We start from the raw sequence: 57961 nt of genomic DNA on the forward strand, positions 1-57961 counted from the left end.
AACTTCTTTACATACATTACACAAATCTGTCCAGAAACCGATATGCATATTAGATGTTCTTAATACCTTGATGAACTTTGTCCGTGCCTGAACTTCTCGTGTTCGGTAATCGTCCAGAACATTCTGTTTAGGTTTCAGTGTTCTTACCTTTTCTATCTCTTGTTTATATGGTGATGCCAACTTTTATCCACTTTGCTGATCATTATAAACTGTTCTACTTCATCTTCAATATGTAACCTCATCTGCGCTGGTAAAAGCCAATCCTCCAGCCAAAATAATTTCTATATTCGGCAAGCCCAGAGATAACAAATGGCCATTACAAAGTACATGAGTCAGTCCAGGCTTACAATTCAAGTACTGCCAACGTCCCAACAAGGGTTGTCCAGTTCTATGCCAAAATAAACAATAGCATGGCAGCCCTAGGAAATGAAAACTAAAGCCAACATATATTGTGTAAAGATGTTTTAAGAAAACCAGAACACTTTGTTTTGGGGTGCAGCATTCTGTTCTAAACATTTTTTTTATCAGTGTATGTATTATATATATATATATATATATATAACACATGCATTCATTGGCCACTTTATTAGGTAAACCTGTTCACTTGCTTGTTAACACAAATAGCTAATCAAATCATCTCAAACTTGTTTCTTGAACATGACAATGAATTCATTGGACTCCCAACAGCTTCCACAGTCACTAGATGGTGGACAGGAGATTTGCATCATGGATGTGCAGCAACCATGTGATGCCATCATGTCCATACGGACCAAAATCAATGAGGAATGTTTCCAGCACCTTGTAGAAAGTATTTCATGAAGAATGAAGGCAAAAGAGGGTCCAACCCGGTACTAGCAAGGTGTACCTAATAAAGTGGCCAGTCAGTGTATATATTACATTATAGTAATATATTTTATGTCGGCTGATTAAGGCTTTCCCCCCGTAATGAAAACCAATTAACATCGTCTGATGTGATGACTGCATTATACCTGCAATCGTTTTTTATTTTGTAAGGCTTATACGCGATTGGCGTCGGCTTTGTCGATGGTTATGGGCTGAACACCAGACAACAGGGGGCAGAAGTCCAGTTTAACTGCAGACAATACTTGTCATCTAACAGTATTTAGATGCTCAGACCAGAAGAGCATCACAGAGAAACAAGGCATTGCTGGAGTGGGACGGTATTTCTTCCTCTGTCTCTCTATGGAGGAGGGAAATTAACGAACTTGGTGAAACATTGGTACGGACCATTGAGAAATGGATGTTTTAGAACAATAACCGCGGAAAGGATTACCAAGACGGAACTTTTTTTTATGAAGTCCAATTCACATAAGCAAATAAAACACCATCAGAAAAGAGATAAAAAATCTATGGAACACGTTGCAAACATAATCCTGTGGTCTTCACCCAAGACTTTGTCCAAAAAAATTCTCATCCATCAGTTTACATCTCACAGGTTGATTGATTCATAGTTTTCAGGCACTTTCCTAACACGCTAGGACTTGAACTCCATCTCAGGAGTATATGAGCCGAGTGTGCTTAAGGGTTCGTTAACAGTAACGTGTTCCTACAGGAAAACACTGACAATGTTTTTTTTATCGACCAAGACCACTATGGTGTTGTGAGGACACTTTGTGTTCATTTTGATATGATTGTGTGCCTAGGGGAGTACACAGTTGGAGAGCAATACCAATATTTAATTTGTCGACTTTCATATGAATGCTAGAAGAGGCCCTTTGAGTGCAATCCACCAGGAAAGCATAAAAACGACACAAAGAATGAAGAGTTGAACGTGATTTATTTTAGCTTCCACAGCATCAATTCCTTTATAATATATATATATATATATATATATATATATATATATATATATATATATATATATTATAGTCTTCCGTGGCCAAACATACAATACCCTCTCTTTTGCCTTTTGTCCAACCATTCCCGACACTGTCCACCTTGAACACACTCATTTAACAGACTTCGAAGCTGAATAAACCACAAACTAATCATATTGTAAACTATAAATAAAAAAATGAACAAGTAAAATAAAGCACATTATTTTGTGTTCATGTTTACATTAAATAGCACTGTATACCTGTAATCAATTTCTCATAAAAATGTAGAACCCGGTATACTTCTTCAATGGAAACCATGAGAACAGTGCGTCTGTTTCCCACCAGTAATTAAAATGTTTCACCTTTAGACATAATATCACTGTTATTTACAGAATATATAATCTTTACAATAGAAAAGAAATCTCTTGTTCCTTATTTCAGCGTATCTTTACAAATTCAAAATTTTGATCCAAATTATTACTCAGCTGGATGTCTCTCACATTTCTATGTACATTAAACTACCGATATAGCTAATGCTGTAACGAAGTGCTACTTCACCGGAACTTATGTATAGTGTATACAGTATAATCATTGAGGGCCGATATGCAGAGCGTTTCTGTGTATGGTGTCGATAACTAATAATGTTATTTTCAAAAATGGGAAAGGCTCTATATAAACAGTTTATTTTAGGTGAATTATTAATGTGGGGGCACAGATTTTACTTTACTGATAATGCTGATTATGCAGTTATTTAAACCCATAGGCCAAGCAGTGAAATAACCCTGCCTAATTATGTGCGATTATCACACCATATAATTTTTTTAAGGGACTAATAACATGTTAGGCGTCCTCATTTGGTTTTAGTCTCGGTTCTGCCCCAGTATCCGATCTAATTGCGTTATACCTGTGCTGTGCTAGACAAAGTGATTTATATAGCAGTACGGTGTCTTCCTTGTCACTGCAAAAGCTAGGGGGATTTTTACAATATACAGAGGCCATTTAGCATTCTGCCTTTTTTTGCAAGTTTGCAGAATTCTGTAAGCAGATATTCGACACGCCCGGCTGAGCCTCTCAGAACGAGGAGCTGTCACAGTCTGCTTTGGAGCACCATTCCAACAGTTCCACTATGCAGACTCTTAACTGACCTCGTACCTGAAATGACCCTCTATCTACATACATACAACATCAGGTGATTTGTTTTTTTGCAGCCAAACTCTTTTCACATTAGAATCCATTTGCCCAAAATAAAAAAGTATATATAGTTTCTCTGGTTCGGATAATAAGTGGGTTAATTAGGAAACCTTGGCATGTGCCAGCTTTGTCTAATGACCTACATGTGTTTTGCTAATACAGTTGGCTAATAACTCTTTGGATGCAAAGATTTTCTTCACAAAATAATAACTATCTGTATTGTACATACTGGGATTCTACTTCATTCAAATATATACGGACTAATGATACTTTTATGAGATACAGTGTTAAGCTGTAACAGTAAACATGTACCCTCCATGTAACTCACACAGACTGCAGGTGGTTTAATGTCATACATTAGCTTCACCAGCATGTCATCTAACCCGAGCCACGGTAAACGCTCACAGAGATGCTGCCGTTCTGATTGTAGAGGACAAGTGAGCCGATGTTGTGGTTACGGTACTAATGTCAATGGATAATACAAGCAAAGACGTTAGTTTTGAAAGTGCTTCTTTGGAATGCAAATACTGTACAGGTAACAAGTCGCCATTTCCAGAAGACACCAAGTGTCTTATCAAACATCGCTTTCCACATGCCGGCTGTCAGCATTTGAGTCTGTCTGTTCCATGTGCTCACAGTCCATGCCAACCTCTCCCGTGTCCATGCTGCAGTCTGAAATACTGTCCGATTGTTCCATTTGCTCAAACCTCGTTGGTGGCTGGGAGTTTCTATTTACACCGGGAGATATTAAATAGTGTCCCTCTGAGGTCAGCATTTCATCTCCCCCAGAACATAAAACAGACTCTTTGGCTTGTCGGATGCAGTTGAGCCACTGCTGCTTGTTGAAACTGTCATTCGCTTGCAGAGAATAAGACTGGCTGTGTACATTGTTTTTGAAGCCAACTCGGAAGAAATTCTTAACTGCAAATAAACAGTAGAAAAACAATAAATACAACATTTTTGATCACACACACGTGTGTGTGTGTGTGTATATATACATTAGTGCTTTATGCACAGTTTTGCTCTCGTGGTCTAACTAAAGACTAGGTTAATTGTAGAGGTAATTATAGATCAAACACGGTTCTTGTAGAACATGCAGTCCATGTTTGCTGGCAGTAATTTGATGTCAAAGTACAATATAGAAAAGTCAGATAACTCACTTCTCTCGTTGTTGCTAAAGGCTCCTCGTAACGACCCCGCTAGTCGCACCTCTCCATCCTGTAGGTCTTCTACAACAAGATCTCTCACTGGGATGGGTTGCCGGTACAGCTGGTAGTAAGGCTTCTCATTTTGAGTTATCGTTCTTGTGATGGCCAGAACGTCTTGAAACAGGAAGACGTGAAACTTCTGCGGAGGGACAGTAGATTTTTTTTATCAGCACCTGCAGCAATAACTATGTTTTGGACAATAAAAAAGCTTTGAGGCTGTTTGGAAACTAATCTGGCTGGGCCCACAGCTATTCCTATGTAGAAGTCAAATCTCTCGTGGATAAAGTCCATGCGCTTGAAGTACGTTCATTTGCTAATGATAATGTAATCAGCAAATTGAAGCAAATGAACATACAGCGAGGCCAACTGGCTACAAAGCAAATGATCAAAGAACATCACTTCTGGCTTCTGTCAAATTATTCTCTGTTGTTGAAAGGTCAAGGGGGATCACATGAGGGGGTGAGCATCGCCTGATGTGTGTTGTGTATGAAAAGGAAAGATTAAAAAAGAAAAACAATGACCTTAGCTAAGGTTGTCACATAAAAGGGCTAAGAGACACAACAAGGCTTCTGTGGCCTTTATCTCACACTCTTATCCCGAAATGTAGCAGTTTGTTAGTGAAACACAGTTCCACGCTTATACCAGCTGTCAGCACATCACTTTTATGTACCACAATGTTACCAGCAAGTAACGTTAAAACAAATACATAGCATTCCGTGGGTGACAGAACCGAAACGTAATGATGATGGAGGTTACATGAATAGATAGAGGCTAAAGACGGACACTCACCGCTCCCCTGTTGTTTTTCAGTTCCCCGTGACAGCACAGAGCTCTGGAATTATCTATCAGTGGGTCTCTTTGGCACTCGTCGGAATAAATCAATCTCTCCTTATAATAATGACATTCGGACTCCCCGGTTTTTACATTAATTTCTGTCACAATCCCTTGAATGATATTAATCTGTCAGGGAAAAAAAAAGATTCTGGTTAAAAACCTTCTACTAATCCATGTTCATCTGAGAGGACTTTGCTCATAAAGAATTCATAGAAAAAGAATAAAATATAGCAGTTTAATCACCATCTAAGATGTCGGTTTAAATACCTTCTAAAAATATCTACATCCTGAGAACATTATATTCGGCCATGAATTATTTCTCAGTGTAATGCAATCTCTGAATCTGCCTAGACTTTCTTTTTTTGGAGTTTTGCAAAAGGAATAATTGGAAACTAAAAAAGAAAATAATACTGTCCACGCAGCTAACACATTTACGGTTAAACGTATATCACAGAAGGGCATACTCACAGCTTCTTCGAGATGCTGTTGGTCCGGGTGATCGTTGGGGGTATGCCGCAGGATCTCTTTCAGTAGTAAATGATACTTTACAAGTCTACTTCTTGGGATGTCAAGGAAATTCCATAGGTCTAGTTTGCGGCTAAAAGGTGACTCGAGGCACCGCTGGAGGAAATCCTGCACCCGGTGGTCCTGCTTCTTGTGATCCAGAAGGGCTTTTGCTGCCACCTGATTACTGCAGTAACTGTCATATGAGTTTAAACAGGGCAGCTGCAGGCAGAGGCAATAGACGGGGTCAGTGATTGTAGGAGGACACATTAGGGCAAAACATTGCAAAATAGCATTTCAGAAACACCGCCATGAAGAAAAGTTTTCAAAACAATCCATTTTTGTTATTTCTAAATCTAAATGCTATTAAAAACCTAATCCTCAGTTTCTAAACAGTGTTGTAATGAACGCTAGAGAATAACTTGATAAGAGTTCATAAAAAAACATTAAATTAAATTTAGCCTCATTAAAGCGGCTTCATTTTAAATATAAAAAGAGCGCAGAAGTGTTTACTTAATATGGTGCGTAGCAATGCCTTAACTGTACTATACATAGCTTTATTTATACCCTTCCTTTAGAATGTATTTAATACATAAAGCAGTTATCACCATTAATTGGCGTCTAAATCTAATTAGTGTTCTCTCATTAACCACCTTCTAGTTAACACAAGTTAAATACTTCAGTTCTCATAACCGTGTCCCATAAAAGACTTAAGTTCAATTTATGAACTTCAAGAAACCCTTTTAAATTTGATGAGGGTCATGAAGATGAAAGAGAGGTTCTCTGCTGAAAGTACTCAAAGAATAAGGCTGCTGGTAATTTGAGGGTCCTTTGTCTTCCTTCAACCTAAATGATAATGTTCTCTGACATGTTTCGCCAGTGACAGACTGTAAACACCGTGTCACAAAGACGAATCAAAGAGAAGTTTTTACACCTCCCCTCTTTTCACAGATGGCATTAAAAAGAGTTTTCACAAAGCCAGATTGACAGCCTATTGAGTTCCAACAAATTAGTTAAAATAACTCTCAGTAAGTCAGACGCAGCATTCTGCTCTTATTCCTGCAAACACATTGCTTTGTGCGAAGCTCGTGCTTACAGTCCGGTGCTGGATTTCCTTAGTTGGTATCTCAAGCTTCTCAAGAATCATTTACGACACAAACCAAAATGGTGTCACAAAGTGGCTGATAATACTAGAACTGTTTTACACCAGATCAAAGATCATCAAAGAAAAAAATGATGTGACATTATCCCAAATTAAGTATATTGCATGTAATAATCTGCAATTACAGAATTACACAGCACTTCATCATTTGCTGCTTCATAGTGAAGCCAGTTTGTGAGGCTGTCTGTCCTACGTCAGCGATACTTTTAAACGGGACAATCTGGGAAAGTTGGATTCTTAACTTGCCAGCCTTCTTCAAAAATAAAATAACGAGTTCATTAGGACAGGCCATGAATTTCTCTGGCTCCATGTACAGACGCAACCCCACACGGTTTGTCTCCATGCATGCTGGCGTCCCAGGTCAATAAACCATTTTATAGTATGAGTGCACATTTTCAACTTTTATTTGTCTTTTTGAAAAACTACGTATTTAAAACTCAGAGCACTGCCTGCACCTGCAATAATTACGCTGATTTAACCTGCCCAATAGAAGAAACTACCAAAAACACGTACATTCATTGTTGTTGCTAAAGAGCACGTTAGACATGTTAAAGGTTCAGCACTCAACGCCCAAATTATTCCCAGGTTCACTGGGTTATCTTTAAAGGCATAAAAGATAAGGGGCCGGGTGGAGATATTCACCAATTTCCCACAATACTGTACAGGGTTGGGAACCCAGCCTTATTGGTAAATGTCCGCTGGCCTTGCATATGTATAGGAAACGTACTCCGCGTGCATTTACAATACTCTCCCAACACAATGAGATGCCCAAAGGCTACCGGCCAGCCTCTGAATCCCGCAAGCACTTGTATTTAATCACAAAGGCCTCTTTTATACAGGTAATAGAGGCTCAGAAAAGCATCCTTTTGTGTTGTAGAAGATTGTAATCAGGGTTGGCCCTGCCTCATATCCTGTGTGAACATTTATATCGACAGACCCCCTTCCTGAATAATAGTGCAGAGAAATGGCTGAAATCGGTGGTAATGTTGGTAAAAACATCATAAACATGTAAAATTCTGAAAATGATCTCTCAAAAGCCAGTCAGAAAACACTATATTAAACCAGTTTTATTTTAGATTAATCATTTTCTTACCCATTCCACTAAGACGTGGCCGACATGCTCTGTGGATCCGTCAGGTTTCCTGACTTCACGGAGCCTTCGAAGGAGATCTGCAAATAGATTTTTACAAAATGTTACTTTTTCTAAGAAAACTATTAAAGCAAATATGAAAAAGTCCGAATGTACCAAGTTTTTACCTTCATGCAGCGGGATAAGGGAGTCCAAGGTCCCGAATATTTGGGTTAATTCCTGCTCTGTCATTATTGAGAGTTTCAGCATGGGGTCATGGTATGCCTTAAAAACAAAGGAAAAAAACTCACATGTAACATGCTGACTGGTGGGGTCTGTTAGAAAGAAAGGAAAACTAGAAGGAGACCCCCTGATTTTTAGGCATTTCTGCTCCCCAATATTCACTGCAGAATTCAGGACAGCAAAGTATAGATACCTTTTTTGCCAACTTCAAATCTTCTATTAAATCTTCCTCTCCTTGTGATAGCTCGAAAATAGCCTGCAAAAAACACACAAATCTAAGTTAACAGGAAATTTAAAAAAAATAAAAACAAAAAGAGAAGAATTCAACGAGGCTTATATTTTTAATTAACTCGTGTTTTAGGACAAACTCCCTGAGCCATTAATTTGTTTTGTTCTTTAACGGATCACTGGCACAGGAAATCTCCAAAAACCAAAACACGGCTAATATAACCCAAGCGTCAGCGTGACGGAGAATGAGGCTGCACGGTGATAAAATAGGAAAACGCTCCACATATGTCTGCTGTGTTGGTTTGGACGCTCAGACATTTGTGTGAATTTTAGTAATATAAGGAAATCATTATAAATGTATCCACATAAATAAACAGGAATAGATCATTAATATTTTATACAGAAAATTCATATCTGTCGATAACTGGATGACTCTTAGACGCCAGGACATGACCATTATTTGTATTTTCTTTGAAGCCTAATAGTTCTTCATAAGATTCGCTGAATCTGGCTTTTATAAACTAGTGACGAGATAGGGTGCTGTATCTGTGTTTTCAGGCTGTAAATGTGGCAAAAGGTAACTGCCACACTCCCAAGACACAGCTAATGACCGGATGATGAGCTGCCTACCCGGTAATGCGGGCGCATGCACTGCGACCACTTCAACCAAGTCATCTGCCAACGGACAATTTAACTATAAATGCTTTTTAAGATTTCCAAATGAACTGTGGTTTCCTGCTTTGGAAAGGACGGCATTTAGCGGAGCGGCATAATCCTGGGCAAATCTGCACAATTTTTTCTGTCTTTAAAATCCCAACATGTTGAGATCAAAGACACAGAAAGTCTCAGGATGGGATATCACCTGCCAAACAGATTTACTTAAGGAAGATTTTAACCCATGCTGTGTTTTTTTGTACAAAGAAAAAGAGGGACAACTAACACCTTTTCTATACTCTTGTGAAAAACAAATTTATGGTAATAAATATTCTCTAATGAGCTAAATTGTTGGGGGGGGTGCACCCTATGTGATTTTTTTTTAAAGATTCCCTTTGATGTTGTCATGTACCTAATTTCCAAGAATTCATTAGTCAAAAGCACTGAACAAATTTTACATTTAAAAAAGCGGGATGTTTCTAAGTTAAGAGCTGCTATTTGTGGACTTGGTTTTATAGGCTCCTGCTGGGATTATTAAAAAGCCACAAAACTGAAAACATTTTAACAAAACACTGAAACCTGTAACCTGTTCATGTGTTGATCTCCCTATGAAATAAGTAGAGGGCCCTGTCCCAGTGTCTTGACTACTATAGTAGACATTGTAAATAATAAATAAAAAATATTAATAAATAATAAATAAATAGATTAGTGTCTTTAGAATAAAAAAACAGTAACGTGGTAATACTATATGTCTCCTCTACTTAGTAAGTCGATGCACAATAGTTCCATTGAAAACTGCAGATGAAATAGGTTAAAAGAGGGCATTTCCTTCACATCAAAGGAGTGATATCCCTTTTAAGTGCATTTAGAGCTTACATCATGAAACCATTGTGAAAGAATCGTCAGAAGATACAAAATAATCAGTTTTATTACATTCTAATTATTAGACTTCCAACATACTGACTGCCCGGTCGTTATGTTTGTGAGCAAACAGCCAGTCATGCATGGAAATACCAACCTCCTGGCGTTTGATTTCTTTAGACGTGAGGACCTGGTTGACACAAACATCGAAGGTCTCGCTCCATAACTTGCTGTCTCTTCGTTTTGTGATGGCAGGGGGGGCATTTCTTGCCCATGGTCGAGGGGTAAACAATTCAGGCCGGCTATCACTCCTGAAACTTATGGAGCGCTGAAAAACATCAAATAAAACAAGACATTTGTACAAGTTCTGCAGTTATTCATGGAGTCCGGCCTCATGGACTGAACGTTGTCCCTAACCTGGATCGCATAGTACTGCTATGTGACTAAAGTTTTTTAAGTGTCTGATTTATTCGATGAACTTCTCTTACGCCTCGATGCAGTATGTGCAGCGGTTTGGGATGTGTGTAGTCACTGGTCTGTCAAAGTCTCTCAAGAGAATTTCTAAGTGGAAACAGGCTTTAAATTTGCGAGAGGTAAGTAAGCCTAGATCAGAAGCTCACAGACGCACAGTGAGTGCTCACAGCTGCTTAAAGACGGGTGTTCAACCTCCGAAAAGAAGTCTCGCCAAAACATCATCTACTTTCCACGCTGGTGCGTACAACTGGAACTAATAATGTCTTCTTTTCAGCCAGGAACCAGAACCCCCACCACCCTGACCTCTCCCATAGCAAATGGCTTGTGAGAACGATTATATAGCTTCTCCCTAGTGGTACTCAGAGGTTTCTTTCCCAGCCGGTTAGTCGTTTCTGTTCTAGTCATTCAATCCACTATTTTCTAGATTACACACGAGGCGTGCGGCCCCAGATCCGTCTGCCTTACGTTTCTCTCTAATAAATGCAGCTTTTGTATGCAACTCAGATACAGAGAGCAAAAAAACAAGGAAAACAAGCCCTTTTCTGTTCTACACTAAGTCAGTCTCTCTCTCTCTCTCTCTCTCTCTCTATATATATATAAAAAATATATATACACACAATCATACATACACACAAATATTTTTGATTATATAATATATATATACTGTGTACATAAAGTGTACAGATGAGTTGAGAGGTCTCGAGTTTCCGCTCCTGACCCTGGCTAGACATTATTTCATTGTGTATAGCGCGGCTACGGTTTCATATAAAGTTATGCGTTATAATTTACAGCCGTGCATATCACATGTCAAAGGCTTCACATGCAGACCGGGAGCAGCAGTAATCAGACCTTTCATCACCAAGCTGCACTAAAAAAATCAACAAAATATAAAGAGATATTTTTCCAACTGACAATGTCATTTTCTTTTTACCTTCATGTATTCCTGTTTTAAGCCCTTCTGCAGACGTTAAATCAGCAGAGAAAGTCATATTAAGACGTGTTCCTTGCAGGGTGTTGGGGTTACCCCAGGAAAATCTATGATTTATTGAGGGTTGGCAGAGCTGATCACTAATCTCAGTTACTTGCTATGGCGTCAATAAATCCCTGGACTTCTGACTTCTCATTCTTTACAGAAGAACATTTTTTTAAGTTTTAAATTAAATATACGGCAAAGTCAGGTGTGCTCTTACCTGCAGTGATTGGCTGAAGCGTTTTAGGGGTGTTGCCCTCACCGGTGGTATAAGGTTGGCAAGTGATGTGACTCTGGACAGTGGTTTAACCCGCTTAGTACTAGGTTCCTATAATGCAAGCAGAAAAGAAAAACACATATATATGTGATAAGATAAACACCCCATGTAGAATAACCATCAATGGTAACGAAAAAACATTTGCAAAAACAGTAAGAATTGACGATCCTAATTGCACTTATATGGCATTATCCATCTGCAAGCAAATCCAATCCAATGTATTAAAGACCTTTTACAGGGTGGGAGTCAGAAAGGTAAAAGCAAAATGCGCTGAGCATGAGAGGCATTCTACAGGTTACGGGGAGAGAGAGAGAATCTGTTTATAAGGTATATCAGTTTTTATGTCATATGCCCCATCCCGGCACTTCCATTCCAATAAAAAAAAATGGTACTTTGTTTATTCAGATTAGAATATTACTTTTTATTCTGATTAGAAATAACCCCAGTCAGTCACAAACTGAAACAAAGAAAGTTGGCACTACAAAACCAACAACAGCGAATAACACAAACTGGCTATTTTCCAAACACAAGGAAAATATATTGCTTTTGTTTCCTCTCCGCTGGAGGCTTCTTGCGTATCGTCTCTGCCTACTGGCCTCCTTCTCCAGACCTGGCAGAAGACACGGCCCTCCGATGTCTCGCACCCCTATTGTTCTGCATTTTTATCTTCAAAGAAACATGATGTTTATTGGCCTATTTCCTTTACACCAGACTTCCCCAGAGCCATACCGGATAATATTTTTCACTGTTGACCCATAAATAAAACGGACTCCTTGGGATTTTGTGCCAGAAATTGTCTGTGTGTCTCCAAGCTTAGTGATGATGATCATGTGTCAAATCAATAAAGACTAATGATCCCCACTCTGTTGGCTTAGACATAGAAGTAAAGAACCAGAAAAGGCTTTATATGCCCCCAAAGTCATAGGCAAAAAGAGCCAATCGATTCTTTCCCCCAGTACAGGTGTAATTGCATAACGGAAACTGGTTTTAGCAGTAAGTAAATAGTAGTTACATCTGTTTCATTTGGTTTTTGAGGAGTGGGTCCTTGTTTGTGCCATTCCTGGAAGGGCACTTATAACTGGTTATCTTTTGTTTATGTTAACACAAGAATCCTTTTTTGTAGCAATTTCTAAAGGGAATTGGGATTGTCCTTCCTCTCTGCTGCATGTTTTTGAGATGAATATCACCGCATGTCTATCGGCTACTAGCAGCGTGTAGATATGGGAATAATAAAAAGGAATTATTCATATATATAGAGAGAGTGTGATTCTGGGCCCTAAATTATTCATGCACGGATTTAGTGTATGGCGCATATTACGGGCTGGGCTAATGCCACAACGTGTCACAAACCACAGTCCTGAACCCCCAGTTTATGCTAATGACATGCGTTATGTGCCAGACCCCCCTCACTCGTTCCTCTCTTCTCTCTAAATTCCATTGAAGTCTGATCTGCTTTCTTTGACATTCGCTTTGTTGGAGTCATTTAACATCCGCTGATTATTGTCTGCTGCATACAGGACAGGGCTGTATATTTCACAGATCAAAACATTACTACAAGTATGAAAAATGGTTTCCCCCAAAACAGACAACCTTTGACCATCCATGACGTGGTGATCATAGTGAAAGCTTCCCTGAAACACGGCTGCTGCCATCAGTTAATGCTTCCTTATATTCTCAAACCCAGAACTTCAAGGCGTTCAGGCTTTTCTGTTTTCTGCTATATGTTTCAGTTTGTGTCTTATAATGTTTCCTATTAAATAACAAAATGTACAGATGTCAAATGTAAGCGTCATCTCGCATCAAAAGACAGATGTCGATGTGATTATTAGAGCGGCCTTTTAATTCCACTCCAGCATGCGTGGCTTTCACACCACGCCGGTTTATTTGATTTACTGTTTGCAAAGAGTGCGTCGGATTCCTGAAAGTGTCAGATTTACAAGGGTGCAAATGCTCTGAGCAAATATAGGAGATTAGTTACAAAAGAGCTGCTAATGTATTGGTAACACCTAAAGGCGGATCACCGGGAACACCCTGCCATTTGCGCATAAACTTTAAAAACATTTAAACAGAGTTTAGCAACGTGACAAACTACCACAACAACTACAACAACCACAACAACAAACTGCATCTCTGCGCTAACAGCAAAACGGCATCAGAAACATCGAAAAGCTGCCTGTGTGGAGATAAAGCGCTTGACATCAATACTCCAGTTTAAAATAGGAAATTGGCAACTTAAAACCACCCAGTTACAAAGAGATGTGAATAAATGAACGTGTCCTTGGAATGACACACGGTTACGGCCAAATCGGTTTGTAAAGCTATTATAATACGCACTCCGTGAATAAGCAACTGTAAAGCCTTTCCGCAGGGTGATAGAGAGATAGATAGATGATTGATAGATGATCTACTGCATTGCTACTCCAGGTTCATTTAAAACCAACCCAAATCAGTAAAGGAATGATCTTTTAGACAAATGTCTGCCCTTGGAGTGTCTTACAGTTCACTGTTAATCAAATACTTGGCTTGGATGCCTCTCAATGGGACTTGATAAAGGGAATCGCCCCGCATTATTAGCTGGAATGGGGCTGTCAGATTGAGTTAAATTGTTTTGTCATGGTATTGATTAATTCTCTATTCAATTTCACTAAGCAAGCCCACCCACATCCCTCCAATTAACGCACTCAGCTGGAGAAGTTGCTTTATTCAGCTTCTGAAAGAATAAAAGAAGCAAAAGCTCAGATAGGAATTATCCAAAGAACGAAAGGCTCGGTGACCTGGATCATGCAGCCCGGTGGAGACGGAGGTCTTTCTGCTAAAGTTCTTATGAGGTGTCTTCAGCTCTTACATTTAACGTTTAATGTTTAAGGCGGAAATTGAAACATACGATCAGGGATTTTGTTTGTTTTGGGAATTAAAGAAAGGTGGCCTTGAGGCTGCGAGGCATTCAGTCCTGGCTGGAAAATAAGATCATGCTGCTTATACCTGGACAGTCATGGTGTAGATTCGCCATTAAGAGAGTATCTTTTTAATGTCCACGTATTTGCCAAAAAGAAAAAGGTCAAAGAAATAAAATGGTGACAGAGCACTTGGCCAGTGTAAGAGTTTTCATTTACAAGTTATCAAATGCAGACAGTATTACGGAGGTAGGACAACATTTGGAGTGGCTTTTTGCCAGAGCTTATTACTTTTTTATTAGTCTGCTACCGGCGAAATTGGCCCAGACATCGCAAAGCCGTAACGTACAAAATCAGGTCCAAAAACCACATTAAACGTCTCCCATACGGGGGACACAATCAATCCTGACTTTGGGAGTTATGAAAACATCTACGTTAGATGGAAAATACATTTGGAATTATTCAGCTAAAGAAGAAGAAAAGAAAAAAAGATTAAGAAAAAGAAATCATTCTCCTGAAGGCAGACTGCTGGCTGTGCAAGTTTTAAACCCAATTCATTTTAAATCAAGGGCTTTGCCGAGTGCATTTATCTCATAAGCCGAAATCACATAGATCCCCCTTCATTATATTCTGTAAATTCTAAGGGTTTACTTCGCTCGCCGCTGTAATGTACTATATGCTCAAAGGCAGAGAGAGACACAAAGTAAACACAGAGCTTTTTAAGAACAACAACTGAGTGACATTTCATAAAAGTTCTGCCTATAAAAACACCCAAGTTTAGCAATAAACGTCAAACTTTAGGTTGGCTTGAAATATGTTACCTTTAAGAATGAAGCTGCAGGCGATGTTTGAGGCCCACACAATAAAGAGCCACACCTGCCCAAAAATGTTAACGCTTTTAAATGGCATTCATTTTGTGAGCATTAAACTTTCCACAAAGGCCTAAATCCCTACCTGCCTGGGGAGCGATCACACAATGCTGAGCACACCGGAGATTGAGCGATTGTTTTTACTGGAGGAGGGGGTGAAACCCACTGGTCCTATTATCAGGTCGTCCATGGCCATTATATAAATAGCCAAAACTGGAAAAACCTGTTAGTTTGCGCAGCCACAACACCTTGTGGGACCAGAAGGCTCCAGATGCCTGTCCCAGGAAAGCGATCTGATCTTTGCCTCTTGAAATGTAACGCCATGCAGGGTTGTGAGTGACAGCTCTGCTCCAAATGACGTCCAACTTTATGAGGGACGCACTGTCAAAAAATCAAGAAATACACTACCCAGGACCAGGCACTTGACCCATACATAAGAATATCTCCAAGGTTTAGTTGCCATGTCCTATTAGACACGGGGCGTGCATAGCTGCATGGGAAGAGCTCCTGCAATAATGTTGAGAATCACATCATAGAATGTATAGCGTTTCCCTGCGACTGAATATTTCAATTTACATCCGCTGTATTTGTGAAGCAGGAACTAAATCTTCCTAGTTCTTTGCAGCAGACATAAAAGCAGGTCTGACGAAAAACCTATCCCAGACCAGATACTAAAGGAATATTTCAATTTTTAAAAGGTGGCCTTTATGACAGGGTCTGAGAAAACCACCTTCCTGGCCTGTGCAGCTGAACGTTCATAGCACATGATGGAGAGCGACAAATACTGCTAACAGTTCTGGACAAGTGTTTGGACCCCAAACAATCTTTGGACTAAAACCATCCCCAGCGTGTGTTCAAACCCTGCAAATCGTGGTCAGTCTGGAACACAAAAAAGATTTGTTGACAACCTGGACAAAGCCCACAACCCTACACCCCGGGATACAAATGCACTGCATATCTTACAGATCTATACAGCACACCCCAAAAAGCCAGTTACAGCCACTCCTCGGCTTGTCATTTTTACAATTGAACACTCGAGAGAACACTTGATATTACTGTATTACCCCTTTGGGCAGAATGCAATCCATCCGGTCAAATTGAATTAACAGCGCCGACCGAACAGCAGAAAAACAAGGTCAACTTTCAGCTGCACCCACCAGACGGGTTTATTATAATCTCGCATCGACGGCAAATGAGACTTTATATTGTAAAGGTGTTTGCATCAGAATTGTCTTACATTCACAACAATAAAAAGTATTTTGCAAACTTTCTTAAAGTTAATCTTCTCATTGGCTTCAAACTGTAACCATTAAATAATCAATACTTTTTTAGAACTATTCCCTACACCCTGCTACTAACTGTAAGTATCTCACCTCCTCCTGCTCAGATAAACAATAGAATGGTTTGTTTGGAAGCAATTAGCAAAACTCTGATTACTGTTTGTTCTTTATGGTGGCCATTGTCATTTAAAGAGGTTAGGTGGGTTCATTTGGAGGGCTGGAGGCTTCACAGATTATGAGGAAGAGTTTGTAGGCATGAAGGTTTTTGCTCATCAGCTGTGACCTGGAGATAAGGGAGGTTGTTTGAAGTCCCATATCAGATGATAAGTCCCTATCCTGTTCCAATTCCAACTGACATTATGTTTGGCCTAAGAACAGACCTGGCAACTGAACGTTTCTTGAAGTCCTGTCAACGGGCTTTATTATAATACACGTATAATAAACTTTATATACATGGCCACCAGAATGTGCTGTCTGCGCTTCTACTGTAGGAGACAGAAAGTAGATTAAGACATTCAACCTCCGCATAGAAGTAAACTTCAATAAAAAATATAAATAAAATATATCCTAAATCCATACTGTGTTCATAAAAATATTAAATATGAATACATTTATTTAAAAATGTATTTCCGAGGTAATTCCGTTCTGAAGACCTCCAGCATTGTGGGTGTTAAAGATCTCCTTTGGTGAACATGGAGGAATCACTCAGCTGCTCAGCCATATTGACAGATTTCTTGTTGCTAATTTGAGGGCCTCTTAAGAAAACGATGGCCCTCGGTAGGACCACACATTGTAACCTGTCCGGACAAATGGGAGTGGGAACTTGGGAGCGTCAAAAAGGCATTACTCTCATTAAACTTACAAAGGAATTTGGGATTCTAAAGACCGTGCTAAGTGAACTGAACCCTGTTATGACCCCATCATGCCACCTGTAGGGGTATAAACTATGTTTAGAAAAACACCAGACATGAAGGAAAAGTCAATATTAATATAATTGGGCAGATTTATGAGAAGCTGGAGGCCAATGCCATTAAATAGAATGGTTCTTGTCCTTAAATTAAGAGCTTTCTTTCTACATTTTCACCATGTCCTGAATGACAGCACAGTTGTCCGTGACCAAGGGCATCTATCTGTTATCTTCCAGTATTAGCCTATTAATAGTAAAATGATCGCATGGCTCAAAGAAGCCCGTCCTGACCTTGCTTTTTAAATCTTATGAGTCTTGATGAATGATATATCCTTCTCTGCTGCATACTTTGCTTGGAAATAAAAAAGGCTGAGGTCATCTTTTCTTTTTTTTGCATTCAGATGGACGCAGCTCGAAGTTGGAACACTGATCTTGGACAAAATATATATTTCTAGAGCATCCGTTTGTACTTCATTATGCGAGTGTCTCATCTCTGTCGTTTTGCTGGAAAGGAGGTTGATTCATGGATTAAAAAGAAATAGAATATTTCCTAGTTTGATGAATTCACTATAATCAGACTTTATTTTGCTGCAGAGATTTTAAAGTAAGGTGGTCTTATAAATAAGCAAGAATATGGCTCTAGGGGTTAGAAGACCTCTGGAGAGGCAGCTTTTGTGAATGGATTTCCTGTAAATATGTATCTATACCATGAGATCAGTGATCACGACGGGATATCTTTATTCCACAGAGCATATTTTCTTCATAGTTGAATGATTTGCTATAATGAGTAAGTGTTGGTTTCTAGTTGTGTCACAATCTGAGTTCTCTACACAATCTTTGCTAAACTGTGTTGTGTAGACCCTGGTGCGCTGCCTTCCTGGCTGTTAATACAGCTTCAAAGACTGGAAAAACTGTTGATCGCAGGGACATTTTGGCAGCTGCTGCAAGTCTAGAAGTGCCTGAGAAAACAAAGGTCATTCTCTTTCAGAAAAACGCTTATCTAAGAGAAACCTCCCTCCCCTCCAAGCTTAAGGCGAGTACACTGACAGAGAACACAGCACTCAGAGGGGGAGCGAGGGTCATAATCCAGTCACCCCTGGGGCCCGATAAATGACCGACCTACAGAACTCCTGCTATCTCTACAATACATATCAGCAGAGGAAGCCACAGGTTTAAATTAGACAGATAAGTGCCCCTGGAAGTGTTAAATGTTGTGATGTCATCACTGACGCTTCTCTGTATTTTGCATGACTTTCTGCATTTGGTGGACTCTTGGTTTTTGACAGCATGCACGGTTGGGCAGCCGTTGGTGTTCTGCCCTGCGTCTTGGATGTTAAGTCTGTTCAGTTGTTGAATAAACTCGGTGAAACTCCTCTCCGTGGGCAAAGCGTGCACTTTGCAGATGTTATACCGTGCGCTGCACCAAGCAGGACTAACGGCTAATTTACTATCAAGACACAGCAGCCAAACTGCTAGCAAAAAGAGAAGCATGCTCAACGGCAACATTGTGTGATCGACACTCACACTCACTTGACGGAATTGTTTTGGCAAGTAGAGCCGTGTCCAGACAGGTCCAGCTAAAGATCTGGAGACACGGACACCGTCCTGTCTAAATATTATCCAGCAACACATGATACCTGCTCAGTTTAACCCATTAATTACACGACAGAGGACTAAAACACATCCTTGTAACTCACATACAGAACACATCTTTACCCCTTTCAGAACACAAAAAGGAGGCATTGCTCCAAATCTAAAAACCAGCGCAAACCAGTAAGAAAGAACACCTGCAGTTAAACACAGTGGAAGTAGCTCCGCAGCACACACTGGAATGAAGACAACTGTGGCGATAAATCTATGGACTGCATGAGATAAAAACAGATATATCAGCCCAGATTAATTGAGATAAATCTATCACTGCATTTATCTCATGTTTCCCATTGCAATCTGTGGAAGGACAGCTATTCAGTTACTTGTGACAGATTTATCTCCAACACCGAATCTAGCAGAATATTTTAAAATAAGCCACAGCCGGTTTGGTCTTTCGAAACTCAAATTGAAGGTTTTAGGACCTGAAAGTTTATGTAAGTTTCTATCTTTTTCAATGTTGGCATCTACTGAAATTCTGCAGAGACGAGTAATTCTAATCTGCCCGGCAGACTTGTGTGGATTATCAAGGGTTATTCTTCAGTATGATATAAATATCGCCGTATGTATCAGCACCGTATATTCACAGCTTTCTAACGAGATTCAGTGCTGAATTGTATCAATCACTCAGAAATAAAAGCCCCCTCTAATCAGACAGACCTTGCAGGAGCACGAAATTAAACCTCAGACACCGTAAGCCTCTCCCCAGCACAGAACGCGTCAAACTCCTCTGCATTCTGTAAGCCAGATCCAAATGATCCAAAAACTTCACTCTTACCTCTGCTCCATTGATGGGAGTAGCTGCAGCCTTCACTTCCAGAGTCAAGTTTGCTCGTTTGACTGTTAGGTAGAACGGGTAATCCTTTGCCACCATCGTGGCGTCTGGGCTAGCTGGTATGGTGGTCACAGCTGATCCTGATTGCTAAACCCAGCAGACAGAGTCCCCCCTCACCTCCAGAGAGCTTTGCCTTGGGATCCAGGCAGCTTACAGAAATCCAGCCCTGTGTTGTGTGTTTGCATTACACTGCCTGACTGCTGAGCCTGAATGAGACGGAGTGAGACTGGCTTATGGTGTCAGCAACGAGAACACTAGCCCACAGTCATCAGAGACAGAGCCCGCCTACCGCAGGGGGAGGAAGCGGCTGCTATAGTGCTGAACATCAGCGGGACCGGCAGATGCCTAGAACCGGCACACACAGCTAATCGCCGGGGAAGGGAACCGGCTAATCGCCGGGGAACGGAACCGGTACACACAGCTATTCGCCGGGGAACCGGCACACACAGCTAATCGCCGGGGAACCGAACCGGCACACACAGCTAATCGCCGGGGAACCGAACCAGCACACACAGCTAATCGCTGAGAACAGAACCGGCACACGCAGCTAATCGTCGGGGAACAGAACCGGCACACGCAGCTAATCGCTGGTGAACAGAACCGGCACACACAGCTAATCGTCGGGGAAATCGCTGGTTAGCGGCAGGAAATGATTTCTGTGCAGCCGCTGTCGGATCGTGCTGAGAAAAGCTTTCTGTCTCTCTATATATAAAGGGAGATGTTATCGCTTTAACCACAGAACTAGCACCAACACAAAAAGTAAAAAACATATACGTATAATATATATATAAAAGATTTTCAATACTGAGTGATTTAACACGTCAGGCGGGCTAGATGGGCTGAATGGTCCTTTATCTACCAAATTCCATGTTTCTATTCGGTTATTGGCAGAGAACAAGCTTTAAGAAACAAGTTACCCTAAATACAGTTGAATTTTTTTTTTTTAAGTGGCAGTTACAAAACAGCCTCCTGTACCAAGTAAACTGGGAGGGGGTAATACGGAGGCTCGTTGTGAAGATCGTCCCCTCCGGGATGCTTTGTTTCCAAATCCAAACAGTTACGTTTAAACTTTATCTGTCTGCAAACTGCCTCGTACAAACGCTTTATCCTGCAATACAACGTTTCAGTCTGAAAAATGTGACATCAAATTAATAATAAAATTGTGACATAAAAGGTTTCTCCGGGCAAAATCAGCTCCCATACTCTAAAGGTTATTTTTGCAGTATTGGCGCCGTCACACAGATTTAGCGCACGATGTGATGTCCGTAGTGGGTATGTGTGATAGAGTTTAAATGATAGGGAATGCAGGGACTGGAGCTGCCATTCACAAGACAGTGAGCAGTGAAGGTGCACATTGGGAGACAGTAAGAGAGGGGTATATGTTAATGGGGAGGAAAGATTATGTATATAAATGTATACAATACAGCTTCATCCCATGCAAGCAGACACCTCTCCGATACAAAACAATCGTCCCCGTGAAAAGCATCCATTGAGTGCGGAACATTCATTAGCATAAAAGCATGACAATGGGGCACTTCCTCTCCTTTATAGTCCTAATATATTCACGTCTTTATTAATGGTTCATGTTTGCATTAAAAGAGCCTCTGATATCCAAACACAATAGCAATTAGTCTCAGCGGGTAAGCAAAACCCTCATCAGAGAAAGTCGCCCTCCATGGAGACCCGAGGAGACGGCAAAAGGAAAAGGGGTTTTGCTCCGGTAACATGCTGTGACTTGTCCCCTATTCTGGGCTACATGGCTGTTTAACCCGCGCCAGGCGCAATGGTGGCGCTGATGTTGTTCACGTGCTCATTGGGATGAACGTGCTTGTTGTGGTGCATCTGTTGGGCATTTGGTTGGGATCAGAGGCCGGATCGGTGTGGAAAGTGTAGCGTCAGGAATTATTAATCTCTCTGAACCTTACTCTGTTTGACAAATTCTTCATTACTTTTTCCAAGAAGGCCTGGCTTTAGACCGTATCTCCCGGGAGGGATTTGGGGCCAACAGAGCAGAGACTAAAAGGCAAATGGAGCACGACGACTCGCTGCGGATTATATATCATCATATTCCGCATCGCTGTACAGTGGATAAAGAGGACATGACAAGTACTATGTAACATATCAATTTGACTAGTGGGAAGGAGCTTACAATCTAGAGTGGCAGAAATATTCTATTAGTTACTATGGCGACGGTGCCATGTCTACCCATTGTGCATAACGTATGTTTGCCCCGGGTGAGAGCTTCTTCGTGGAGACTTTTATGTTTCCTTAAAGCTTAGTTTGAGAAGCTGTTTGACTCGTAAGTATTAAAGAACAGATAATAACATTTTGCAAACTTCTGATAATTAGGACTGTAAAAATAACTTCTTTATACACGTGAGAGACGGCCCTGTGATGTATGACCCCAAAATTCATCTATCCAAACTGACACCTAATGCAAAGAGCATAAACGGGAATTATTTCCTCAAATGAATGTCGGCACCCAGAATGCCACACTGTAGAAAAACCTTTCCAGAGTGAAACATGCTGATTTATAGCAAATTCTAATCAGGAAACCCGGTTACCAGCCACTCGCACGACTTGCCCATTCTGTAAAGAACTGCGTTTCAGAGTAAATGAAAACCACATCCCCAGGAAGAGGAAAAAGCGGCACCCCTCGCCTACCTGCTGCGCTCTCGCTGGCTATCACCCCTCTCCCCTCCGCTGTCTTAGTGGGGGTTTTATTTTGCACCCTTATGTACAACAATCATGCTTAGAATTCAGCAAACCTAGAACGTATTTTTACTGTTTTATATATAAATTCGCCCCATTATAACAGCAGAGCAGGACAGTTATTAACTATTCCATAAACTGTGATGAAAAGAGAAGCACCCGGCAGCCGAGTGACCCCAAAACACACAGGGGAAGAGTCTAAACATTTAGGGAGCCATAAATGATTCCACTAGAGTTCATCCATCCAATGACCCGTCCGGCTCCACTCATTCACCTCCTCTCCTGATCCACAGAGTAGCTCCCCTGTACGTCTCTTCCTCTAGATTGCAAGCTTATGAGCCAAGTCTTTGTATCGTTTTGTCAATCTAAGTCACACTCTCATAAATAACGCTGCGTAGGACGCACTCTTGCCACTGAAAAGGGTTAAAGAGCGTTAGAATACAGTTATACAGCTCAATCAGAGCACACAAAGGGAGGAAAATCCTTCCAGCCATGAAAACAATGAAAATTCCAGAGGAAAGTGAGGACATTAAAGAGAAATGAATTCAGCCTCCGGGCGAAGCTGCAGAAAGTACAGTTTTAATTCTAAAGCCTCGGTATCCCTCACAACCTGTCAGCCGAACCGCCGGCCGCTAAACCGGGCCTGAGACGTTTCAATTAAAGCGGCAGGTCGAGGAGAATGAATATCTTTCCAATATCTATATAATAATCTCACTTTCCTTAACTGCATGGGGTGACTTTCCCCCTCAGCACGAGATCTTCACCGAGTGGACACAGGAATCATTCAACGTGATGACTGGTTATAGGGGCAATCGTAGGCTCACTAAAACAAGGTCGCCCCGGGCAATGATTCCACGGCGTCACCGTTTTAAGCTTTTCAGGGCATAAAGGCTTTCAATATCTCTGCTCCCCAATTATGTGGCACTTAACCCTTACCCTCTCCACCAGGAGTAAAGACGATCTCGACTTCCAATCCCATCCATTCAATCAACTTAATCCATGAAACGCACCAACACCGGCTGTCAGAAACACGACCGTCTTTACTACCAGCAGCTCCCAGTTTTGGTGAAAAAAATCTAATCATGCAAACCTTTTAGGAATTTTAACATCTGTATTTCCCAAAAATGTAGTCAGTATTGTCTGTACTAAAATACTAAAAAGTATCTGAGGATAAAAAGTTACTTAGAAAGGTCAGAAAAAAATCTTTTAACAGCAGCCATTTCTTCTGCCAAAATCTTCTAATCACAAAATGCAAATCTCCCCAAATAGCCCCACTCCCCTTCAGATTGGGCCGACGTACTTATGCTGTTAACCTCCTGCCGTTCGGGGTAACGAGCCTCCTCTGCTCACACCCAGCACTGACTGTGGTGGGTCCTAACGGGGGGAATCACCTGGGTGCGGCGGGGGGCCGGCAGGGATACAATTCTAAAAATATTCCAAACAACATGACTAAAACAAAAAAATTGGTAAAAAAACCCCCAGAATATAATCCTCTTTATGTACTTTATATAAACCAGGAGAAAGGATCATTCAGTGGAAGATCAATCGGGGAGCAGACATTTAATGATATTTATATCGTTCCAGGCATTGTTTGTTTTATAAATGGAGAGGAGGATATATGTGACATCACATGTATTCTTTCTTTTTAACATATTCAATATTATTAACTATGGAAGAATTTGCAGATTGAATTAGTAACATTATGATTACTGGATACAATATTCCAGAGATAAGCATGAGAAGATTCACAATCTCTGTCTAATGATGCATACGAAAGGATAATAAAGTCGTAGAACGCAGTGCTTTGGTATTAAGTGTTAGCTTTAAATACAGGTCTCCAGATTCATCGGCGATTACCATTACTGGAGGAACCTGAAGCAAAACACCCTTCCGCAGGTTGTCAAGAAGCCTGTGAGGAGCAAACTCGCTCAGGTTTCTCTTCATGCTTGCTATGGCAGACTGGAAGCGCGCGGGAAAACGTCACAACACCGAGGATTTCCACTCCAAGACGTCGGCTTCTTTAAAGTCACTTGACTGTAAACAGATACAGAGTCGCTTGTAAAAGCATCGTGTGGGATCCTCACGCTGGGAAATATTTCTCTCTCGGCCACCTAATCCGACTCTGGGCTCTGTATGTCATAAAAATAATCGCATGATCTAAGCTGCCACTTACCGTCATGAACACTGTTCGTTCACTTTCAATTTCCAAATAGTAAATCAGCAACGTACACATTTTATCTGCAGCCACCTCCCAACTGTTTATCCTGACTTATTCTTCCCGCTATACGCCACGGATCCCGGCGCCAAGTGAATTATCCGAAATCCCCTTCTAACCCGGGATGTTCTGGAGACTGTTTGTGTAAAGGGTATGGGGAGCGGATACAGGACAGTAACTGGAAGCACAATAAAAGTGTATCTACATGAAAAAGACATGTTTTCGCAACATCGCGTACTCGTAAAAGGCCAAGTGTTCTGGATCCTCGCACGGAACAGGCTCAGCGCGATTTAACATTCTAATTGTGATTATCGCAGCAGGATTATGAGATCAAATCCCCATAAAAGTACAGTTCACGAAAATACAAACAGAGGCATGAGAGACTGGTACAGCCTAAAAAAGCTTTTGTAAATGATATATTATTTCACTCGCAGGAAGCTTTGAGAAACAACTTGTAACCAAAAAGTACCCCCGAAGACCTTTCCAGCCTGATGATTAGGAATACCGCTGTGATTTAACATGTGTATGTATATATATCGTATGAGCTTCCACTCTTTTACTTTCACCCAATCTATGAGACAAACACCCCGACTCCTTCTCATACTGCCTGTGAGAAACAGAACAATAGAAGTCCATGGAGGAACATAAAGCATCGGCTCAGTGTGGTGTTTGAGCCAGAAAGTGACCCAAAACATCACATGACTGACAGCAACGGCGGCTGCATGTTTATTGGGGGTTTATTAGGATAAAATGAAATAAAGCCAAGTTTTTGTCAGCGCTGGGTGGGGGTTATTACTGTTTTCAGCACTGGGGGGTATAATGCTGTATACAGAGCTATGGGGTTATTACTGTATACAGCGCGGGGGGTATAATGCTGTATACAGAGCTGGGGATTCATGCAAAAGGAGAAAAATATTTTTCATGGGACTTCCCCAATATGTTTAGAAAAGACGTTGCCGCCAGCCATAGTATTTCCTGAGATTATTTGTGCGTCTCCTTTGACGGAGTTACCAAAACAAGGGAGCCCATAAATTACTTGGATATTTACTGCTTCTCACAATACATCAGAATTAATCGTAACCAGAAATCCCAGTTTGTTATAAAGTCCTCTTTAATTGGCGTTTTTTTTTTGTTTGGTTTATTGATTCCAAGTCAGTTTATGAGGTTTTCCTGGGAACACACGGCCAAGGGACGGCCATTGTATTTTAAGAAGGGAAACCCTGCCCCAAATATAAGTCATTGGAATAAAAATGTACCGGAAATAAAATGACATGAAATTTAAAACAAAGTAGTAGAAAAAATGAGTAAGTTACAGATCTGCGGCAGAACAGACCAAGATTACCATCGCCGGATCATTAACCTCAACTCCCTGCACTTGTAACGTTTCACTAGGAGAGATCAGGACGTTCTGCGGCAAAATAATCTTCTATTATTATTTGGTGACGGGAAATGACTTTATAGAGCAGCTTAAATTCAGCTCGCAATATAATTAAGTTCAAATTTTTGTTCAAGGCCCGCAATAGCTCTGGGTAACGGGGGCATGCGTAGTCCATAACAAGACGGCACTTACTAGTGTCCTGAACCCGAATACTCAGCACTCGTGAGTCACACTTATGACATCGTTCACACAATAAGGGAAACTTGTCCTTTTTTATTTGACAATAAGCTGACTGAACTGAAATGGCAGGAAATGAAAGCAAAGCCCACCCAAAAAAACACCTTTTTGTTAATATTGTTGAGATAAGCAATATTTTTAGAATTTAGCTATATACCAACATTGCCTAAAATAGCGCCTGTGTTCTACGAATCGATTTATCTACTTGGAACATGGACAGCGTAATATTTTTTCTCTTTTTTTCCCCTTTTCACTTTGATCCAGCCCAAACCCTGAGCTTTTCATTATAGTCAGGAAATTTCAATTTAGACCATTTGGATATTTTTGACAGTATAGGAAATGGAAGAGGAATGATAAAGAGAGATTTGCAGCTTCAGATGAACAGAACGATACGGATTTATTTGGCCAGAGGCCGCGCCAAACGCATCCGTCACGGATGTCAAGAATGAACATTTTCTACTAAAATAAGTCTTTGCAGAAAACCAAAACTAAAGGCAAAATGTAACTGCATGTACCGAGTCCTAATCACATTAAGAATTATTGTCTGTGGCTATAAATCTGCCGTTTCCTCCAAGACATGCTTGGTATAGATGGTGAAGCTCACCTCCCGCGATGAGATCCTATAAAGTAGCGGATGGTGAGAAGTGGGATAAGATTGAACTTTAGAGTAGATGCATAGCGAGACCCCTGTACCCACCATGCTCCCCATAGCCTGCTGCATGTAAAAAGCATTATCTTGCAAATGGCGGACGACTCAGTAGGACTACCAGCCATCTGCCAAGCTGATAAAAGTTTGTGCTGGGGGTGTCATCTTTCCCTGCGGGGGGGGGCACTATATGCCATCCAGAGCCTCCAATGTCAGCGAAGATTGCCTAGAGCACCGGCCAGATGGCTACTCGAAAGCACTGAATGGACAGAATCTACCCGGATTGCCACCGCTGTGACAGTAACTACATAGGAACACTACATGTGGCGTGATGTATCACCTGGAGGAACATTTTCATTTAAAGAGTAAAGAGCACACATGGGGCCGACACTTCATCCATCTGAAGTGTAACCATTTGCTGAGGTTCCAAGACATGCTCCATAAAGATGCAATGCAACAACCTCAACTAGTTTGGCCTTCATGGGCATCCTGAGAGTCTGTGGAACGATTTTTTTTAAATATATGCAATAATATTACCTTTTAATACAAGGTTTGTTATGTGGAATAAATTAACACTTTACTAAAAAGTCTATTTACTTCTTATTTTAGCAGAATGTTGATATATTAAAATTAAACCATAATATTTCTAAATATTATTTTTTAAAGGAACACTAAATATATAAATGTCTGGTGTAGCAGAGAAAATAGTATTCGCCAATCTGGGTGCACATGCGTTACTACAAACGATAAATGGCTGAACATGACGAATGCGCTATTTTTACATCTTTTATTCACAGTAGATATGATTCCTTGTCTATCCATCATCCACCCCTCCCCCGCATCACAAAAATGCTCCTGTAAAAAGAAAAGGGAGCAAAGTTATCATCATCAAAGGGCCCAAGCAGGCTCCCCCACTAAAGTTTTTCTCTATTCAGGTGGGGGTTTGACTCAGGTACTTTCTAATATCTTGTGGTTTAATTTTGAAACTGGATTTGATCCCAGAAAATCAGCTACTACATTCCGAGACGGCATTTTTCAAATTACTGTATCTTCCTCCGTATTACTTGACTCATGTGAAAACCAACACCAGGAAAAGATTTAAATCCCCCGTCGCTGGGAACCTGCTTCTACAAATCTAACCGGACTGCAGTCTCTGGATGGGAGGGAAATACGTTTAATGGTCTAAGATCTACAGAGCAGTGCACAAGGCAGATGATTTGGGGAAATGCCTGGAAAAAGGCTAATTTTCTGTCTTTATGCTCTAGTCCATCCTCACACCTGATTCAAGTGATTGGGTACAAGTGGGTTCCCAATCCACATTACAGAAGACAAATTCTAAACGCTACAAAAAAATATCCAGGGGTAGCCCCACTAATCTACAAGAAAATATTTACTAAACCCATCTCAGGTTGTATGATCCTGGTAAATGTGCGTGCGGGATAATACAGTCTATGTATGAAATTATAAAAAAGTTTGGACGTTTTGGAACATGTTATGATGCAATAATGTTACAATGGCTGGTAATAATGAATCGGCCAGGAGGTAATTGTCTAAAAAATAACATTGAACAGAATAACGTATAGACGATATACTCTTGTATTGTGACCCATTAAATGAAGGGTTAAAGATCATGGCTTTGCTTTCCATCTCCTTTGAACCAGTTCCGGAGTTTTAAGTTTATTATGGTCACACTGGACACATTGAAGCTTCTAAGTGTCAGATACTGGCCATTTCTAATAGCCAAGCTTCAACTACAGATAGTCCATGGGAAACATGCTGGCCAAACTATTATATGATCCTTTCTTATATTTTTTATTATATCCAGCAATTCACAATCATATCACATGAACACCGAGAGCAGCTGAAATAAGAAGGCTAATCATTCTGCCAAGCGGAGCTATCCCCTCGTCCTCTGTGTAACCAGATAACCCGGATGGGATTTCTTGCACATGTGTTCGAGACAGAATCAATGAGCTTCAAAGCCCCTCGTCACATGCGGTATTTGTCATCTTCTAAATGTCAGGAATTCAGTGAGCTACTTCTGCCCCATCGAGACGAGGATTTTGTTTGAGCATTTTTGAAAAATTCTGTGTAATGAACATCGGTAAGGCTATTGCACACAAGTTTTGCACCTGATGTCATTGGTGTAACGATCTAAAGTAATCGGGTGTTTCAATGATTAGGCGCAGAAACAGCTATCCCGTAAATATTTGTGTGAACTCGGCCGGTTGGATTGGTTCATTAAGAGCCGGCAATAAGGCGTATCAGTCCTGGACCATCAGACCTCAAAGACTGAAGATGTGTAATCTCCACCGATCGCTAGGAAGAGGTGAAACGTTCAGGCTCCCAAGGAACAACGCAACGTCAACCTTCCACCTAGGGGAAGCCGGCTGTCTGAATGGTACGCAGTCATGTGGTGTTTTCTACATTTTCTGTTTTTGGGAATCTATGACTAAGAACATGGAGAGGCCTCAAGGAAAGAGACGGATGATTATATAAAGCTTCTACGTGTCTGTAGCTGGCCACCAAAGAAGCTCTGATAATAGCTTTGGGGGAATTCTCCTGGACAAGACACACATCACTCGTTAACCATCTAACTGCCAGGGGAACAAGCAACGCGTTGATAAACGCCGATGGCCAACAGAAAATGTAATATTTAAAAATCAAGCTTCTCCCAACTCTCGAGCAAACTTCAGTCCTGCTTCTTCTAAATACCATCTGACCTCGCTCTGGCGTATCATCTGTATGACCCGTCATGTTAGAAAACGTTTGAGTGATGTTGTACGCTGACATTCAGGAGAAGGACAAGGCATGGAGGGGCTGCTGGTGGCGCTGCGCAGGTTTAGTTCTAGGGCAGCACCGAAAAAAAAAGACACAAGGGATCGACTTTCCTCCAAAGCATAAACTTTTTCATTAATAAAAATTTCACCCATGCGTAACCTGTGCTCAATTATCAGACTGATGAGGCCGTCACCATCATTCAGATACATTCAGTCCAAGGGATCATCATTCATGTATTTCCCCTTTAGACAGTAACGTGGTGGGTGGCAGCCCAAGGACCTTGAATTTATTTAGCGGGAGTGTAATTCAGCTAATAAAGTATCCGGAGACCATGACTGTAAATGTCACCCGGGTACAGAACCAACAAAAACACTTTCATACAGTCGGTTGAAGGTTTTGCTTTAGCTTTAATATCACCGAAACAAAACGAAAGGCCCGCAGCCGCTAGAGAGAGAGCTGCTACCTCGGATCACATCAAGAGTCGGAGGCATTTTTTCCCAATTTAAACAGTTAATCGTAGAAATGTAATTTTATTTCTTGCACAAAGCCGCATCACGTCATGATTAAAGCTCTCACACACAAGATTTGGAGAGGGTCTCTGCTTTAAACCCAAACATTTAACGGAGTGAAACATTCAAACCGTCTGCAACATTCGGCAGTAATATTTCAGTAGAAATCTATTGTCCTGAGCCAGATTTTTGTCCAATATGTTTTATGTCTGCAGCGTGGTGTGTGGTATTAATCAGTCCCAGAGCCTTCAAAAGATAACTTAATCTCCGAGTGTGGGAATTCATAATATTTCTAACAAAACCCAGAACACTCAAGAACCTAAACAAAAGCAGAGAATCTGGACAACGAAAAATGGAAACACCTTGATTTCTGAAAAGCTCATGGGGACCTTGAGTGGGTAACGGGCTACAATAACCACACCGAGGGGGGCAAATAACCGCGGGGTAACTACATATTAACATATTTCTTTGGCCCTTATAAGATGGACTTCAATAAACTGGAAAAATGATACATTAATGAAAAGTGCAACTGAAATACCTCTGCCTGAATTTTTTTAATTCAAAGTTTTTTGTCTTTGTATAAAACATAACAAGAGTGGCTGAGAAATTTTAACAGAAACTTAAACAATATTCTATTATCTAATTAAAGGTAACGAGCTACTGCAGAAAGACACCTTATGCAAAATGAGTCCTCAATAGAAACAAGCTGTATGGCATGTAGAGCAGCAATCTAGAACGTGTAGCAATCTAGAACGTGCAAATCAATAATATAGGTTACCAAGTGGCGCAAGCATTTCCTCGCGCTTCTGGTCAGTGTGCAGGGAAGTCATTGTGCGCTTCTTCTCTGCCTACCTGATCCCTAAAAACGAGCTCAAGTGCAAAGAACTTTAACCAAACTCACCGGAAACAATATGTACGATCATCAAACGTTTAGGGTTCACCCAAGTACTTTTATAAATGAAATGAGTTTCGTACTATATTGTGGTTACGTTTTTGGTTGTGTGTTGCTCTTCTGCGATAAACATGATATTTAGCAGATTTCAGACCCACAGAGGCCGAAAACACTTTTTTATGAGCAACGTTAAAACGAAATAAAACAGAAATAATCAATAAAGATATAAAAATCCATTCATCAAACATTTAGGGAACCGCCATGAAACCGAATCACATTTTACCCCTTTCTATAACCTCCGGAGTATTATCGGCACTGATTTTATTAACTCCAGCTGAGTGCGAAAGCATGAAGACGTCTCTGCTCTCGGTAGCAGCTGATACGTTTGCTGTAAGCGATCATACCAGCCGGGGCTAGGCTGTGTCATTTGCCCCCAGGTCTAAATAAGAGCCGCGTGTTGAGATAGTCTGCACTCTCTCACGCAATCTTCTGATGGCCAATCACGGCAGCAGAACACGAAACAATTTGTACTTAGACAAGCGAGTTCTCTTTAGAGCGCTCACATACAGACATCTGGAACAAGCTGCTTCCTGCAAGCATTTTCAGTTCATGAGTGTACGGTTCACGTGTACCACGGGGCATGTGTTCAGCCTACACGCGAATTAACACTTTGATCCTTCTCATAAGTCTCTGCGAGGAGGAGACGTTACAGCGGTGGAAGGGAGCCTGCTCGCCCAGAACATTATCAAAGGGTCAAGGTTCCTTAAAAACATGAAGCATTAAGAATTATTACGCATTGATCTGTCTCTGTAAATATATCGAGAGGTTTGAAAATATTTTGCAATTAAAAGGAAAATACAAAAAAAAAAACGCCTTAAAATCCTCAAAATGTGGTCTTTAAGGAAAAAACAAAACACCTGGACCTCCTCATTGTAATTCATTACATTGTCTGATTGCAAAACAAGCCTGGCTTTCATATGCAAGGATCAGCTTAGGATGCTCGGTGCGCAGCCTCCCCTCCAAGGCGAGCGGTCTACGCCGGAGCCATTCAGAACTAAATATTACAAATGGGAAGCGGGGGAGCAAATGGTCTCTTACTCTGTTACCCCTAATTCATAGGACATTTATAAACCATCTGAGAACACAACGAGCTGGAGGGGAATGCCGCAATCCCACCACACACACGCACACACACTCTGGCTCGGTCAGACTCACAGGGCTGACACTCAAACTGGAAGATGAATTGATGACTTTGTACAGCAACAGAGATTCCTGGAACAGACACCGGACCCCAGACAGAAAAACACGTCATTTCAGACACAAGTTTTCAGGAAAATGACTTCACCCACTGAAGTTTTTTTAATTATTTTTTTTGCAGAAGTTTACAGTTTTTACAGATTTCCCGCATTGTGACAGGAGGGGAAAAGTATACTTTTTGTGTTGTGTTTTTTCACGATTATAGAATATATATACTAAAATAAAACACACAAAAAAGAGAAATAATAAAAATGCTCATGGTTGTCACACATAATGTTTCATAGCATGCCCCCATGATTTGGGGACAGCGGTAATGGAGACGTTAGCACCTGGACACGCTGTCTAACAACCATCAGCACACATTATCATGGATTCATGTTATCAGAGCAACCGGAAAATATTTCCCCAGGGATGTCACGCTACAGCCAAGAATACAATTAACCAAAACTACTCTAAAATATAAAAAGCTCCACTTTATTCAAATGTATTTTTAAAATTAAAAGTAACACAACTTTTAATGAATCCAAGGAGCCCTTTATTTAATTTTGGGTATTTTTGAAAAATATTTTTTGTTTCATGTTTGTTAGCATGTAGGGGGAAGCATTTTCTCTGTGCACCATCCACTTCCTGCTTGTAACTGCGTCTCCTTAAGCTGGCGCTTGAAGAGTTTGAAGGAGTCCTGTGACTTTTATTGCTTTGTTATACACCTGGCATCTGTTCGTGTTTATTCTTGTTGCAATTAATGGCCTCTCTGGAAACAAAAATCTAGATATTAAGATGAACAGAGCGATTTATTGTGACGTCCCTGGCAGTTCAATTAAACAGGCAGCACTGAGCCGGGAGGAGCTGGCGGGGTAAATTGCTTTCCAGCTGGAAACGGTGTGAGAGGCTCTGGCTGTCACAGCAAATTATCCTGTTTGATTATTAGAGTCAGTAAGTCAGATATAAAGCGCCTCGGTCACGGGAGGAACAGTTTAGTTTTGTGAAGGTGCGCTTGCCAAATAACTAATCATGTGATCGCTTTCATGTTTGCATAAAAAGTTTGCTTATGTAGAGCTTTAACGCAGAGGGCAAATAGATAACGACATCTCTATCTGGGGCAAATTCAATAAACTTCATAAAACTGCATTGGCTTCTGAACTTTAGTATATATTAGTGCATCACATATTCTCTGGGTTCGGACCCATTTGATTTCTAGCTCTCTAAGTGGATTTTTCTTCTGTAAAATATATTTTAAAGGTTATTGAAACTGGACAAAAAATGTCTGGTTGTGTTTGCTATATTTAGAAGTGCAGGGCCAGTGAAAAGCAAGTCGCTGCATTTAGCTGTTAACACCTTTTGTGAAAACGCTCATGCGGAACCGCATTTGTCAGCATCGATCATAATGAAGGAGGGAGGATTTCGGGGACAGAACAAAAGCTGCCTGTGCCGTTTGGAGGAACGCTTCCTCCGTCTTTCCCTTGGCCGGCCGCCTGTGTCTGCCCGATCATCCCCACCCAGTTTAATGCCAGTAAGGGAAGTAAAACTCCTACAACTCTGTTCATTTTCTGATAAAACCGTCTTCGTACATTTTCGTGTCATTCATGTATCGGCCCGTCTTAGTCTGTCTGTTCTAGGTCTGTCAGACCCTTTGAATGTAGGGACTGTAAGAAGCGCTGTGGGAATTGTTGGCGCCATATTAATAAAGTATCATAATAATTACGTGTTGATCATTTGGATTATGTATGAATACCTGCAATTTACATTAATGTAACTGGATTCGAGGATAAACCGCTTTCATGTGTGGTTTGTATTAAAACATTTGAATAACGTGCATCATGACAATAATCCTATTGGAACGCAACTCGCATGTTATCTTTTAATCTGTAATTGTTGGTGTAAAAGAGAAACTAAGCCAAGGCATCAACAGCAGTGAAGCTACACGGGTAACACGCATTACCAATGACACAAACACACGGGTTCATTAGCAGAGCCTCTAAGGCTGCGATACCCCCGTGCTGGAGGGTCAGTGCAGGTTCCCCGTTACATTCATCTTATTGTTTTTTGGGTGAACTTTTATCAAAAGGTTACTCCAAATTCTGTCCATTTAAGCCATTAATATCTCCTTCTGTACACAAGGCAGGGCTGAGATCTCACCACCTCATTACTCTCAGCCAGCCTCAGAGCGACATTGTGTGTATCTGTCTCCCAAATCTGTAGCGGCGCATGTTTGCACCATTCAGAGCCAGGCTTTTGTTTGGTTGATGTTCAGATGTTAATGAGAAGCTGTAATCAGAAACCGTGTTACATAACAGAGTGAATCAGCCGCTGCGGACAGATGTTCAGCGAGTTGAAAACCACCACAAAAACCCAACATGAAAGCGATTCCGCCGCTGCACACAAATCAAAGAGGCGCTAATTAATTAGAATGACCTTTTACCAGCAGTGATTACCTCCACACACAGAATAAATATCACTTTTTTTAGAGTAACTCCAGTTCGGGATCTGCACCAGTGTACCTTAACTTAATCTGGAGTATTTCTTGGGCCTCCCCGACACACTGACTCTGGCTATGGTCTATGCGGGGAGAAATTTAACTGGCACCCCCTGTCAATCAAATTATCAAACCCTCAAAAACCCACATTGGAGAGATACTTTCTGACTCCAAAAAGCAGTTGACTTTTCCCTGAATAAACATCCTTCCTGTGTTTAGGCCGCGACAGGGTGTTGCCTGCCGAATGACAATAGCGATGTCTGCTCGTAGGGCTACGGATGCCCCCGGTGCCGGATTCCAGTCTGCACTCCCTCTTTAGGAGTAATATCTCCAGCCCAAGCTCTGCATCACCAACGAGCCCACTGAAAGAGTCTAGCTGGTTTTGTACTTCAATTCCCATTAGCCTGACCTGGTAGTCTGAGGCCAGCCATCCATTTTTCTTCTTTATTCTTTCCCAAAGCTCTGTTTTTACCCCAGAACAAAACCTCTCATCTATCATTTAAATTCCCCAGACCTGTTATTCCCGACAATTTCCCAACATCTACAAAGGCAAACAATAAAGAGTAATCGAGCCGGACACCTTCTCTCATGTGACACAGAAGAGGACAATAAAACAAAGCAAAGGAAATATGTCCATTAACACCCTGACCTCGGCCTGGGTGTAACCCCCGCATATAGAAATCAAACTTAGCACCTAATTTATTAGCGGCTGGGCACACGGCACGGAGACAGAAATAAACACATCTGGAGACAAAATGCTATTTTCTTCGGGAAGAAAACGGCATTTGAATCTTCCTTTGGTGGCCAAATGATAAAACAGAACTAAAAGTGAAATATATTCAGCCAAACCTTCCTAAAAAACCCTATGGATGCCTCCCGGATATTTACAGCACACCAAAAAGTGACCTCTCTTCAGCAAGAGATGTCTTCAGTCACCCCGTGAGTAAAAGAGGAAAGAGGGCGGGTCCATTTACAGACAATATGGCTTCCTACGGGCAAGGACTCCAAATCAATCAAATGTTCAAATACAAAAACTCTCACACAGCAAAGCTATAGCACTGCAATGCACACCAATATGTTTTTCAATATGATATTTCCCATGAACAATGCACTCAGTTGTATTAGAAAGTTGTCATTCAAGACTGGAAATAAAGATGAAGAGTGACTGGCATCCCCGGTGGATTACTACTGGGTGACTTATAGATGACCCTATTAACACCTTGGTGTCCAGCTAACTGAAGTCAGTGGGACCTTATAAAGGGTTAATGTGAAGCAAATACAGTACTTTATCAGACAAAATGCTTAACAAGAGGACAAAGGAAGTTAATCTCTAAGAAGCAGACTCCCGGAGATTGTCTTCACATGCGAAAAGCTGCCTGTCCTGTTTTATATACCATATTAACCAACACGCCCAGACCTAGGGACTTAGACATTTCATGGTTCATTAACAGGGCAAAAAACAGAATTCAAAATAACGTGTCAGCCTTATGCACTGAGGTTTGTGTTATATTCCTGATGTGTTTATAGCCAGCTTGCAGAACACGATCCCCGCGAAGTAACGAGTTTAATCTTGTCTGAATTGTGCATGGGCAGAAATTCCGTTTTGCAGAACAGATGCTTCACTAATTGGTTCTCGAGAGGACGGCCATTGTCTTGGTGTTAAATTAGAATGTGGCTGAACCACATGAAACGGGAGCAGGGCCCGTGTTATATTACAGGTGTATCCTCACCTGCAAAGCCAAGGTGTGTTTTGCTGTAAACATTTCACAGATAAGGTTAATCCTCTGCATTTGGGGAACCCGGGTGATGTTCTTACTCTGTTAAGGTAAAGTTACCTTCTTCATAATAAACAGACACTCGGAAAGGGCGAGGTAATAGCCTTCTGTCTTTATCTAGAATTAAATAATTATATAAATTTACTTTTCTTCACCCAGATCTAGGAGAGAAGCTCTAATACTGCCGCGGTATTTATGATTTCCTATGATTTCTACATTTTATTAATAAACAAATAATTGGCTGTAATACACAGACTTTCATAAAACCTGTGAGAAGTTTAGGTGAATATGAACAGCGATGAATCCGTGTCTTACAGACAAGAAACTAGATAGGGAATCTCCCCCGGGGATCCGTCACTGAGCCTACTAGAAGAATGTTCATCACCTAATGTGTTAAAAGGGGTTAAAAAGCCCCGAGCTGTTTTTAAGTTTTCACCAAAGTGAACTCAGCGGCAACTCCTGTACCTGGCAGCAGAACACGGCAATATCCATCAGCCAATCAAATCCTGCCAAATTAAAGATATTCATTTTTTTATTTTTATTATTAATGATAGAGTTTACTTTTTAAATAATTGGTTCGATCATGCGCTGTCACAGTGCCTATGTGCTACTAATACACATTATAAAAGTCCTTACATTCGTTATAACGTCCTTGCAGTTTAATTATATCAATCTCTCTATAAGTCAAATGCGATTACGATCAAGGTTTCAGACCTTGAATAAATGCCAGATCGGAATATTCCATGTTAGTCATTGAAAAAAGGACGCGTCCAAAGACACAGAACTGCGATAAAGCAAAATTATTCTCAATAAGTAATCTTATTCACTGATATACTGACCTCGTCCCCGAAAGACCAACTTTTTATCCAACAAACACCCCTAAGCCTGTAATAAAAGGCAAAAAACACGGTCTCTGGCAGAGTCACAGAAAACCTACGAACTGCGACAGAAAACCATTAATAACGGTCGTATTAAAAAAATTCTGAAAACCTGTAGATGACAGACGCGCGTTCGCAGGAATGTGCCAAGTCATTAATTTTGTCTTTTTCTGAAAAATAGAACTTTATTACGTGGAATTTCGGAGTGAAAATACAGATAATGAATGACAGCTTGGAGCTCAGAGTCACTATAAATGATTTTCCTGGTTTTGTTCTGATTTTGCTCCAATCTTCAGAGCCAAATCATAAGATTTATTATTTTCAGCACCCCTGTGCGCGATGGGTTCACGAAGTAAACACGTTTGCCACGTTCGACCTATACGTGCTATATAGTCCCTATACATGTGTTATATCTATGTGCTATATAGTCCCTATACATGTGTAATAGCTATGTGCTATATAGTCCCTATACATGTGTAATAGCTATGTGCTATATAGTCCCTATACATGTATAATAGCTATGTGCTATATAGTCCCTACGCCGGCCAGCACCTCCATTTTTATTGATATTTATAAGACATTTATATATATATATATATAGTGATTAGAAATCACTTCTAGAACAGGAGTGGAGTTTATTGCAGTTTAATCAGATAGATATAAATTGTCGATACATTCGGACAGACCGGTCTGGCGTGAATTCTGCCTTTTCTTTCTTTTGCTTCCCCTCTTTCTCCTCTAGGGGTTTATTCATTAAATCACAAATTGATCCTATCAGAAATTAATTCTTTAGCATCGCAAGAATGATCGCTTTTTCCTCTGACCTTCCTGAGATCACTTAGAAATGTATCAGAAAATGTCCAGCCTTTATGGTGCTTTTATAACGTGAATAGGGAACCTCAGCATGCGGTTTATTAAGTGAGGCACAAGGGTCAGACTTATCTCTCTCATACAGGAAGAGAGATCTCCTCGCTTATCATCGACACGGAAATCTCCTCCGTTATCACGAGGACTTGTTAGTTTTCTTACACAACTTCCCATGTCCCGATTCTGCCCATTCACTTAATCAGAGCAAACACCACCCATTGTGAACTCTCCTTTGATTCTTGGGTCCCACTGATAAGTTTTTTTGATAGAAATTGTAATCTTGTAGCTCTTGGTAGCGCTTCCGGCTTCTTTAACATCATTTTCTCTGCATGTGTTTTAATGAAGCTCCGAGACGTTCCCGCTTCCGAGAACACTTCACGCTTTTTTGGCTTCAACAAAGACATCGCTATTCATTTTCTGTCAACGCGAATATATCCATCATTTGGGCAAAAATCTGAACCTGGTGAAAAGTTTATGTGTTTTTGTCAGAGGATGTAAAGCGGCTTCTCTTGTTTGTGTTGGTAGAAATCGCCGGGTTATAAGGCTGCTGAGCTAAACGCTTTCTAGATTGGGGGGTTATTCCACTAGTGATTATCGTGTAAATGAATGCAGAGGCAGTCGATTAGACCACAGCTCAAAAGTTTCTAATGAACCGTCTATTTAGAGACGACAGAAACATGCGCATGCCTGACCTAACGAGGAAGGCAAAGGAATCAAGATGGCCACCTACATTTATCGCTCCCCGATTATTTTGCACGTCAGCTGCTTGGAAAGAAATAACGAGAGGGATTTGTTCAGCGGTAACGATGCCACGCTTGGTTATTGGCCATAGCGGACTTTAAGTGAAAGCCGCTGGGTCCTGGAATGTGTCGGCGACGCGTCACTGACCTCCCCGGCAGTAAACAGACCCAATTTTCCACAGTGTCTTGAGCTCACCAGGGCTCTGAACATGAAAGGTTAAGTGGGGCTGAGATTCTACCCATCTCCCCGGCTTCATTACCCAACTAACAGAATCACTCAGTCTGGAAAACATCACAGAGATCTCAGAAACCTTTTATCTCCTGGACACCTGTACCAAAAGCCAAGACTTAAACCCATAAAAAGTGCTTTGTGGTCTTGGGTTCTGTGGGAACTTATTTAAACATTCTGTCTTCTGCTCTCTTTAAAAAACGTACATTTTTATTGAACGTTCTTTTCTTGTTACAGAACTTCTTGAACATTTATAACCAGCAGTTTCAACAACAGATAAAAAAATGTATTAAAGTACTTTTGACATTTTAAATAATATATTTTTGTCCTCGGCGTAGATCTTTTCACGTAAATGGTACATCATCCCCTAAATAATTTATAAACATACGTGCATCGACTCCGCCAGCGGAATTACAGGATGATTTATACCGAGTGAATCCTGTAATTTAGTCGTAATGTAAGATTTAAACGCGGCCTGGAATGCAAATAATTACAATCTAAAGAAGATTTTAAACTAATTCTCTCTACTTCTTTTATACATTTCATTACAATCCATTAAATCTGTTTTCTCAAAGCGTTCAAAGTCAAGAAATGCATGTTGGAGTCAGATTGTTTTTTCAAAAGAATTTAACACAGAAAACATAGAAATTCATGGCATATTTTCTCATGATATGGCAACAATGCCTTTCAGCTACTACAGTCCTTTCCTTGTGCCATGTGACTATAGGTATGAAATTATTAGCCTATAAGAAAAGATAAATATGGCTAACGTTCACATAAACCGATTCTACTGAAGTCAGGAAAATGGAATTTAAAAGAAAGGGGTGAAAATGCTAATGCTTTATTTTTCTACAAAACTCATATTTGCCTTTTTTAGTTTATTAGGTGATATAATATTATAAAATGTAATGATGCAAATTATAGTTCTGTGTCACAGACCGATCACTATTTAAATGCCAAACCTCAAGTATTTACCCCAAAGATACACGGCTGTGTGAGACGCGCTGAATCGAATTACTCAAGAAAACAGAAATTTTACACACAGAAATTTTCATATCAGGAAGACGTATAAGCCAACGAGCTCTAATGTTTATAAATATGCGCAATTTAGAACTCACATCGCCGGTGTCGAGGCTGCAGACGCTGATGGTGTCATCTCGTTCCTGGGAACTCTGCTTCCTTTTTCTCTGCAAAAAAACAAACAAAAAGTGTTTAAAAACTCCATTGCGATGACACCGATCGAGCACTCGCCTCACTTTCAGCTGCTGGGCCATTGTGAAGGAACTGATGTGCAACAAATATTGTCATCGAAGTGAATGTTTCTGTAAACAGCAAACTAAACCCTGCGCATCCTGCCCTCCGGGGCCGACCAAACAAACGCAAACTCATCAGGATCTCACATCAAAAGACCAAAGAAAGAGGAAAAAACAAGGAGAAATGTGTGTGGGAGCCGGACCTGGACACCGCCTGCCAGGGGAGCTAAACATTTAAGTGATGGTTCAACCTGCCTGCCTGCCTGCCTACACCGGTTACACGGACTCTCCGTAAGGTTACAATGAACATAGACGCCATCACGGGAAATACGTTCTAAGAGAAGCCAAAGAAGAAGGAAACCTTCCGATGCTTCTAATATCTTTATAACTGATGAATTATTAAAAAAAACACCAAACGAAACATACCGACAGGTTTTTAATGTGCCGGTGATTGGCGTCACTTTGGTTTTCAGTTGTGGTTCTACAACTAAATACATTTTGATCTACGCACAGGCTAGCGGTCTGGCTTGCGCAATCCGAACATCAAAAGGTTTGCTCTTATAGTTTACCCAACTTGAACTTTAAAAGGCGATTTATAGACATTTTAAGAATTACGTGCCTTTTGCTTACAAGATGAGCGAAATAACCGTGTCTCGTAAAAACCCCATGTGTGCAAGTCCCTAAGCACGCATATCATATTGTTGATGGGCAGACGTGGTTGAGAGAGAGACTGGAGCGTCAGAGAGAGAGAGAGGGACTGGAGCGTCAGAGAGAGAGAGACTGGAGCGTCAGAGAGAGAGAGAGAGAGAGAGAGAGAGAGAGAGAGGGACTGGAGCGTCAGAGAGAGAGAGAGAGAGAGAGAGAGAGAGAGAGAGGGACTGGAGCGTCAGAGAGAGAGAGAGAGGGACTGGAGCGTCAGAGAGAGAGACAGAACCCTTCCATTCACCCCCAACATCATCCAACTTTGGCAAAAATATCAGTGTCAATCTTTATGACAGGCGAGTGAATCTGGTTGCTGCGTGTGATATCGCACACCGACAAAATAATGCTGGCGTTTAAAGATTCTACAATTCTGTAGGGCAGGGAATGAGCCGGTTTGTTGACACACAGTTTGTGTCGGTGATAAGAGATTTCCGAGGCACGAGTGGTGCTTGTGGAGCTGCAAGGAATAGAATGTAAAAATACATTGTCTCCACTTCACATTTGAAGTGTTTGGAGCTGTGATTGGCTGGGAGGGGATGTTATAAAGGGGTATGGATCTAGAAGGGGCAAATAATACGCACAGCTTGAAAGACAAAGCTCACATTTATGATGCTCTCTTATATCCAGAAACTTGCACAGTGGAGCAACATCTCTCCACACTCCCAACAACTCAACAACTTGTTGTAGGATAAGCAAACCTTCATCAGCCCTTGGTCTTAGCCTTGGCTTGTAGGGACGTGGTCTACAGACGCAATTCATTAATGGACATATTCATTAAACCCTGGATTTTCTTCGCTGAGATCTCAGGAAGATCTGAGTGCAGCTCAACAGCAGAACTCTCTGTGAGTTGAGTTAGTGAGAACCCAAGTGAACGCCGCACCTTGAGGAATTTTGATGCTTTGCTGTAAATTTAGCACCGGAATAGCTCCAGTTTTGCAGCTGAATGACAGCATGTTGGCTTTCCCAACCCACCTCAGTACATTAAATGAGAGATATTCACTAAAAAGTGGTAAACTGGTGCATTTACACAAACCTATATGGCCTGAAGATGCTTTTAACTTTGAACATTCAAGGTGCATTGCGATAGCACGAGCTCAGCTTCGTTGAGACACGTCTTGACAACCCATGAGTAAGACGACCTGACCAAGACTCCTTGCAGAATTAAGGCACCCCCATCTCATTCCAGTGCTAAAAATTGGGAAGACCAGATGTTTCTTTTTGACAAGAAACTTTAAGCAATACTGCAGCTGTTGACAAGAATAATATATCTTTACTATTCCTGTAAGGGACAGTTAGTGAGCTAAAATAGTTCTGTTTGGGAATGCCAAAAACCCCACTAGAACATGTCAAAGATTACACATTACTACATTAAAGAAAGAACGTTTCTGTAGCACTTAGCTCGACAAAAATGTAAAATATGACTCACACTGAATGACAAGCTTATCCTGTATATGGAAGCCGACCACGGTTCAAACAGCAGTTAGAAATTAGGCCATGAAAGTAGATGTTTGTTAAATAAAATTCAAAATCAACAACCGCACTGCTTTAGACTCCATCAAATCTCCTGCAATTTATTAGCAGACCATCAGACATCTCTGGCTTCCTTGGCCTTTTCCTTGAACTACCTACGGTGGCCAGGTCTTCATCGCTCCTGTGTGATGGACTATGGTCTGTTATACAACTTACTCTTCCTACCCTATCATTTTTATTTATGGATTCATTTAGTGGCATCGTGTTCTGCAGCACTGCTCTGATCTGTCGCTCACCAGTTCCGTAGAGACTATTCATGGCCTATCAGTAAGTAGCTTCCATCTCCTGACCTATTGAACAGTTTTTCTATTTTCTTGGCATGTAACGAGCATCCGTGGCCTCCTAGAGTGGCCGCCAGGCTGAGTCTAATCTGTTACTATGCGTAGACAAACTAAGAGTAAGTCTAACGACCTACAGCATGGAGGCTCACCTGTTCTATCATGACCATTAGTGGCTGTGCCTGTGATCTGCAGGGCCAGGTTGGGCAGGGGGGGCAATTAACCCTTTCAGCGGGTCCAAAATTCTTCAAACAGGTGCTCCAAGTAACAGACAGTAATAATGATATAAGGTTCTCAGCCAGGTAAGGGTGTGAGGTGTGATCTGTGATTGAGACAAAGTAGTATCAAGGAGTATGTTTTTATTAAAATGTGTGCAAGAGGGAGTGTGTTCTATATGTGTAAGCATGTGTTACAGTGTGTTATGTGTGATAATAAGAGTGTGTAAGTGTGTGTGCTAGTGTGAGTTAGTTACTATGGGAGCTGTAACTGCCCCCCCAGGCCATAAGGTTCCAGTCCTCCCCTGGCCACTACCTGCCCTGACCTCTGATCTGAAGTTAGCAAGCTGCCTGACCCAACTTCACCGGCAGTAATTAGGTAAATATCACAAATTTGAAGGCCATCAGCAGCAGTCGGTATCACCAGCCGTACACTCACCATTTCAAACCGTCCTATGATCCACCCTTCATGCCTTTCACTGAAAACTTCAAGCGTTTTCTTGTGGTTTTCTACTTAAAAGTTAAAAGATCAAGTGGTGGAAAATAATAAGTTCTGCCAAAATTACCCCTCCTACATAAAGCTCAAGCAAAGGTAATCGTTGGCAAAGTGCATTTTATAGCAAAATACACAAATTTTCACTGGTTACAGATTCTGCCAAAACCCAGAATGGAAAATCCAAGTTCAATTTATTAAGCTCAGTAATTGGATCTTGTTAAGAATTAATAGGTTTATAGAGTTTTCAGATAGGAACAATAAACCTATTAAATACAGAATAAAAGAACTCACAGAAAATATAGCATTTTTCTTCTAGTCAAATCGCGGCAAAAACTCTGACGTATTTTGGAAAAGGAACAGAGTTTTTTTTAATGTTTGCTACGGTCAAAAATAGAGGCTAGACTGAAAACAAGAATATTTTGGGCATTTCTGCTAAAAAAAGACTTTCTGTGATTAACATGTAACCATAAATAAAGGATAAAAATTGTTAACCCTTCGTGTACCCAGCAGTGAACCATTCATCACCTGGTTCATGGGATGTAACCCCTCGAAAAAGGGCCACCCCAGGAAAGGACTTCATCTGCCCCGTGGGAAATTAAGCGGCTTACCAGCAAACTCTCCCTCGCTACAGTCCGTGCTCGTTATAGGACGCCAGCCATTGAAATAAGAACAAACCAATGAATTAAAGTACAAAAATGATTTGAAATTATTAAAAACAGCAAATGCAGAAGCGGAAACCTAAAGCCCGCCGCGCATCCTTATTAAAAAACCATTTTCCGTGAAAACACACAACGCTTGGCTGACATCTCCGCTGATTACTCGTTCAAAAGGGAGACGTCGTGGGGTAGAAAAGTTGGATAATGGGTGAACTTTACTGCAGTTTACGTTAAACGACCCAGAGATCAAAGAACGAGTTCTCGGAGTGTTTAGCGTTGGCTACTTAAGGTGATGATTCCATTTGGATGGGAAGAAAGGTTTCTCTTCGCAATCTCCTGCAGCCATCTTTCACCACCCAGCGAAGCTTGCTGTAGGCGGCAAAATACCGACCCTGTACTTCACCTTCTCGACATACAGCCAAGTTCATTTATTCTGCCAGAACATTCCTTTCTTTTTGTTGACACAAATAGTAAATGGACCACGGAGGGAAAAGGTGGCAGCAGAAATTCATGTTCCTGCAGGAGGCGGCAGAAGAGGTTTGCCGAAGGTCACTCGGTGTTCGGCCAAATGCAGGAATTCTAAATCTTGATGCTTAAAAGGACAGTTTAATGCCCCTGACAGCCCCGCTATAGAATAATGCGTATTAAAGTACTGAGTAACAAAAATCACAATTATAGTTCAAATCAACTTAACAAAATACTTAAAAACCTTCCAAGGATGTGAAGAAATCACTGAAAATGATCTGTTGTCGAAAGTCTGGAGGTTAAATGTATTCTTTAGAGGTTTTGCTTTTTTTAAAACAAAACTATATATATTAATAATTAGCAAAGTCAAAAGGACATTGCAAGATGAAGCAGCAAAGGCACAAATCTACTTGCCTTCTGTGAGTCCTGCACCAGTTATAGAAACATAGCAATTGATGGCAGATAAGGACCGTTCGGCCCATCCAGTCTGCCCAAATATATTCGTTTTATATATAAATAAAGATACAAAATGAAAATTGGCTACTGAGGAAAGGAAGGTTGAGCGCATCACTGGAAATGGATTCACAGGGAATCAAAACACATGCGGGATAGACGTACGGCGCCTGAATCTAAGACGAGACCAACGACTGATTAATGTCTTTACAGCAGGAGAAACGGGCGACTAGACGGGGGCCGAATGGGGCCGATCTGCTTTCCTTCTACCTCTCTACTTTTACCATTTCTTTTAAAAAAAGGTAAAAGGTTTTTTTTTTACTACTTTAGGCCTTTTAGTGGCATAAAAGTTATTATCACACCTGGGAACTCTCAGGGTTTGCCGCGGAGTCTCAGGGTTTCTGCCCCAGTCTCAGGGTGAAGGAGAAGATTCTCAGGTCATAAAGTCTGGATCCGACTCCTTCCCACTCCCCCCTGGAATCATATATAAGACTCCTAGTTGGTGCTTCTCCTCCCAGTATGTTGTGGTTGATACCCCTGCTTGAATGCAGGTGACTCAATTAAGTGTATCTTTCAATAAAGTAAAGGTTTTCATTAGAGCCATTTGGATAACATTTTGCGACTCGATACTTAGAATTTCCACCATTAAATGGTTGAAAAACTGACATGTCGCTGATAACCCATGGTGGTAAAACAGCCTCCTTTTTATTGATGGGAACTCCTCACGCTTCATCCTCTGAACCGGAATAACTCACCTGAACAATTCTGCATTTCACTTCATTGTTATGGCTGCTCGGTAGGTACTGAGTATTTAGGGACCGGACACAGAGGAGAGACCCAGTATCCCAAATCCCAACACGCACCACAAGCAGCGCTGCCCTCCTACGCGGCTTTCAGACCATCTACCCGTCACGGCGCGCCGCTAGCGTTGTCGGAAGATAAGTTCTATAACGCGGTCAGGGATCTAATCGCAGCTCCGAATGCCCCGCGTTCACCCAGGAGAAGACTGCACCCTCAATACACGTGTGAACACGTACAGGAATCTAATGTAAGTGTCTGATACACCAACATGCGCGATTCTACCGGCAGTCACACCAACAGAGTCACAAAATAACTAAGCAGACACAAAAATAATAATAGTATTAGTAGTATTTATTAAGACTCCATTTAATAATTGTATTACTATCATCATTTATTAAGAACACAGATTAATATTACTGTTATTAACCTATATATAGGAATTTAGATAATATTATTACTAATTATCCCAGATAATAATATTACTAATTATCCCAGATAATATTATTACTAGGAATTATTCAGAGCCCACATCTTCGGTGCACATATTGATGGACTGATTAAGAACCCAGATCATTATAATAATAATAAATCACATTACTATTATTAATTATCCCAGATAATAATATTACTAAAATGTATTCGGAGCCCACAGCTTAAGCGCACATATTGATTATCAATCTATCGGATAGTATTGATAAACATACATTTTTAAGTTAAAATTCCACAGCATCATATAACGGAAAATATGTACAGATTACACACTTTTTTTTCTTTTCTTTTTACAGCTGCACAAAATTTGCAAAACATTTAAAAGAATAATTTTCTAACCTGTAAGTAAGATGCATGCGTATTACACATAAGGCCAAACATTCTGTATGTGTACCTGGTATATATACATTATATTATATATATATATATATATATATATACATACACACACACACACAGACAGATAGATAGATAAATATAAATGGAAGATGTGCTCTAAATTTACTAAGAAAGGGAACGCCATCATATAGAAAATCTGCCTGTTTGAAATTGAATGAAACCCACCTTGTGATGCAGGAAGCAGCAGAACCAGACCATGGGGCACTCTGGGCAGGATAGCAGGCAGGGGTTTAATGAGCCGTCTGGCTGGGGCTGGCAGTCTGCGGAGACCTCATGGTTTCCTCTGGGCTGCTGCCTCCTCTAATAACCCCTCCCCGGGAGCCGCGTCGATGGAACAGGAAGCGAGGATCTCAAACTGTCACAAATGGAGATTTTTTTAAGAAGGGGGTCGCCCCCCATATCTGTGGTTTGTTAAGCGATCTTATCCTTCTCATGATACATTATATAGGTCAGTCCTTCCACGGCGAGGTCGGGGCTGATGAGGCATCTCCGAGCCGCTTGTGGTTTATTTCACTTCTCTAGGTAACTCCTATCTGCCTCCGGCCTGGATAGGGGTCTTTGATTTCCCCGGGTGGTGGGGTCAGGGCCGAGATAAGGGTGCGCAGGAGAATCTGCCAATTCAACGAAATTATTTCAAATGTTTAAAGATACGAGAAAACAGAAGCGCACAATCAGGAGAATGATAAAGCCCTACTTGGAGTTGCGCATGTAGCAATATATGTTTTGGTTGTCCCGATTTTGTTGATACGATGCCTTTCATCTAGACTTGGTTACAACTCCTATGTTGCTATAAGAGGAGAAATGTTAGAACAATGGGTTGTAATCTAAAACTAGAGGGTCAGAGGCTTAGATGGAATGGAAGGATGGTAGATAAGTGAAACAGCTTCCCAGAAGAAGTGGTAGAGGGTAATACAGTCTAATACATGTTTGTGAATTGGGGAACGGGTCGCGTCGATTGGAATTGCGGTCGAGTTGACTTTAGTAACGATGCCAGCATTTCCATTAAAAGCAGATTAGTCAAGTTGAATTTAGCAACTCTATGCCACTTTACTAAACAGAGCCCAATAAAATGCGTAACGACAGCCATATTACGTTTCCGAGTAAGGGGGGGGCGCATTTACTCGATGCCGCTACTGTATGGAATCATCAAGAGACATAAAAGAGGCAAAACCAGAAACAAAGTAATTTGCAGGCTTTAGAAATATTCACCATGAAGGCTTGTGAGGACCATTTGGCAGAAAGCCATCCCCGTATCCAGCTGCAAAACGCTTAAAAGGACAGTTTCCTTTAAACAAAACGCAAAACAATGAAAATGTTGATAGAAGGTTACGCCGAGCCTGGCCGGATTCATCGACGCAGGAAACGGTTTGCCGGCTGACAGCAAACACCTGGCTTCACATCACAAGCTCTGTATCGGGTGCACTCAGCATATTTATACGGTATTCGCAAATGGTCGATGATGAAGCCATAGAACATAAAACCCCTGCTCAGTGCTTAGCATCATCTTCAAAGTCAAAAACTCTACGAGCCCGAGGAACGAGCGAATGTGGCTGGAGTCATGACCAATTCATAAACAATCATAAAGATGGGGAGACGCAGACTATACAAGTAACGGGATTAAGTCTAGAAGTCAGAATCAGAAAATCCCACAAAAACTCACATCTGGGGAAAAAGTTCACTGTATCTTCTCAGAAAGAACTTTAAAGGGAACGCTCGCTATTCATTATACGGACAAAAGTATTGGGACACCCGACCATTACACCAACAGGGCCTTTGACATCACATTCTTAATACACAGACATTAATATCAAGTTGATCCCCCTTTGCAGATATAACGGCTTCCGCTCTTCTGAGAAGGATTTCTACAAGATTTAGGGAAATCTTTTGAGTTTCTGTGGAAATTTTTGCCCATTCATCCAGTAGAGTGTTTGGTTGGCGAGGGCCCTGGACGTAGCTTTGGATTGGTTGGTGAGGGCCCTGGACGTAGCTTTGGATTGGTTGGTGAGAACACCGTATGTAGCTTTGGGTTGGTGAGGGCACTGGATGTAGATTTGGGTTGGTTGGTGAGGGCCCTGGACGTAGCTTTGGGTTGGTTGGTGAGGGCCCTGGACGTAGCTTTGGATTGGTTGGTGAGAACACCGAATGTAGCTTTGGGTTGGTTGGTGAGGGCCCTGGACGTAGCTTTGGGTTGGTTGGCGAGGGCAACGTATGTAGCTTTGGGTTGGTGAGGGCACCGGGATGTAGATTTGGGTTGGTTGGTGAGGGCCCTGGACGTAGCTTTGGGATGGTTGGTGAGGGCCCTGGACGTAGCTTTGGATTGGTTGGTGAGGGCCCTGGACGTAGCTTTGGATTGGTTGGTGAGAACACCGTATGTAGCTTTGGGTTGGTTGGTGAGGGTCCTGGACGTAGCTTTGGGTTGGTTGGCGAGGGCAACGTATGTAGCTTTGGGTTGGTGAGGGCACCGGGATGTAGATTTGGGTTGGTTGGTGATGGTCCCCCTGCCATGAATGATCATGGACAATCTCCAGTCATCCAAACTGTAAAACTGCTGAGGATTTCAGTTCTCCCCTGCGGTAATCAGCCGGATGATAACGCGTCTGGTAGTTTATTTAGGTGACTGTTAAGAGTTTGTTTTAGTGACAGCTTTTACAGGAGGTTCTGGTAAATCCGGGAGAGCGGACAGTTACTCCTACACTTGGTGATTGAAAACACAACAACTTCCCAGCAGCCACAAAAAGCTGTGTTACATCATCACAGACCCCGAAATTCCCCGTTACTACCTGCACACAAGGGATCATGAGCATTGTAGTTACAACAAACCCAGGAGATGCCAACTGGAGAGGATTCACCAACAGAAAATAATCGACAAATTTCTGATTTTACCATTTGCTTCAGAACAAAATACATTTAGGTTTTGTAAATCAAAATCTTTTATGGAGAAATATTTTCACATTCATACAACGACCCCTAAAATTAAATGATGGGAAAATCTTGAGTTTACTTTTTCTTCTTTATATTTTCGAGCGCGACTTTCTGCACTTCACTTCGCACTAACTGGGCTTTTTAAGAACATGACCACCGGGACTATCAGCAAAGCAATCAAGCGACTTGTTTTGCAACGCAGACAATGCACAACGCATCTGGATTTTTAGGTGTAAAAACACAATAAGTCATTTTAATTACCTACGTGCTTTGAAAAACATTGCATGGCAAGAATAGGTCTTCGTGCCTCTAAGTCACAGGAACCGACCCGGGAAGAGGAAGACCCTTTTCCTGGAAACCCTTTAAGATATCCGTACACATTCCTCCATCCTGGAGACAATCGCATTCCAATACAACGCCTTCCCGGGATGCTTATTCAAGAAAACCCCCAAAATGAACTCACAAATTATGTTAAACGAGTCAAATTGGAGTAAAATATAGTTTAACAAATATGGCAATCTTTTTTTTACCTAATTCAAGTTCCTGCCCAAAATAGTCCGTACGACATGTGCCAAGAAGACAGATTCTGTTTTTTTTCTATTTTTCTCATGAGAAAAACACAAGATCTAGCTTTAAATGCTAAAATACATACTTTCCATCTTGAATACACTTTTATCGGAGTTATTTATATCGTCTGTAATCTTCAATATGAGAGGAACATAATTTTAGACTGGACTAAAAAAACTGACGTTTGTAGAAAGGACGTTAGATTCTCGCATTTCAGCCTCCATTCCTCTTTACATCGGGCCTTAAAAAAGCATTTTTCGGTCTAGAAAAAAAATGCAAGTCTAGTGCACATATTTTTGTAACAATTAAGTAAAAAGTATTCTCAAGCTTTTCAGTCCAGACCCTTTAAAAATGTAATCTTCAGAACTCCTGATCCATTACGTGGACCCAAAACCCTCAGATCGCTTCCTGGAATTACGCCAAATCCCTCGATCAAGTTTGGCACTAAACTGAAGCCATACCTCCCACTTATGTTACGTATACAATGTTTCTTACATATTTATTTTAACAAATGTATTTATTAATGTATGTTAAACCACCTCAGTCTCGGGCGGGGGGAGTAGGCAGATATTCTGGATCTATTCACATTAATAAGCAGAGATCTTCCCCAAGCCGCAGGTACCAGCTGGTTCCTGGGTAACGCGGCGAGACAGACTAGAACGCCAGAGACAGCTCAACTAATCAAAAGGGAGTGTTCCTTCTGTGCCGACCCCAAACAGCCGGATATTTGGGATATTTTATATTGTATATAACCAAAAGGTATTACATGCCCAGATTTATTTTAACCAGCGAGCTTCTCAGAAAATATGAATGAAAAGAAATATATATTTTGCATGGGAGTCAAATTTATGTTTACAGATTTTACTTTTAGTTTATTTATGATGAATTGTCCGCGCTAATGCAGAGTATCGTAAATAATTCCTATAAGAAAGTGGCTCGTACATTCTCGGTGTGATTCTTGGCTCAGGATAAGCTCGCTCCAGATGTTTGTTGTCCGGGAATGAAAGCCAAGTTGTGTCAGTACCAAGTACCAGGGAGAGAAATCCAGCCTGACGGGAACGAGACACAAGAAACTCTGAGCGTCTGCCGGTGCTCTCTTTCTTGATTGTTGTGTCCCGTCGTCGATATCCAGAGTCAGGGACGTCACATGTGGAAAGATGTTTGCGGGTCGTAGAGAACACAAAGCAAATGCCTTGCAGGTCACGTGGCCCATGGTGGCCCATGTGCTACCAACCTATAGCCAAGGTTTGCCCTCGAAACGATGACACAATGTTTCAAGTCGTCTGTAAGGGACGGTGCCAGTGAGTACCTGCCCTCTACTACGATGCTTCCTTTTGGTGCCATATGGTGGGAATTTGTGAACGCTGGGCATATTGGCCGTCGTATGTCGATTACAGGCTACCGTATGGATTATTTGGATTTATTACCCTTAGAAACCAAAAAGCTGCCCATCTGCCCCTAGGCTCGCAGAGAGATCTTATGAAGTAATATTCATTAATGCCACAAGAATGATTTCTCTGCTGCCAGAAGAGTTTCCTGATCTACACGAAGAGATTCAGCTGTTTGCACTTCTTAAGGTGGGGACTGAGGTTCATTTGCGGGATCTTCCTCGCAGCTGACAGGATGCCGAATCAGGCGAATTCACTGCTCAAAAATAGAGAGATATCCGAGAAGCCAACGAGACTATACACAGAACAGAAGCCGCAAGAGCATCGCAGGAAACAAAGTCAAAACCCCGGCAGGATAAATGTAATAACCCCCTAACACCCGTCCATAGATTAAACATCACGCTGGTGCATCCCCGGAACATGCGCATCTCATCAGAGTGTTTCCAGATGAAGCCGTTTGATATTAAACTCACTGGGAGGGTTTTGCTAAAACATCACATTATGCTAAAAAGTCAAATATCTGCGTCACTTTACATATTACCGGGCGATTTCACCGTTAGCGGCATTACTGAAAGACCTTTAGTGAAAAGAAATCTGGTTTTGATCTCGTTTTCGGTGTAAGTGTAAAAATAGAATCCCCATACAATGCACTCTGGGTAATTTCCGTGGGACCAACGTGATTAGTCGCAAACCACCTCGCTTTCCTAAAGGTGCTGTTCCACTTACACAAAACATTCAGCAGCATAAGAGCAATCCAAGAGCCGGGCACATTCAGGGGCCATAATGAATGCGACCGCATGTTAGAAATATACAGTATATGGATTCTCCTGGTTTTCTCCTTTTTTATATGGAGTGGAAGGTATTAAACAGCTTTGGGCCCTAGATGTTGGCTGCTTATCTGCTGACCTTCGGCTGCCTGATCCTGGCCGAGCGTCTGCTTTCTCTCAGTTATGTGCCTGGCCAGATCTCTTTTTTTATGTGTATTCAGCGTTGTTTTAATGTCTTTTCTGTCTCGCTGTAGCTAGAAGTGCCTCGGGCCCTGAGCTATAACCACATTCCTACGCCGCTCCCTCCAGTGGCTCCTCGGTGTCAGAGACCAAAGGCGCTGGTATATGACATCATTCCGCGGTGACCACAATCAAACAAAGCAGATCCTGGATTTAACGGCAAGAAACTGTATTTATTTAAGAAACTCGGACCCTTCAAGGCAATGTACATCTGTTACAACTGCGGCTGCCCCAAAATCCGAGAATAAAATAAAATAAATCGCCGCACCGTAAAGTTAATTTATTCACATCTTGTTTAACCCTAATTTACCCAGGAGGTTTTGTACAAAACTCAGATTTCTAAGTGTAATTTGGGTCTGTCTCATCCCAGACAGTAATGATGAAGGAAACATTTACAAGATTGCCACGACCTAAAACGGTTGTATTTATTTTAATGTAAGGTCCCATGAGGCGCTAATCTCAGGGATCTCCTAATAGCTGGAAACAGTGTGCAGAGTGTGACATGTATACATATATTCGTTAAACATATATTTTATACACATACAGAATAATCTATATGAGGTATTTCCGCTGCATTCACCGCTTGGGTGCGGCTTTCACATTTATCACTCGATAACCTCAGACCCGAGAAGCCGTCGTTTAGCTGCATGTATAAAACCACAAGAAAGCCTCCAGCGCACTGCGATAATTCAGCAAAAAAAGCTTTTCTGATTAACAAACGTTTTTTAAATGGTTTCACGTTTGGCAATATCTGGTTAAGAATCGTACTTTGCGATTACACCGGCCACCGGCTCACGCCGTACGCTCACCATTTCCATTTATACTTTTTTACGTTACCGTACACTTTGGGCACCCGTCTAACCCCCCCCCGAGACTCATGCGCAGCCTGCTAACCAACGCATGCTGGGTGCAGGAAAGGCGCAGTGACAAAGGGATGCCAATGCAACGTGCACTGAAGGATCATGGGAAATTGGAACTGAAAATGAAATGCTTTTTTTTAAGCTATCGCATAAAAAATTCTTGCTTGTTGCGGAGTAATAAAAAGAGAAAGCCTTCTTACCCCTCTGAAGTCCCATCTTTTGGGGGAAGGGAACAGGGCGAAGGTGCTCCTCTGCTGCCATCTGGGCCTGCAAAGGAGAGAAAGGAACATTGATTATGATTGGCCGGCCGCGCGTTTCATGGTCACACCTCGTGCGGCAATTTCCAAACAAGCTGCGGATTCCCTGACACTTAATAATCGGGCTGAATGTGGACTTCAGTAAACAACGCGGTGAACGCTTCTCATTAACGGCGTTCTCGGGGGTCTACCGGCGAGGGGCCTCCGTATCCGACAGTAAACAAAGATCACGTCAACACCTCAAGGCTCATTACCGGGACCCAGAGAACCTCGGCCGGTCGGCATGAATGCCGTCATTTACAGAAAACAGCCAGGAAACCATTTCATCCCAAACTGACATCACCTTCATCACCGCAAAAAATAACAGGTTCTCCGAGGACAGAAACGACATTAAATGTACCCAACAAAACGGGTCAAGTTTACTTTACACTCCACGATAGATCCAGTTACAGACAAACTTGAATCTAGAACCGAGCCGGTTCTCTTCAGTACCTTTGTAAATAAAGTTGGGCTGAGGAGCCTCGTTCCTAAGGGTCCGCTGCTGCGTTTTTTGTTTACTTTTTTAAAAACAGGTAAAACCAGGACTGCCCCCTGGGTAATTAACCCCGAGCCAGCCAGGCCTGGTCTTATCGCACATTTCTAGCCTTTTATCCTGCTTTAATGAGATTATTGATATCTTGCCCCGTAAATGCTTCGCATGCAAGACCCCCAAGGAGGAACCAAACAAAGCTTCCCCACCAATTATCCACGTTATCCTCCCGATAACCGTTTAACCCTTTCCGCATGACGGTGCGGAGGTGTTATTTGTAACAGATGACGCATCCTCAGAGATTATACGAGTGGACATTATATGGGAAATGAACAGCAATTCTCTTTCAGCTCTTGAGAGGTGATCAACGCATTGTAAAAGCTGTTTCTGGACACTAAAGGGTTAATGCCATTGTCTGCCAACGGGTGAGATCCAGGTGTAAGGATCTGCTGTCCATTGATGGGGGGGGGTGAAGCGAATCAGGCTGCCTTCCAGGGACTGCATCTCCCCCCAGCCGGCCAGTAACCCGGGGGGGGGGATTAATGGGACCACCGGGGCGGACAGAACGGATCCAGATGTTTCTTTTAACTCCCAGATTCGCAGCTACCGCTGATACCGGCGCACAGCCCTGCGGAGCGGCCGCTTATTCCTTATTATTCATGTTATAATGTGTCCTCGTACGCAGAACCCGTGGCAAAGTAACTGGGCTCAATGCTAGAACGTAGGGGCAACTTCCCCACCAGCCCATCGATGGAGAGACAGACACACGGACGGTTTGACGAGTCTCCGCAAACACGGCTCTTAGTCTGGGGTCAAATACGGACTTTATAATTGCAGTTTTACACTCATTTTACACTCAACTTGGGGTCACTGACTCTGTCCGTTACACATTACCCATTAACAATGTTGTTTTAGCGATTTACCATCACATTCTGTCTGTCAATCTGAGCCGTACATTTGATTTGGATTTAAAGGCTGGTTATTAACCCGGTGTCACAAAGATGTCTTTTTCCATTCTGCCATAACCTAAACCCAGATTCCGCTTTATAACGAGAGGTTAATGCTTCACCCTGCAAGGAATTTCATTTTAATTTATTGGATCATTAAAGATTCCTTAGTGTGATCCCATAATGTGGGGATGTTGGTAACGTGCAAACAAAGGAAGCCTTCATGATATTCTGTGATGTCAGTGGGATGCATTTACATTTACTCCTGCAATCAGTGCAAAGTAACACCAAGATTAAAGAGAAAATGGTATAGAATCAATAATAAAAACACAATTTTTGTTTTTAAAGAGGTTAAATGAAGTCCATTTATAAACGGCACAGGTTTGATGACGTTACCGCTGTCGTTTTATAAAAGCTACGGAGTTCTATTGTGCCAAGCGATATATTCTATAATCCCCAATGCGTTTCCCTGAAAGGGTTAAAATATCTACACTTGCGATGGGACGATAAAGAGATTGAATTGATGCAGTTTATTCACTTCAGAGTGAATTAAAAACACGAAAAATAATCCTAAAATATCAGGAACTGGAAAATTCTGAATCAATGAGTCCGAGATGTTCTGTCGAGACGCTTTGATGTTACGAGACTCGCGGGAAAGACTCTCGTTAATCTTTTGTATTTTAAACCTAATCCGAGCGGCAGGTTCCAAAGTCTGACGTCTGGAAGAACCGTTCCAACTTCTCCCAACAAAACCTGTCTGGAAAATTCCGTCCAAAATGTATCTATAATGTCTATAAAACTCAGGGAAGCCCTTCTTATTAACTCAAGATGTTTTCCCGACGCTGCCATCGAAGGATATCTGTCCCGAGCGTCTTAATATTCCCTCCGGTGGATACTTGTTACTAACGTGTCGCCGCCGGGTATCCGCAGAATGTAGCAGCCGGACGTCGATACATTCAGAAGTTATTAAAGACTCCGCAGACTTCTCATTTATCATAAACTCGGGAAGATGTGCCTCACGTTTCCGGCCCAATCGGCTGCTGCAATAGAGCGGTGTGAATCGCGGAGAGATTGTGGCGGCATCCGGAACCTTCGGAATTCTGAACACTTTTCAAGTTCAAAGCCGTTGTTTCTATTATTGTTGAGGTTGCGGAGCTGCTCGGGTCTGAGAATTCAGAGCGCGGGACGTTATTATCCGACGTACGCGGCAACGCATGGCGCTCCTTTAATCCCATTCGTTCTGCCGCTCGTCTCAAACGTCTCGCTGAAGGAAAATAAAAACACAAGTTTTTAAAAAAAATTGCAAAATTTTGTATTTTTGGCCCCGTAATATAATGCCGATTCCGGCTGAAACACTAAATGTTTTCCACATCTGATCATCATATTTCGAGAAAAATATATCGCAGCCAGTTTTACCGAGCCGGATATTTCTGCCGCCGGCAGAGACGAGTTTATTTTTTCCCCACAAGCAGATTTTGGATTCTCAAGGAAGAAGCAGAAAGTTGACAAATAGGAAAGACTCCGGAACAGATTTCCTTCGCTTTGACACCGTTATCCAGCCGCAAACATTTGCCACAATTACAGCATTCTTTCCTTAGAGAAGACGTATCGGTCACACGGCGGGCGTCTCTGGCTCTCCCTATTATCTCCAAGCCAGTGTCGGGGTGTGCGGAGTGTTTGGGGGCTCAGCGCTCTTTCAGCTGGATCGTCTCTCACATTACATCTTCGGGATATTCCGGCCAGAGCTCGGGGTCCGTCTGAAACACCCGACGCAGATCGCAGATTTATCACCCAATTCCTTTGGGTTTGAACTTGGGTTCTTTTCTTGCGACCCAAAGTACCATTCAGTGAATAGAAGAAGGCCCGACTCCTTGACCTGGAGTATAAGACAACCTTGAAAACAAGTGTAGCTGTCAGACAGGGAGCGGCACTTTGTGTTTTATCCAATAAAAAGAGTATTGATAAAATTGTTGCAGCATTGGGGTAAATCATGTATTTTGAACCTGCACCAAGTTCCAATAAATCGGTTCACACCGTTAATCACTGGCCCATATTTAATATTATGGCACTTAAATGGTTAACTGGGCCCCCAAAGACTGTGACCTGGAACCCCCCCCCTTGCATTCTGCTGCAAACTGTACAAATATATCATAAACAGGGATGTCTGGCTCATGTTAAATGGCTTTTAAAAAGGATTATTTCCTCCCCATTTT

The 57961-nt window shown here is 41.5% G+C and overlaps 1 protein-coding gene across 3 annotated transcripts; it reads right to left on the minus strand.

The window, feature by feature from the left end:
- Nucleotides 1–2615: 2615 nt before the first annotated feature.
- Nucleotides 2616–47522, minus strand: ARHGEF3 (Rho guanine nucleotide exchange factor 3). Of its 3 annotated transcripts, none has more exons than XM_053468699.1 (11): nucleotides 47437–47522; nucleotides 40653–40721; nucleotides 11457–11564; nucleotides 9950–10120; nucleotides 8243–8305; nucleotides 7995–8091; nucleotides 7831–7907; nucleotides 5540–5797; nucleotides 5027–5197; nucleotides 4190–4376; nucleotides 2616–3950 (listed from the first exon to the last, which is right to left on the minus strand). In XM_053468699.1, the coding sequence occupies exons 1-11, from the start codon at nucleotides 47467–47469 to the stop codon at nucleotides 3604–3606; spliced, it is 1581 nt and encodes a 526-aa protein (XP_053324674.1). In that variant the 5' UTR covers nucleotides 47470–47522; the 3' UTR covers nucleotides 2616–3603. The 3 variants fall into 3 exon arrangements, with proteins under 3 accessions (XP_053324674.1, XP_053324673.1, XP_053324675.1); XM_053468698.1 differs by lacking the exon at nucleotides 47437–47522 and adding an exon at nucleotides 44501–44621; XM_053468700.1 differs by lacking the exons at nucleotides 40653–40721; nucleotides 47437–47522 and adding an exon at nucleotides 19889–20160.
- Between the last annotated feature and the right edge of the window lie 10439 nt (nucleotides 47523–57961).

This window comes from Spea bombifrons, chromosome 6, assembly GCF_027358695.1.
Source record: "Spea bombifrons isolate aSpeBom1 chromosome 6, aSpeBom1.2.pri, whole genome shotgun sequence".
NCBI lineage: Eukaryota > Metazoa > Chordata > Amphibia > Anura > Pelobatidae > Spea > Spea bombifrons.

Bases quoted from the DNA above. Each gene is read 5' to 3' on its own strand.
- ARHGEF3 (XM_053468698.1), bottom strand. From the start codon at position 44,542: ATGAACCAGGTGATGAATGGTTCACTGCTGGGTACACGAAGG. The intron at 11,565-40,652 runs GTGAGTTCTAAA...CTTGCATTATAG, and splicing joins GCAGCCTCGACACCGGCGAT to GAACCTAGTACTAAGCGGGT. The intron at 4,377-5,026 runs GTGAGTGTCCGT...GTCCCTCCGCAG, and splicing joins TGAAAAACAACAGGGGAGCG to AAGTTTCACGTCTTCCTGTT.